General features: G+C 47.9%; 2 protein-coding genes across 2 annotated transcripts; one reads left to right on the plus strand and one right to left on the minus strand.

Moving 5' to 3' along the window:
- Positions 1-33,013: 33,013 nt before the first annotated feature.
- LOC141027252 (uncharacterized) lies at positions 33,014-33,436 on the minus strand. Its single transcript, XM_073504241.1, has one exon. It carries the CDS (start codon positions 33,434-33,436, stop codon positions 33,014-33,016), a length of 423 nt encoding a protein of 140 aa, XP_073360342.1.
- Positions 33,437-37,575: 4,139 nt separating this feature from the next.
- On the plus strand, positions 37,576-40,315 carry LOC109740408 (mitogen-activated protein kinase kinase kinase 18). The gene has a single exon (XM_020299462.4). The coding sequence runs from the start codon at positions 38,461-38,463 to the stop codon at positions 40,240-40,242; it is 1,782 nt and encodes a 593-aa protein (XP_020155051.1). The 5' UTR covers positions 37,576-38,460; the 3' UTR covers positions 40,243-40,315.
- The last annotated feature ends 31,774 nt before the right edge of the window (positions 40,316-72,089 follow it).

The raw sequence follows: 72,089 nt of genomic DNA on the forward strand, positions 1-72,089 counted from the left end.
CCTGTTCCTCGGTGGTGGCCCACTGCTACCAATCTGCATTACAAAAATTAAAAATGAGCAACCCCACTATATTAAGCTGAGCAACTCACTGTACTAAACTAAGCAACTAGATCTATAATGAACTGCAATTGTTAGTACTAAACTAGGCAACTGCTACACTGTTATTCTATTGCTTACCAAAAATGATAGGAGTGCGTATACAAAAAGAAAATGCCATGCTAACTTGAGCATTACATATTTCAAGGATGCCTCCCTTCTTTCAAGGTTTTCATAAGAAAAATATCTCATCCGCAACTTTCTTCGCACGTTTCGGATTTCTCCCTCCTTCATCACGAGGGGCGGAATCAGTGCCCCGTTTCCCCGCCCGACCACCCCGGGCAGAATTGGTGGCCCGTTTCCCTGCCCGACCACCACGTACAGGATCCTGATTCACCCGCCCGCGCTTGCGTCCAACATTACTACTTGCTGGTTGAGCTGCCACTTCTTCTCCATCATTTTCACCATCAGTTCTACCCGCATGCCTTTTGCTTTTCGGAGCCATTCTGTACAAGAAAACACAAAAAAAACCATGTTCATGAAAACAGATACAACCAGATACAAAAGCCCTATAACTCAACTGCTCAAATGATACTGCTTGCATTTGGAGCTAACATCACTGTCATTTGGAGATGAACAAAACTCCATTTATTCCCTACCCAGAGATAACTCAACAACTGAATTGCTAGTGCTTGCAAAAAGCAATTTGGTATTGATAACTATGCAACTACTCATTATTTTGTGGCAACTAAAAATAAAGCACATAAAAAACTACGCATCAACAAAAGTCACATGTTCATCTTCATCACATTAGCTAAAAAAAATCAAAAAACACTCAGGCTTTGCCGCTTATTCATGAGAGATATCTCATCTCCTATTCATAGTTGCAATGAAGGACCGCAGGTCGATGGTTGATATAAGCAACGTCATGTTTCATACAGTAAATTTAAAGAACACTACAAAAAGGATATCAACTTGGTGTTGCAAATCTAGACAATAACTAAAACTAAAAATCAACCAATCACAAAAACCATTTCCCCCAAAAAAAACAGTGCATCCCTGACCCCTCCATGAACTGCCCAAGACAGATGCATCCCCTGACCCGCCTCCTCGCAAATTTGTAGGAAAAATCTAAGCAACTAGCATCAAATTTATGAACAATTTGCAGCAAAAAACTAAGCAACTAGCACCGAAATTATGAAGCAACTGCCATCAAAAAAATGAGCAACTGCCCCCAGTCAGATGCATCCCCTTGCCCTGCCCCCCCCCATCTCACAAATTACAGGAAAAAATCTAAGCAACTCCATCAAAATTTTGAGCAACTGCATCTTGAGAAGCAAGCAACATCGAAAAAACGAATCCTATGCGCCAGTCACTAGGATTCGGTCGCGTGTATCCCCTTACAGCGACTCAATCCCGCCTACCTCCAGCACAAACCCACCCCCTCCCCTCCCCTCGCCATAGCAACGCCACGCCCTCCAAAAGCATTCACGACGCGGAGCCCGAGGACGCCATGGACAATCTCGTGCCCGCCCCCTCACCAAAACCCTAACTCCATGGAGCACAAACAGGGGAGCAGAGCGAGAAAAACAGGGGAGCAGGGGAGGAGGAAATAGCGGTTTACCTCCGCCTGCAGCTGGCGACTCGCGGCGCTCGCGGACGGCCTCCCGCACAGGCGACTCCACGCCGGATCCACCACTGCAGCACCCCGCCTCGCCGCGCCGTTGCTAGAGGAGGGGAAAGGGAGAGGGATAGGAGTTCGAATGAAATCTGCGGGGGGTGCGGGCGGTTTCGAACAAGACGAGCGGGGGATGCGGGGCAGTTTTCGCCTGGAATAAAGGGCCGGGCCCACCACGCGCCGCACGCCTCGCTCAATCCCGTAACGGGCACCTGGTCGGGACGCGTCGCGCGTGGGGAGATCGCCACGCTGCATCGGACGGCTGCGGTGCGTGCGCTCGCGCCAGCGAACGAGCGCAACTGCACTAGGAAGTATTTAGGTACAAACATATCAGACGGTACCTTTGGAAGTTGTTGCGTCCACAATATCAAATTCATCCTGGCCCTTCCTGGGGGCATTCGGATCAGGCCAGGTCGTCGACATCTCAGCACTGCAGTCAAAAGATTACCCGGTCATAAAAAATGCAGATTTACACAACTAAGGGACTCGGTCTCGTTACTTACGTCCATGCCACCGGCACGGTCACCTTGATCTTTGAAAAAGCCAAGGCCTTCCAAGGTTTGTGGGAAGCCTGTTTGGGTTGCCTGGGAAACCTCTTAGCCGGCTCTGCGGTCTCGGCTCTACCGCGCTTCGAGCTTCGCGCGCTTGCAACTGGGGCAGTAGCATTCAGAGCACTCGGCGCTTGGGCACGAGCCACGTGAGCCCTTGGATCTTGGTTCCTCTTGGATCGAAGCTCCTTGCGGACGGTCTCAAATGGAAAAGATGCCGCCTCTTCAACTTCTTCGGTGTCCTCATCGTCATCAATCTTTCCTCCTTGATACGTCTCCAATGTATCTACATTTTTTTATTGTTCCATGCTATTATATTATCTGTTTTGTATGTTTATTGGACTTTATTATGCACTTTTAAATTATTTTTGGGACTAACCTACTAACCGAAGAACGAGTGCAAATTGCTATTTTTTTGCCTATTTTAGTATTTCGCAGAAAAGGAATATCAAACGGAGTCCAAACAGAATGAAACCTTCGCGAGGATCGTTTTTGGAACAAACGAATCCAGGAGACTTGGAGTGGACGTCAAGGAAGCAACGAGGCGGCCACGAGGTAGGGAGGCGCGCCCCCCACCCTCATGGGCCCCTCGTGGCTCCACCGACCAACTTCCTTCGACTATATATACTCCTATACCCTGAAAACATCCGGGAGCACCACGAAACCCTATTTCCACCGCCGCAACCTTCCGTACCCGTGAGATCCCATCTTGGGGCCTTTTCCGGCGCTCCGCCGGAGGGGGAATCGATCATGGAGGGCTTCTACATCAACACCATAGCCTCTTCGATGATGTGTGAGTAGTTTACCACAGACCTTCGGGTCCATAGTTATTAGCTAGATGGCTTCTTCTCTCTCATTGGGTCTCAATACAAAGTTCTCCTCAATTCTCTTGGAGACCTATTCGATGTAATACTTTTTGCGGTGTGATTGTCGAGATCCGATGAATTGTGGGTTTATGATCAAGATTATCTATGAACAATATTTGATTCTTCTCTGAATTCTTATATGTATGATTTGATATCTTTGCAAGTCTCTTTGAATTATCAGTTTGGTTTGGCCTACTAGATTGATCTTTTTTGCAATAGGAGAAGTGCTTAGCTTTGGGTTCAATCTTGCGGTGTCCTTTCCCAGTGACAGCAGGGGCAGCAAGGCACGTATTGTATTGTTGCCATCGAGGATAAAAAGATGGGGTTTATATCATATTGCTTGGGTTTATCCCTCTACCTCATGTCATCTTGCTTAATGCGTTACTCTGTTCTTATGAACTTAATACTCTAGATGCATGCTAGATAGCGGTCGATGTGTGGAGTAATAGTAGTAGATGCAGAATCATTTCGGTCTACTTGTCACGGACGTGATCCTATATACATGATCATGCATAGATATTCTAATAACTATGCACTTTTCTATCAATTGCTCGACAGTAATTTGTTCACCCACCGTAGAATTTGCTATCTTGAGAGAAGCCACTAGTGAAACCTATGGCCCCCGGGTCTATTTTCCATCATATTAATCTCCCGTCAACGTTCTATTTCTATCACCGTTTATTTTGCAATCATTACTTTTCAATCTATACAACAAAAATACCAAAAATATTTATCTTATTATATCTATCAGATCTCACTTTTGCAAGTGGCCGTGAAGGGATTGACAACCCCTTTATCGTGTTGGTTGCAAGGTTCTTAATTGTTTGTGCAGGTACGAGGGATTTGCGCGTAGTCTCCTACTGGATTGATACCTTGGTTCTCAAAAACTGAGGGAAATACTTACGCTACTTTGCTGCATCACCCTTTCCTCTTCAAGGGAAAACCAACGCATGCTCAAGAGGCAACAAGAAGGATTTCTGGTGCCATTGCCGGGGAGATCTACGCACAAGTCAAGACATACCAAGTACCCATCACAAACTCTTATCCCTCGCATTACATTATTTTCCATTTGCCTCCCGTTTTCCTCTCCCCCACTTCACCCTTGCTGTTTTATTCGCCCTTTTTCCGTTCGCCTCTTTTCGCTTGCTTTTTGTGTGCCCGATCTCTGTGTGATTTGCTGCCATCATGTCTGAAACTGGGGAGGTTATCATATATAACGATAGTGGTAATAACATGGAAAACTTTGATGCTTTTGATGATCCTCATGAAGAACCTACTATTTTACACACTAAAAAGTTTCGGATTGGTAGTGGTAATATTATTGGAAAAGGAGTTATTCAAGATTTCTTTACTTGTGCCGGTGCCCTGCCCACTATGGGTGGGTCTATTCTTCATTCCTTGCTTTTTGTTCCTGTTTATTAATAAATAATTCATCTAGCTTCTGGTTAGATGTGGTTTTATGTTTTAGTTAGTGTTAGTGCCAAGTAAAACCTATAGGATCTTCTTGGGTGATAATTATTTGATCTTGCTGAAAAAGACAGAAACTTCTGCTCACGAAAACAATTGTTAAAAATCACCAGAAAGTGATAAAATACTGATTCCAATTGAAGTAGATAAATAAACAAATTATTTAGGTCGTCCTATTTTGGCAGAATTTTTGAGTTACAGAAGTTTGCGTTTGATACAGATTACTACAGACTGTTCTGTTTTTGACAGATTCTGTTTTTCGTGTGTTGTTTGCTTATTTTGATGAATCTATGGCTAGTATCGGGGGGTATGAACCATAGAGAAGTTGGAATACAGTAGGTTTAACAACAATATAAATAAATAATGAGTTCATTACAGTACCTTAAGGTGGTGGTTTGTTTTATTCCGCTAACGGAGCTCATGAGATTTTCTGTTGAGTTTTTTGTTGTGAAGTTTTCAAGTTTTTGGGTAAAGATTTGATGGATTTTGGAACAAGGAGTGGCAAGAGCCAAAGCTTGGGGATGCCCAAGGCACACCAAGGTAAAATTCAAGGACAACCAAAAGCCTAAGCTCGGGGATGCCCCGGAAGGCATCCCCTCTTTCGTCTTCATCTATCGGTAACTTTACTTGATGCTATATTTTTATTCACCACATGATATGTGTTTTTCTTGGAGCGTCTTGTATGATTTGAGTCTTTACTTTTTAGTTTACCACAATCATCCTTTCTGTACATACCTTTTTGGAGAAACACACATGACTCAAAATTTATTAGAATACTCTATGTGCTTCACTTATATCTTTTGAGCTAGATAATTTTACTCTAGTGCTTCGCTTATATCTTTTAGAGCACGGTGGTGGTTTATTTTATAGAAATTAATGATCTCTCATGCTTCACTTATATTATTTTGAGAGTCTTTAGAATAGCATGGTAATTTGCTTTGGTTAAAAAAATTAATTAGTCCTAATGTGATGAGCATCCAAGATAGGTATAATAAAAACTATCATATAAAGTGCATTTAATACTATGAGAAGTTTGATTCTTTATGATTGTTTTGAGATATGAAGATGGTGATATTAGAGTCATGCTAGTTGAGTAGTTGTGAATTTGAGAAATACTTGTGCTAAAGTTTGTGATTCCGTAGCATGCACATATGGTGAACCGTTACGTGATGAAGTCGGAGCATGATTTATTTATTGCTTGTCTTCCTTATGAGTGGCGGTCGGCGACGAGCGATTGTCTTTTCCTACCAATCTATCCCCCTAGGAGCATGCGCGTAATACTTCGTTTCGACAACTAATGGATTTTTGCAATAAGTATGTGAGTTCTTTATGACTAATGTTGAGTCCATGGATTATACGCACTCTCACCCTTCCACCATTGCTAGCCTCTCTAATACCGCACACCTTTCGCCGGTATCATACACCCACCATATACCTTCCTAAAAACAGCCACCATACCTACCTATTATGGCATTTCCATAGCCATTCCGAGATATATTGCCATGCAGCTTTCCACCGTTCTGTTTATTATGACACGCTTCATCATTGTCATATTGCTTTGCATGATCATGTAGTTGACATCGTATTTGTGGCAAAGCCACCGTTCATGATTTTCATACATGTCACTCTTGATTCATTGCATATCCCGGTACACTGCCGGAGGCATTCACATAGAGTCATATTTTTTCTAAGTATTGAGTTATAATTCTTGAGTTGTAAGTAAATAAATGTGTGATGATCATCATTATTAGAGCATTGTCCCAAGTGAGGAAAGGATGATGGAGACTATGATTCCCCCACAAGTCGGGATGAGACTCCGGACTAAAAAAAGGAAAGAAAAGAGGCCATAAAAAAGAGAGAAAGGCCCAAACAGAAAAATGAGAGAAAAAGAGAGAAGGGACAATGTTACTATCCTTTTACCACACTTGTGCTTCAAAGTAGCACCATGATCTTCATGATAGAGAGTCTCCTATGTTATCACTTTCATACACTAGTGGGAATTTTACATTATAGAACTTGGCTTGTATATTCCAATGATGGGCTTCCTCAAAATGCTCTAGGTCTTCGTGAGCAAGCGAGTTGGATGCACACCCACTTAGTTTCTTTTGTTGAGCTTTCATACACTTATAGCTCTAGTGCATCCGTTGCATGGCAATCCCTACTCACTCACATTGATATCTATTGATGGGCATCTCCATAGACCGTTGATACGCCTAGTTGATGTGAAGACTATCTTCTCCTTTTTTGTCTTCTCCACAACCACCATTCTATTCCACATATAGTGTTATGTCCATGGCTCACGCTCATGTATTGCGTGAAGATTGAAAAAGTTTGAGAACATCAAAAGTATGAAACAATTGCTTGGCTTGTCACCGGGGTTGTGCATGATTTAAATATTTTGTGTGATGAAGATAGAGAATAGCCAGACTATATGATTTTGTAGGGATAACTTTCTTTGGCCATGTTATTTTGAGAAGACATGATTGCTTTGTTAGTATGCTTGAAGTATTATTATTTTTATGTCAATATTAAACTTTTGTCTTGAATCTTTTGGATCTGAAGATTCATGCCACAATAAACAAAATTACATTGAGAATTATGCTAGGTAGCATTCCACATCAAAACTTTTGTTTTTATCATTTATCTACTCGAGGATGACCAGGAATTAAGCTTGGGGATGCTTGATACGTCTCCAACGTATCTATAATTTTTGATTGTTCCATGCTATTATATTATCTGTTTTGGATGTTTATTGGACTTTATTATGCACTTTTATATTATTTTTGGGACTAACCTACTAACCGGAGGCCCAGTGCAAATTGTTGTTTTTTTCCTATTTCAGTGTTTCGCAGAAAAGGAATATCAAACGGAGTCCAAACGGAATGAAACCTTCGCGAGGATCGTTTTTGGAACAAACGCAATCCAGCAGACTTGGAGTGGACGTCAAGGAAGCAACGAGGCGGCCACGAGGTAGGGAGGCGCGGCCCAAACCCTCGTGGGCCCCTCGTGGCTCCACCGACCAACTTCCTTCGCCTATATATACTCTTATACTCTGAAAACATCCGGGAGCACCACGAAACCCTATTTCCACCGCCGCAACCTTCTGTACCCGTGAGATCCCATCTTGGGGCCTTTTTCGGCGCTCCGCTGGAGGGGGGAATCGATCACGGAGGGCTTCTACATCAACACCATAGCCTCTCCGATGATGTGTGAGTAGTTTACCACAGACCTTCAGGTCCATAGTTATTAGCAAGATGGCTTCTTCTCTCTCTTTGGATCTCAATACAAAGTTCTCCTCGATTCTCTTGGAGACCTATTCGATGTAATACTTTTTGCGGTGTGTTTGTCGAGATCCGATGAATTGTGGGTTTATGATCAAGATTATCTATGAACAATATTTGATTCTTCTTTGAATTCTTATATGTATGATTTGATATCTTTGCAAGTATCTTCGAATTATCAGTTTGGTTTTGCCTACTAGATTGATCTTTCGTGCAATAGGAGAAGTGCTTAGCTTTGAGTTTAATCTTGCGGTGTCCTTTCCCAATGACAGCAGGGGCAGCAAGGCACATATTGTATTGTTGCCATCGAGGATAAAAAGATGGGGTTTATATCATATTGCTTGAGTTTATCCCTCTACCTCATGTCATCTTGCTTAATGCGTTACTCTGTTCTTATGAACTTAATACTCTAGATGCATGCTGGATAGCGGTCGATGTGTGGAGTAATAGTAGTAGATGCAGAATCGTTTCGGTCTACTTGTCACGGACGTGATGCCTATATACATGATCATGCCTAGATATTCTCATAACTATGCACTTTTCTATCAATTGCTCGACAGTAATTTGTTCACCCACCGTAGAATTTGCTATCTTGAGAGAAGCCACTAGTGAAACCTATGGCCCCCGGGTCTATTTTCCATCATATTAATCTCCCGTCAACGTGCTATTTCTATCGCCGTTTATTTTGCAATCTTTACTTTTCAATCTATATAAAAAAATACCAAAAATATTTATCTTATTATCTCTATCAGATCTCACTTTTGCAAGTGGCCCTGAAGGGATTGACAACCCCTTTATCGCGTTGGTTGCAAGGTTCTTAATTGTTTGTGCAGGTACGAGGGATTTGCGTGTAGTCTCCTACTGGATTGATACCTTGGTTCTCAAAAACTGAGGGAAATACTTACGCTACTTTGCTGCATCACCCTTTCCTCTTCAAGGGAAAACCAACGCATGCTCAAGAGGTACCACTCCTCGCTCTCCTCGACATACCATTGCTCGGTGTTGCTCGCCACGTCATGAGGGGCGTGGTCGACAGTCGACACCTGAGAGATCATGTCCTAAAAGCTCTGCTGAAAAGGCAGTCGCAAAGTTAGTTCTAGCCATACACAATTATCACCAAAAGGACTCAGACGATCAAGCACAGGTTTACCTCAAAAGGCAGATGGTCTTGGCTGTAAGCAACTACTCTCCTTGCCCCTTACGGATTGTCGAGCGAAGAGGTAATTGTCGGCGTCAAAACTGGCCGATCTCGGGTAGGGGGTCCCGAACTGTGCGTCTGAGGATCGAAGGTAATAGGAGACAAAGGGGACACGATGTTTACCCAGGTTTGGGCCCTCTTAATGGAGGTAAAACCCTACTTCCTGCTTGATTGACTTTGATGGGTATAGGGGTTACAAGAGTTCATCTACCTCGAGATCGTAATGGCTAAACCCTAGATGTATAGCCTATATGAATTTTGATAGCCTCTACGGACTAAATCCTCCGGTTTATATAGACACTGGAGGGGCCTAGGGTTGTACAGAGTCTTCTTGCAAAGAAGGAAATTACATATCCGGACGCCAATCTTGCCATCCATGCACAGGACACGGGGGAAGACCTTCTACCTTGTATCTTCACGGCCCATCAGTCCGGCCCATATCACACAGCCCGGACACCCAAGGACCCCTAATCCAGGACTCCCTCAGTAGCCCCTGAACCAGTCTTCAATGACGATATGTTCGGCACTGGAATTGTGTTCGGCATTGCAAGGCGGGTTCCTCCTCCCGAATACTTCAAAGCAATCTTCTGAATAAAAAGAACTATATCCGACTCTGCATTACAGTCACAACCCTCAACCACGAGGGCAAAATATTTAATCAAAATAATGTCTGTCAACTGACAACTTTTTCGGCGAAACGCCACGTCTGGCCCCTTTAACATTTCGAACCGTTTTCTGCCTCCCGCTTCGTGTTTCGAGGAGCGGCCTCTATTGACACGTCCTATCAAAACAGAGATCGTGCCTACTTATCGCGGGATCCTCATCAATACGGGTTTGGGTAATCCAAACGTGTCGTCCGCATGACCCCTTGGGAACAAGCGAGTTTTAAGGCTCGAGGGGGGGGCTTGACAGTCACTGCCTATATAAGTGGATAAAGATCCCTTTTTTCCTCCCCACGCCTTCTTCCTTCTCCTGCTTTCCCATCCTCAAGCTCTAGCGCCCAAGTTTCAATCTTTCCCACCGCCACCAACCTCTCCAGCCATGTCCGGATCTAGCTCGAAGGGCAAGTGGGAGGCCTCCTCCATCATGGAGAAGGATGTCAAGGAGCTCCGGGAGGCGGGTTACCTGTCTGCGGAGATCGCACACAGGCTCCCTGCCAAGGAGCAAGTTATCCCCACCCCGGAGCCCGGCTAAAGGGTTGTATTCATCCCTGACTTCCTCCGTGGACTAGGGTTTCCCCTCCACCCCTTTGTCTGCGGCCTCATGTTCTACTACAGACTAGATTTCCATGATCTAGCCCCGAATTATTTCCTCCACATCTCGGCGTTTATCATCGTGTGTGAGGTGCTACTCCGCATCCCCCAACACTTCGGCCTATGGCTGAAAGTTTTCAATGTGAAGACGAAGGTGGTCGACGGGCAGCAAGCGGACTGCGGCGGCGCCATGGTGTGCAAGCTCCCCAACACCACTTGGCCTAAAGGGGCCTTCGTGGAGACTGTTAAGGTGTGGCGGCAGGAGTGGTTCTACATCACCGAACCCCGCGGCACCAGATGGGCATCCACTCCTGAGTTTAGATCTGGGCCCCCTATGCGGCTCGCGTCGTGGACCAACAAGGGTCTGGACTGGGGGTCGATCGCTGAAGTGCTGACGCTGCAGAAGCGCATCAAAAACATGATAGGCAAGAACACCAGTCTCACTGACGTGATTCAGGTGATGCTCTTCCGCCGGATCCTCCCCTACCAACTCCGGCCTCTCCATATGTGGGAGTTCAATCCGAAAGGTCCCCGGACCCTGCAGCGCTTATTCGGCACAACGCACGAAGAGATCTGGAAGCTGCTCTCCAAGGCCTAGAAGACGTGGCCGAAGAAGACCGAAGACATTGGCCTCGACAGCGCGAATCCGGCCACTCCGGTTATTCAAACATACAATTGGTCCATAAATTCTTAGGCATAATGTCCGTCCCTCTCACAGGGCTGGACAGCGAAGGTGGAGCGAATCAAGTGTCCGGCACCGCTGCCTGAAGATCCGGCCACACCCCATCTCACGAGGATGCTGGTTCCGACGCCCTATCAGGCGCCGGAGAAGAAGGAAAAGAAGAAGAGCAAGGAGGCCAAGGGCGGCCTCCGCCGTAAGGGTACTTCGGACGTAGTGTTCGGAGAGACCGAAGTCCCCTCCTCCCACGAGGGAGATGAAGACGAAGAGGAGGAGGCGGAAAGTGACTCTCCCCTCAAGGGGAGGAAAAAGAAAAGGGCAGCCTCCACAGACCCGGAGGAGGGGGCGTCCAAGAGGGAGAAGATAACCCTCTTGGATGGTTCGGATTCGGATGCCGAACACATCCCCAAGAGGCGCCCCAGGGCAAAGCCCCTGGCCACATCGTAAGTATCAAAGGATACTTTACGGATACCCGGTCTTTTATGGTTTTAATATAACATATTATGTTGTGTATATTTCAGTCCGGCCCGCGACCTCCCCCAACCCATCGCTATCTGAGGGGAACTCTCTGGCACCAGAGATGGTGGAGAGCGAGACGCCTCCGCCAGCCTCTTCGCCAATCATCGCGGATGACACCGAGGTGTTGTCCCGAAGGACCTCTCCAGGCCGCGGAGAGGTGGTCAAGGCTACCGAAACGGCGCCCGAGGGTAATACCTCGGCTACCGGAGACATGGGGGTGCGACCCCCATGGCGACCGACGGCGGGGGACCTGACCAGTCTGGCACCCAGCCGGACATGCTTCCGAAGACCCATGCGTCTCCGGAATCAGGCGAGCAGCCCCCTTTGAAGGAGGGGCAGCATCAGCTCCAGCGGCGACCTCCACTAATCCGGAGTCGCCGGTGGAAGCACTACAATGTGCTTCCATTGTGGAGGAGCACCGCACCCTGATGGGTTCGGTGGTCGAGAAGGTTCAGTCCGCCAAGAGTGGGCTGAACGAAGCCTTCACCAGCCTACTAACAGCCTTCAAGGTATGCGACATAATACTCTTAGACGCTTTTCATATGAAGGAAATATACCTATATATAGATAGTAGCCCCTGAGACTCTGTTCGGTTTTTGAAAAAAGGCCGAACAGAGGATCGAGTAGTATTCGGTAGAGGTGACGTACTTATTTATTTTATAATAGGCTTCCCTGTTGGCGGCAACCGCCCAGGTCGCTGAAGTTTCCAATCTTAATCGGAAGCTGAAGCTGGCTGATGATGAGATCGACCGCATTAACAAGCGGTTCGATGAGGCGCAAGGTATGTGCGTATTTTGAAAAGAGTTTGATCATATATATTGAAGTGATATGCAAAGTCAGAGGGTGACGCATGTACTGCTTTGATTATGGGTGCAGGTAGCGCGGCCGAGGTCGAGTCCCTCAAGAGCGCCCTTGCCCAAGCCAAGGAGGAGGCGAAGGCGAGCAAGGCGGCCGCTGACAAAGCGGCTGCGGATTTAAAGACCGAACAGGTCGCCCGCCACCAGTACGAGGAGAGGGTGGCCAAGGTGGAGCAAGAGCTGAAGGACGCCGCCAGCAAGTGTGAGGCCTTGGAGGAGAAGAATACGACCCAAGCAGCCGATCTCGCCAAGGCCCTTCAGGATGTCAAAGAAGCACGGACCGAGGCCCGGGGTGCTCGGGAGGAGATTCGGCAGGCCGAACAGATATCGGCTGGTAAGCCCTTTCTCTTGCAGAGTATACTTGGGGGTCAGAGATATGCCTTGCTCAATCGACTATGGAGTTATCCAGACGCCTTTGCGGATCTTCCGAGGAGTGCCACCGACGTCGCGCAATTCTTCAGAGCCCAGGAGGGGAGCTCAATGGAGAAGCTCTTCTGGTCACAGTTCCTGGCACCAGAACACCCAGTGCTTTTGAACAACCAGATGAAGCAACTGGCAGAGCTGCATAGGATGTCCGGCTTGGTCATGAAGGACGTCATAGTCCGGCTGTGGCCAACTGAACCCATTCCTAGCAGCTACTTTGGCTTGGTGAAGCGACTCGTCGACGCGCTGCCTCGGGTAGAAGCCGTAAAGCGCTCGGCGTGCATAGAGGGTGCGCGGATGGCCTTTTCCCGTGTCAAGATGCGCTGGGCGAAGATGAAGGCCACCGTCATGGCGACCGAGGGCCCACCAGAAGGCAAGGACCACCGCAAGCCGGAGCGGTATTTTGACGACGTCCTGGAGGGTGCCCGATTAATAGAGGGCCGGTGCTCAAAGAATATCATGTTTGAGTGAATGCAGTATATTCATCCAGACTTTGTGTTATGAACCAAGGCCTGTAATATATGTATGCTTTTATCTGAAATTACTTTCCTCCTATGCGGCCGTTTTTTAATCTTGAGAGTTTCCCAGTCGTCGGCTTCAGCCCCCACGTAGATGCTACGGGGGTGTTCGGAATAGCGCACGATCACACTTGACCCAACGTCTTGGTCCGTGAAGGAGGTGTCTGCGCAGCGAACCAGGCAATCACACTATGCGGCTTTATCACTTTCACTTAGCCATAGGAGTTTGACGGTGGGACTAAGTACTAGCCCCTGGTGCGTATGCGGCTATCCGAACTGGGATTCCTTAGGCGCGTGACTGGACGAAGGCCAGTCCTTCGTATAATATGGAAGAAATCGCAGGAGATTTATAGCAAGTCGTCGAATCGCCGACCAGCTCCCGCCATATCATGACAGTCAGTTTTCGTCTTTCTCTACTGAGTTGTTTGACCGGACGAACCAGAAACACAATCGCAGTAGTTCTCCCTTTACTACCCTAGCCGAACAAGCGGAACGTAAGGTAGTAATCACAGGAGCCGGGCAACCCAACTATTGACCAAAAACATGATTCGGAGCTGATGCATATAATGCAATATTCGGGACGCCGAAGTATACTCTAGAAGTGTTTGTACTTTTTAAAAATATGTGTGGCTGAATAGAGCCCCTGACATTTAAGCCGTACCAAAGTATATATGGCAATCCGACGCAAAGAAGGACTACAGATTTATCAAATAAACCAATACCGAAGAGGGGTTGGTGAAAAAATGTTTATGTCATAATCTGATTGATACATCAAAACGTGCTATACAGATAATGCCATAAAGATCAAGGCTATTTTACATGCCGAAATTTGTACGCAAGGGGAAGTTGTATACGGGGCCTAAAAAAAGGGGTAGTCTTGAAGATCTCATTGATTCCCTACCGCACGTCTGCGCCGTTTCTCCTTGATAGAAAAATCCTTTGAGAGCAGCGGTCCACGGTCGTTTATACGAAAGGGGCCCGGAAAGAGCCCTTGCACGACCATAGGATAGCTAGGTTTTAATGCACCTGTGGTATGGAAAAAAGATCAAAGAAGAAAGGTTAAGGTCAAATAGGGTCAAGCCGTACTATAGACCTTGTCCGCAGTGTGCCTCCGTCATTGCCCAGGGTATTTTGAGTGCGTAATTATGCACACGCGGTACATATGCCGCGGTTGTGTGGGGCGATCGACGGAGGCGAGACTGCTAGTCTAGCTCTGGATCCATGGAGCTGTCATTCCACGGAGTAGGTCGGACTCGCTTAACGGTGTCCGGGGCCTTGATGGCTGATGATTTATTCGGCTTGATGAGGCCGCTCTATACCTCGGCTGCAAGGGCCGCGGTGTGCTCCCCAGAACGAAGGGAGCGCTCCATGTTTCCGTTGACTGTGATAACGCCGCGGGGTCCAGCCAATTTGAGCTTTAAGTAAGCATAATGCGAGACTGCATTGAAGTGGGCGAAGGCGGTTCGTCCGAGCAGTGCGTGATCAAGTCTTCGCTTCGGAAGTTATCTGGTGAATCGAAGACTACTTCCAATGTTAATGAACCCGTGCAGCGAGCCTCGACGCCGGGTATCACTCATTTAAAGGTGGTGTTACTAGGCTTGATTCTTGACAGGTCAATACCCATTTTACGGACAACGTCTTGATGGATCAGGTTAAGACTGTCGCCGCCGTCCATAAGGACTCGAGTGAGATGGTATTCGTCGATGATTGGATCGAGGACCAGGGCTGCCGAACCTCCATGACGGATACTGTTCGGGTGGTCCCTGCGATCAAAGGTGATCGGACAAGCCGACCACGGGTTGAATTTAGGGGCGACAGGCTCTACGGCATAGACGTCCCTTAGTGTGCGCTTGCGCTCCCTCTTGGGGATATGCGTGACATATATCATATTCACTGTTTTTACCTCAGGGGGGAATTTCTTTTATCCCCCTGTGTTCGGTGGGCGGGGCTCATCATCATCCTCGCTTGGCGGCCCTTTCCCCTTATGTTCGGTATTTAACTTACCGGCCTGTTTGAAGACCCAACAGTTTCTATTGGAATGATTGGCAAGCTTGTTAGGGGTGCCATGAATCTGGCAAGCCCGATCGAGTATTTTGTCCAAATTAGATGGACCATCTTTATTCCCTTTGAATGGCTTCTTCCGCTTACCGCATTTAGAGCCGCTGAATCCGGCGTTGACCGTTTTGTCTTTGGTTTCTTCATTGTTGTTCCGACGCTTGTGCTTGTTACGTCGCGGCCGTCCGTTGCCGTCCCTGGCTTCGGAGGTGCCGGGGTTGCTGGTACTGTTGCTTCTACGAGCTAACCAGCTGTCTTCTCCCGCGTAGAAGCGGGTCATGAGTGCGGTAAGGGCTGCCATAGACTTCGGCTTTTCTTGGCCGAGGTGCCGGGTGAGCCATTCGTCGCGGACGCTATGTTTAAAGGCCGATGATTTGATTCTTTTTAATTAAGAACCGAGTCCAGAGTTTGCGGGCTGACTCTCCAGGTTGCTAGACTATGTGACTAAGGTCATCGGCGTCCGGTGGCCGGACATAAGTACCTTGGAAGTTGTCTCGAAATGCATCCTCCAAATCTTTCCAGCCGCCAATAGAGTTCTCTGGGAGGCTGTTTAGCCAGTGTCGTGGTGGTCCCTTTAGTTTTATTGGGAGGTATTTAATGGCGTGGAGATCGTCACCGCGAGCCATGTGAATATGGAGAAGGAAATCTTCAATCCATACCGCGGGATCTCTCGTTCCATCGTATGCTTCAATGTTTATGAGTTTAAACCCTTTCGGAAACTGGTGTTGCATTACCTCATCGGTAAAGCATAAGGGGTGTGTGGCGCCTCTGTATCAGGAAATGTCACAACGGAGTTCGGATGACATTCGTGTTTGGTTTTCAGCCCGGGTGAGGTTATGCCTATCGCGCCAAGCTTGATGGCCGTCCTCTCGCTTTGGGGCACGCCCCCTTGATCCATAGATTGATCCGGCCTGACTGGCTCTATTGTCCAGGTCCTGGCGTAAGTCATAGGTGTATCCTGGAGCCGCTACCTCTTTGCCTCTACGGCGAGGTGGTGCGTGTTGGTGTTCGGCGTAAGTAGCCGCTTTGTCTCGTCCACGTGGTGGTCGGTCTGGTTCATCAGCATGATTATATCTTGACGATATTGGCTCAAGGGCCTCGTTGTCGAATTGTGGTAGTAGCCGGCGCTTCGGATAACTCTTTCTTGGGCGCTCGAGGCCATATTCCTCAGCAGCTAGGACCTAGGTCCATCTGTCGTTGAGTGTATCCTATTCGGCCTGAAGCTGTTGCTATTTCTTTTTGAGGCTCCTCGCCGTGGCGATGAGCTGTCGCTTGAAGCGTTCTTGCTCGAGGGGTTCCTCTGGCACGATGAAATCTTTGTTGCCGAGGCTGACTTCTTCCTCGGAGGCCGGTAGATAGTTACTATCCTCCGAATCCTCGTTCTCGGCAAGTTCGTCTAGATTGACTTGTCCGTCTTCCCAATCATCCTGTTCTACAGCAGGCTCGATGGGGTGGTCAGAGTCTTCGGCATTCTCCGGAGTGCCATTGTCTCCGGTGCCGGTAATACTTTCTTTTTCCCGCCGCGGTCGTGAACAGCGCCGCTGACATTGACGCTTTGGTGGTACCTTGACGGGCTTGTCCTCGATCGGATCCTGATTGCCATCGTCGTCCTCTTTGGGTGTATCCACCATGTATACGTCGTACGTAGAAGTGGCGGTCCAACGCCCAGTGATAGGTGGGTTTTGGCCTGGTTCGGCTCCGGCATCATCGTCCATACCGTCGATGTTTTCGGAGGCGTAGTCGAGCATGTCGGTTACGTCTTCGACAGTGGCTACCAAGTGAGTGGTGGGTGGGATGCAAAATTCCCTGCACTCAGCCCCTAGTTTGGGCTGGGTGTAGTTCGGAAGCGATACTTCTGTAATGGCGAGGGATCACATTAAGTCCAAGGCCTCGCTTAGGAGTGAAGGCCGGACGGGGAACCGAGGCCCTGTGGGGCCGGGCATGGTACATGCCACTTGGCCGTGCTCAATGGGCGCAGACTTTGAGAGTTCGGAGCTAGCTTCCAGAGATGATCGGTTCTCCGATGACAGGGAGAGTCCTGCTTGATTCCAGGCTTGCCGACAATGTAGCCGCCTCTGGATCTTCGGCAGGGTGTTCCATAGCAGGAGAGAGTTCGGTGGGTTTAAAACTCCCATCTTCGGATGAGGTGGTCTTCTCTGGATCTAAGACCAGGGCAGGGATGATTGCTGACTCTCGCACGAGGCCAGATAGTGGATCCGACGGGTTTCCTTCTTGTAGGTGAGGAGCGGTCGGGGCTGAGAATCCTTCGAAGATTAAGTCTCCTCGGATATCAGCGACGTAATTCAGATTTCCGAACCTGATCTGACGACCAGGGGTGTACATATCGATCTGTTCAAGGTGGCTGGTTGAATTGGCATGTAGAGCAAAGCCGCCAAACACGAAAAGTTGACCAGGGAGGAAAGTTTCCCCGGAAATAGCATCGTCGTTGATGATTAAACGAGCCATCGAACCTTCTGACGACGACACAGTAAAACTCTCAATGAAAGCACCAATGTCGGTGTCAAAACCGGCTGATCTCGGGTAGGGGGTCCCGAACTGTGCGTCTGAGGATCAAAGGTAACAAGAGACAAAGGGGACACGATGTTTACCCAGGTTCGGGCCCTCTTAATGGAGGTAAAACCCTATTTCCTGCTTGATTGACTTTGATGAGTATAGGGGTTACAAGAGTTGATCTACCTCGAGATCATAATGGCTAAACGCTAGATGTCTAGCCTATATGAATTCTGATAGCCTCTACGGACTAAACCCTCCGGTTTATATAGACACCGGAAGGGCCTAGGGTTGTACAGAGTCGGCTTGTAGAAGAAGGAAATTGCATATCCGGACACCAATCTTGCTATCCACGCACAAGAGAGTCCTATCCGGACACGGGGGAAGGCCTTCTACCTTGTATCTTCACGGCCCATTAGTCCGGCCCATATTGTTGGAAATATGCCCTAGAGGTAATAATAAATGGTTATTATTATATTTCTTTGTTCATGATAATTGTCTATTGTTCATGCTATAATTGTGTTATCCGGAAATCATAATACATGTGTGAATACATAGACCACAACGTGCCCCTAGTAAGCCTCTAGTTGACTAGCTCGTTGATCAACAGATAGTCATGGTTTCCTGACTATGGACATTGGATGTCATTGATAACGGGATCACATCATTAGGAGAATGATGTGATGGACAAGACCCAATCCTAAGCATAGCATAAAAGATCGTGTAGTTCGTTTGCTAGAGCTTTTCCAATGTCAAGTATCTTTTCCTTAGACCATGAGATCATGTAACTCCCGGATACCGTAGGAGTGCTTTGGGTGTGCCAAACGTCACAACGTAACTGGGTGACTATAAAGGTACACTACGGGTATCTCTGAAAGTGTCTGTTGGGTTGACACGGATCGAGACTGGGATTTGTCACTCCGTATGACAGAGAGGTATCTCTGCGCCCACTCAGTAATGCATCATCATAATGAGCTCAATGTGACTAAGGAGTTAGCCATGGGATCATGCATTACGGTACGAGTAAAGAGACTTGCTGGTAACGAGATTGAACAAGGTATTGGGATACCGACGATCGAATCTCGGGCAAGTAACATATCGATTGACAAAGGGAATTGTATACGGGATTGATTGAATCCTCGACATCGTGGAACATGTGGGAGCCAACATGGGTATCCAGATCCCGCTGTTGGTTATTGACCGGAGAGGCGTCTCGGTCATGTCTGCATGTCTCCCGAACCCGTAGGGTCTACACACTTAAGGTTCAGTAATGCTAGGGTTGTAGAGATATGAGTATGCGGAAACCCGAAAGTTGTTCGGAGTCCCGGATGAGATCCCAGACGTCACGAGGAGTTCCGGAATGGTCCGGAGGTGAAGAATTATATATAGGAAGTCCAGTTTTGGCCACCGGGAAAGTTTCGGGGGTTATCGGTATTGTACCGGGACCACCGGAAGGGTCCCGGGGGTCCACCGGGTGGGGCCACCTATCCCGGAGGGCCCCATGGGCTGAAGTGGGAAGGGAACCAGCCCTTAGTGGGCTGGGGCGCCCCCCATGGGCCTCCCCCCTGTGCCTAGGGTTGGAAACCCTGGGGTGGGGGGGCGCCCCACTTGACTAGGGGGGGAAGTTTTCCCCCCTTGGTCGCCGCCCCCCCCCCCAAATATGGGATCCAGGCTGGCGCCCCCCTCCCAGGGGGCCTATATATAGTGGGGGGAGGGAGTGCAGCAGCACCACAGCCCCTGGCGCCTCCCTCTCCCCCTGCAACACCTCTCCTCCCCGCTTGCGCTTGGCGAAGCCCTGTCGGGATCCCCGCTACATCCACCACCACGCCGTCGTGCTGCTGGATCTCCATCAACCTCTCCTTCCCCCTTGCTGGATCAAGAAGGAGGAGACGTCGCTGCTCCGTACGTGTGTTGAACGCGGAGGTGCCGTCTGTTCGGCACTCGGTCATCGGTGATTTGGATCACGGCGAGTACGACTCCATCAACCCCGTTCATTGGAACGCTTCCGCTCGCGATCTACAAGGGTATGTAGATGCACTCCTTTCCCCTCGTTGCTAGTATACTCCATAGATGGATCTTGGTGATCCGTAGGAAATTTTAAAATTCTGCTACGATTCCCAACAGTGGCATCATGAGCCAGGCCTATGCGTAGTTACTATGCACGAGTAGAACACAAAGCAGTTGTGGGCGTAGATGTTGTCAATTTTTCTTGCCACTACTAGTCTTACCTTCTTTCGGCGGTATTGTGGGATGAAACGGCCCGGACCGACCTTACACGTACGCTTACGTGAGACAGGTTCCACCGACTGACATGCACTAGTTGCATAAGGTGGCTAGCGGGTGTCTGTCTCTCCCACTTTAGTCGGAACGGATTCGATGAAAAGGGTCCTTATGAAGGGTAAATAGAAATTGGCATATCACGTTGTGGTCTTACGTAGGTAAGAAACGTTCTTGCTAGAAACCTATACAAGCCACATAAAAACTTGCAACAACAATTAGAGGACGTCTAACTTGTTTTTGCAGCATGTGCCTTGTGATGTGATATGGCCAGAAGATGTGATGAATGATATATGTGATGTATGAGATTGATCATATTCTTGTAATAGGAATCACGACTTGCATGTCGATGAGTATGACAACCGGCAGGAGCCATAGGAGTTGTCTTTATTATTTTGTATGACCTGCGTGTCATTGAATAACGCCATGTAAATTACTTTACTTTATTGCTAAACGCGTTAGCCATAGAAGTAGAAGTAATCGTTGGCGTGACAACTTCATGAAGACACGATGATGGAGATCATGGTGTCATGCCGGTGACAAAGATGATCATGGCGCCCCGAAGATGGAGATCAAAGGAGCAAAATGATATTTGCCATATCATGTCACTATTTGATTGCATGTGCTGTTTATCATGTTTTGCATCTTATTTGCTTAGAACGACGGTAGTAAGTAAGATGATCCCTTATAATAATTTCAAGAAAGTGTTCCCCCTAACTGTGCACCGTTGCGAAGGTTCGTTGTTTCGAAGCACCACGTGATGATCGGGTGTGATAGATTCTAACGTTCGCATACAACGGGTGTTGACGAGCCTAGCATGTACAGACATGGCCTCGGAACACACGCGATACACTTAGGTTGACTTGACGAGCCTAGGATGTACAGACATGGCCTCGGAACACGGAAGACCGAAAGGTCGAGCATGAGTCGTATAGAAGATACGATCAACATGGAGATGTTCACCGATCTTGACTAGTCCGTCTCACGTGATGATCGGACACGGCCTAGTTAACTTGGATCATGTTTCACTTAGATGACTGGAGGGATGTCTATCTGAGTGGGAGTTCATTGAATAATTTGATTAGATGAACTTAATTATCATGAACTTAGTCTAAAATCTTTACAATATGTATTGTAGATCAAATGGCCCACGTTGTCCTCAACTTCAGCGCGTTCCTAGAGAAAACCAAGCTGAAAGATGATGGCAGCAACTATACGGACTGGGTCCGGAACCTGAGGATCATCCTCATAGCTGCCAAGAAAGATTATGTCCTAGAAGCACCGCTAGGTGAAGCACCAATCCCAGAGAACCAAGACGTTATGAACGCTTGGCAATCGCGTGCTGATGATTACTCCCTCGTTCAGTGCGGCATGCTTTACAGCTTAGAACCGGGTCTCCAAAAGCGTTTTGAGAAACATGGAGCATATGAGATGTTCGAAGAGCTGGAAATGGTTTTCCAAGCTCATGCCCGGGTCGAGAGATATGAAGTCTCCGACAAGTTCTTCAGCTGTAAAATGGAGGAAAATAGTTATGTTAGTGAGCACATATTCAGAATGTCTGGGTTACACAAAAGCTTGTCTCAGCTGGGAGTTAATCTCCCGGATGACGCGGTCATTGACAGAATCCTTCAGTCGCTTCCACCGAGCTACAAGAGCTTTGTGATGAACTTCAATATGCAAGGGATGGAAAAGACCATTCCTGAGGTATATTCAATGCTGAAATCAGCGGAGGTGAAAATCAGAAAGGAACATCAAGTGTTGATGGTGAATAAAACCACTAAGTTCAAGAAGGGCAAGGGTAAGAAGAACTTCAAGAAGGACGGCAAGGGAGTTGCCGCGCCCGGTAAGCCAGTTGCCGGGAAGAAGTCAAAGAATGGACCCAAGCCTGAGACTGAGTGCTTTTATTGCAAGGGAAGTGATCACTGGAAGCGGAACTGCCCCAAATACTTAGCGGACAAGAAGGCCGGCAATACCAAAGGTATATGTGATATACATGTAATTGATGTGTACCTTACCAGTACTCGTAGTAGCTCCTGGGTATTTGATACCGGTGCGGTTGCTCATATTTGTAACTCAAAACAGGAGCTGCGGAATAAGCGGAGACTGGCGAAGGACGAGGTGACGATGCGCGTCGGGAATGGTTCCAAGGTCGATGTGATCGCCGTCGGCACGCTGCCTCTGCATTTACCTACGGGATTAGTTTTAAACCTCAATAATTGTTATTTAGTGCCAGCTTTGAGCACGAACATTGTATCAGGATCTCGTTTAATTCGAGATGGCTACTCATTTAAATCCGAGAATAATGGTTGTTCTATTTATATGAGAGATATGTTTTATGGTCATGCCCCGCTGGTCAATGGTTTATTCTTGATGAATCTCGAACGTGATGTTACACATATTCATAGTGTGAATACCAAAAGATGTAAAGTTGATAACGATAGTCCCACATACTTGTGGCACTGCCGCCTTGATCACATTGGTGTCAAGCGCATGAAGAAGCTCCATGCAGATGGACTTTTGGAGTCTCTTGATTACGAATCATTTGACACGTGCGAACCATGCCTCATGGGTAAGATGACCAAGACTCCGTTCTCCGGAACAATGGAGCGAGCAACCAATTTATTGGAAATCATACATACCGATGTGTGCGGTCCAATGAGTGTTGAGGCTCGCGGAGGATATCGTTATGTTCTCACTCTCACTGATGACTTAAGTAGATATGGGTATCTCTACCTAATGAAACACAAGTCTGAAACCTTTGAAAAGTTCAAGGAATTTCAGAGTGAGGTTGAGAATCAACGTGACAGGAAAATAAAGTTCTTACGATCAGATCGTGGTGGAGAATATTTAAGTCACGAATTTGGTACGCACTTAAAGAAATGTGGAATCGTTTCACAACTCACGCCGCCTGGAACACCTCAGCGAAATGGTGTGTCCGAACGTCGTAATCGCACTCTATTGGATATGGTGCGATCTATGATGTCTCTTACCGAACTACCGCTCTTATTTTGGGGCTATGCTTTAGATACTGCCGCATTCACTTTAAATAGGGCTCCGTCGAAATCCGTTGAGACGACACCGTATGAATTATGGTTTGGGAAGAAACCTAAGCTGTCGTTTCTAAAAGTTTGGGGATGCGATGCTTATGTCAAGAAACTTCAACCTGAAAAGCTCGAACCCAAGTCGGAAAAATGCGTCTTCATAGGATACCCTAAGGAAACCATTGGGTATACCTTCTACCTCAGATCCGAAGGCAAGATCTTTGTTGCCAAGAATGGGTCCTTTCTGGAGAAAGAGTTTCTCTCGAAAGAATTGAGTGGGAGGAAAGTGGAACTTGATGAGGTGATAGTCACTCCTTCCGAACCAGAAAGTAGCGCAACGCGGGAAGATGTTCCTGTGGTGCCTACACCGACTGGGGAGGAAGTTAATGATGATGATCATGAAGCTTCAGATCAAGTTACTGCTGAACTTCGTAGGTCCACAAGGACACGTTCCGCACCAGAGTGGTATGGCAACCCTGTCCTGGAAATCATGTTGTTAGACAACAGTGAACCTTCGAACTATGAAGAAGCGATGGCGGGCCCGGATTCCGACAAATGGCTAGAAGCCATGAAATTCGAGATAGGATCCATGTATGAAAACGAAGTATGGACTTTGACTGACTTGCCCAATGATCGGCGAGCCATAGAAAATAAATGGATCTTTAAGAAGAAGACAGACGCGGATGGTAATGTGACCATCTATAAGGCTCGACTTGTCGCTAAGGGTTATCGACAAGTTCAAGGGGTTGACTACGATGAGACTTTCTCACCCGTAGCGAAGCTGAAGTCCGTCCGAATCATGTTAGCAATTGCCGCATTCTCTGATTACGAGATATGGCAAATGGACGTCAAAACGGCATTCCTTAACGGCTTCCTTAAGGAAGAATTGTATATGATGCAGCTGGAAGGTTTTGTCGATCCTAAGAATGCTAACAAAGTATGCAAGCTCCAGCGCTCAATCTATGGGCTGGTACAAGCATCTCAGAGTTGGAACATTCGCTTTGATGAGATGATCAAAGCGTTTGGGTTTACACAGACTTATGGAGAAGCCTGTGTTTACAAGAAAGTGAGTGGGAGCTCTGTAGCATTTCTCATATTATATGTGGATGACATACTATTGATGGGAAATGATATAGAATTCTTGGAAAGTATAAAGGCCTATTTGAATAAGTGTTTTTCAATGAAGGACCTTGGAGAAGCTGCTTATATATTAGGCATCAAGATCTATAGATCAGATAGATCAAGACGCCTCATTGGTCTTTCACAGAGTACGTACCTTGACAAGATATTGAAGAAGTTCAATATGGATCAGTCCAAGAAGGGGTTCTTGCCTGTATTGCAAGGTGTGCAATTGAGCACGGCTCAATGCCCGACCACGGCAGACGATAGAGAAAAGATGAGTGTCATCCCCTATGCCTCGGCCATAGGGTCTATTATGTATGCCATGTTGTGTACCAGACTTGATGTAAACCTTGCCGTAAGTTTGGTAGGAAGGTACCAAAGTAATCCCGGCATGGAACACTGGACAACGGTCAAGAATATCCTGAAGTACCTAAAGAGGACTAAGGATATGTTTCTCGTTTATGGAGGTGACGAAGAGCTCGTCGTAAAGGGTTACGACGACGCTAGCTTCGACACAGATCTGGATGACTCGAAGTCACAAACCGGATACGTGTATATTTTGAATGGAGGGGCAGTAAGCTGGTGCGGTTGCAAGCAAAGCGCCGTGGCGGGATCTACATGTGAAGCGGAGTACATGGCGGCCTCAGAGGCAGCACAGGAAGCAGTCTGGATAAAGGAGTTCATTACCGACCTAGGGGTGATTCCCAATGCGTCGGGCCCGATGACTCTCTTCTGTGACAACACTGGAGCTATTGCCCTTGCCAAGGAGCCCAGGTTTCACAGGAAGACCAGGCATATCAAGCGTCGCTTCAACTCCATTCGTGAAAGTGTTCAGAATGGAGACATAGATATTTGTAAAGTACATACGGATCTGAATGTAGCAGATCCGTTGACTAAACCTCTCCCTAGAGCAAAACATGATCAACACCAGGACGCTATGGGTGTTCGATTCATCACAATGTAACTAGATTATTGACTCTAGTGCAAGTGGGAGACTATTGGAAATATGCCCTAGAGGCAATAATAAATGGTTGTTATTATTATATTTCTTTGTTCATGATAATTGTCTATTGATCGTGCTATAATTGTGTTATCCGGAAATCGTAATACATGTGTGAATACATAGACCACAACGTGCCCCTAGTAAGCCTCTAGTTGACTAGCTCGTTGATCAACAGATAGTCATGGTTTCCTGACTATGGACATTGGATGTCATTGATAACGGGATCACATCATTAGGAGAATGATGTGATGGACAAGACCCAATCCTAAGCATAGCATAAAAGATCGTGTAGTTCGTTTGCTAGAGCTTTTCCAATGTCAAGTATCTTTTCCTTAGACCATGAGACCGTGTAACTCCCGGATACTGTAGGAGTGCTTTGGGTGTGCCAAACATCACAACGTAACTGGGTGACTATAAAGGTACACTACGGGTATCTCTGAAAGTGTCTGTTGGGTTGACACGGATCGAGACTGGGATTTGTCACTCTGTATGACGGAGAGGTATCTCTGGGCCAACTCGGTAATGCATCATCATAATGAGCTCAATGTGACTAAGGAGTTAGCCACGGGATCATGCATTACGGTACGAGTAAAGAGACTTGCCGGTAACGAGATTGAACAAGGTATTGGGATACCGACGATCGAATCTCGGGCAAGTAACATATCGATTGACAAAGGGAATTGTATACGGGATTGATTGAATCCTCGACATCGTGGTTCATCCGATGAGATCATCGTGGAACATGTGGGAGCCAACATGGGTATCTAGATCCCGCTGTTGGTTATTGACCGGAGAGGCGTCTCGGTCATGTCTGCATGTCTCCCGAACCCGTAGGGTCTACACACTTAAGGTTCGGTAACGCTAGGGTTGTAGAGATATGAGTATGCGGAAACCCGAAAGTTGTTCGGAGTCCCGGATGAGATCCCGGACGTCACGAGGAGTTCTGGAATGGTCCGGAGGTGAAGAATTATATATAGGAAGTCCAGTTTTGGCCACCGGGAAAGTTTCGGGGGTTATCGGTATTGTACCGGGACCACCGGAAGGGTCCCGGGGGTCCACCGGGTGGGGCCACCTATCCCGGAGGGCCCCATGGGATGAAGTGGGAAGGGAACCAGCCCTTAGTGGGCTGGGGCGCCCCCCATGGGCCTCCCTCCTGCGCCTAGGGTTGGAAACCCTGGGGTGGGGGGCGCCCCACTTGACTTGGGGGGGAGTTCCCCCCCCCCCTTGGCCGCCCCCCCCCCCCCAAAGATGGGATCCAGGTTGGCGCCCCCCCTCCCAGGGGGCCTATATATAGTGGGGGGGAGGGCAGCAGCACCACAGCCCCTGGCGCCTCCCTCTCCCCCTGCAACACCTCTCCTCCCCGCTTGCGCTTGGCGAAGCCCTGTCGGGATCCCCGCTACATCCACCACCACGCCGTCGTGCTGCTGGATCTCCATCAACCTCTCCTTCCCCCTTGCTGGATCAAGAAGGAGGAGACGTCTCTGCTCCGTACGTGTGTTGAACGCGGAGGTGCCGTCTGTTCGGCACTCGGTCATCGGTGATTTGGATCACGGCGAGTACGACTCCATCAACCCCGTTCATTGGAACGCTTCCGCTCGCGATCTACAAGGGTATGTAGATGCACTCCTTTCCCCTCGTTGCTAGTATACTCCATAGATGGATGTTGGTGATGCGTAGGAAATTTTAAAATTCTGCTACGATTCCCAACACATATCACACAGCCCGGACACCCGAGGACCCCCCTAATCCAGGACTCTCAGTAATGGCTTTTATTTTGTCGTCCACTGCCTTCTCGGTTAGATCCTCGGGATGCACTCGGGTGGAGTCACCCGGACCTTCATACATGCATATAGGATGTGCCCTCTCATGCAGTGGATGGATCCGCCGACTGAGGAGGACCTCCAGCAGATCCATCCCATCAACTCCAGCTCTCACGTGGCCCACCAGGGCATCAACTAAAATTCCTACTTCCACCTTCTCCACCTTCACCAGCTTGAGGGACAACGGAACAACAACTCTTTCTCCCGAGTATGGGGGAAGACCAATGGGAGAATCCACACTCGAGACATCCTTGCAATAAAACCAAGTATTCTGCCATTGTTTAAGAAATCTTCCGATTCAGCGATTTATCATCCGATTTATCATTACTCAGGGGGTGACGGATAAGATTATGCCTTATCTTCACCGTTTATCATTTGGGCCGATTTATCACTCTGACAAGCGATTTATCAGGAATCTACCGATAAATCAGGCCTATTCCTAACATTATGTTTGCAAAAACAATGTTTATTTGTGTTTTGTGTACCTTGTTTTGCAATATGCACTATTGTCCTATTTTGTTTGTCATTATAAGAGGATTCAAAGGCTAGGAATCAAGGTAACACTTATGTCCAATATTGTTTTGTGATGAATATAACATATTTTAGTGCTGAGAACCTGGGATTTGCAAAAACTGGCCGATTAATAGTCGACCGATAAAATCGATTAACCGGCCGATTTCTGATTAATCTCTAATCCCTAGCTAACCGAGACGCTAACGATAAGCGATATCCTCAACATATTTCTGCCTACCCTTGACAGAATCTGGGAAGCTCGTCGTGGGGAAGGCGCTCTTCCCCCTAAGTTGTATGCCCAACCCACCACACTGCCGGGTGACGTTGGTCTTGGCCCCATCTGGTGAGGCCTTCTTCACGGTCATGGACCGGCAAGTAAATATATACTTAAACAAACCCAAGTGGGATTGGCAGCCGATGAAGTTCTCGCAGAGAGAAATGAAATCCGACATGTAAACTACCGCATTCAGTGGAAGGTGATGCAATTGTGCTCCAAAAAAGTTCAGAAAACCCCAGAAGAACGGAGGAGGTGGCATGGAGAAACCTCGAACGATGTGCGTGAGGAGGAGGACGTGCTCATCATGCTGCGGCACTGGCTCCACTTCGCCCACCTCCGACAACCTCCATCCGTCCTCTGGAATCAGCCCGGCAGCGGTGAGCTCCAGCACTTCTGCCTTGGTTACTAATGACGGGAGCCACTCCCCTTGGATTCGACCCGACGGAGAGCCAACGCTCGACGACGAGCCCTCCTGCGACTTCTTTGCTCACTCGAGCTTCGCCGTTGTGTCCTTCCCCATCTGTCCGGGATGCTCTCGCACTTAGAGTGAAGGTGCAGGTGGCAAGGTTCAGCGGAGTGGGCGAGGGTGAAAAGGGGGTCTGGCGAATTCTACCCTAGCCCTTTTCCACTTTATACCTCGGGTATATCCGCCTCGCGGATCGGCGGTCATTGATCTCTGGATCCGACAGTGTCTGTGACATTCGCTGTGCAGGGGAAGTGGAACACATGGCGGATATTTAGGGCGGAAATCGAGGCGCCATGCACACTTTCCCCACCAACCGCGACGTAACTGCTTCCGCGCGCCCACAATGTTTCAAATCACGGAATTTCCGACGTGGATCGATCTGATTGATCACCCCTGATTTCTTTCCTAAGAATCAAGGGTCTGTTTGGTTTGAGCTAGCGCCAGCCTTGCCAATCGTTGGCTTGCCAAAATATTGGCCCAGGAATCGGCCGCCCATGCCTTGCCAAAATATTGGCTGAGAATTGAACTAGAGATGTTGTGGAGGTGTGGGCGTGCCAATTATTTGGCTTGCAACCAAATGGATACCCAGAGCTGGTCAACTACCAATATTTTAGCAGGGCGCCTTGGGGCAATGATCCAAACAGCCCCCAACTCTTCGGTCTGACGAGCGCCCTCAATGGGTCATCGTCTACTCTGACACGTAATTAAAATCGACTGAAGTAGGCTTCAGGACCGCAATGGGATAAGCTCTACGCTCCTCTATAGATAAACTTGGCCCTTCTTCTAGGCTCCAAGGTGTGAGTCTCATAAACTTGGGCTCGGAGATGGCCCGTGCAGGCGTTCCCCCGGGATAATGAGTGGCGTCTCTCCGGAGAGTCAGCACACACGCCAGCATCGTCACTCGAGTTTCATGGCACGTCCGCACTCGGGCCACTAGTCTATTCCTTCCGAGAGACATTCGAGTGCCACCAAGTTTTGCCTAGAGGTCAGCATGGCCTGATCAGTCGGGAAACTCTATTCGTAGTGGTTTCGCTCAAGTCATGATAAACTAGCACTTGGCGACGGATTCTGAGTGCTTCCGCAACACTCAGTCCTAGTCAAAGGCTCAGCTTACTCGTCCTACAAAACCTCAACCGATTCGAGGGCTAATGATGGGGTCACCTCCTAAGGGTAGGCCCATGGACCCGACAACTAGGGCCCCACATCATCATTATAAGGTCCCTGGTCCGTAGGTGCATTCAGATGCCCACTTTTGTATATCCACTCGGATGAAGACAATCCATTCGGACGTTTCTACGCCCGTCGGCCAAGCTCGCTGACATTCGAACATGGAAGGCGAGGAGGCCATGCGGAATGTGTAACATTGAGGAAGCATAACGCCAGGCATCAAGCGTAGTTAAGACGGCAGTTTCCAGTAAGGCCTGTAGTTAATTCCTCCTTCTACTCCCTTATAATTTAACCTTAATAGGGGCTGCGCACTCTATATAAGCCTCCCCTTAGCACTGAGACAAGGGTTGGCAACCCTGCTATAATCAGACACCCCTGAGAAAACATAGCCTCGGGGCTCGAGAAGTTGGGTCTTTACCTCTTCATGAGGGGCCCGAGCTCGTAAAATCCGAGTTTCGCACCTGCGCCGTAGCTAGGTTCCGCCTCTATTCATACCCCTAGTACTCGCTGTCAAATTTGTTGCCTCGACACCAATGAAATTAATGCGTAATCTATTTTTGGGCAGAGACAGAGCTATGTTTATTTCGGGATCGGGGTAGGACCTCAACCTTTGAATAATGGTTTCCTTTGTGTAATGCCAATCCAATGGAGAAGAGAGAACAAGGATGCGGGGAGGAGCATGACTGTTGTAGGTTTTCTTGCATGCGCGATCATTGCATTTTCTCGAGGAATGCAAGAGGCCACATGCGCCTTGCTAGAAAGAATATATTTTTTTGAAACAAGCGCAAAAGATTTGGCTCATCCATTAATTAAGAATGATTCTAGATTTTCCTTTCCAAACAAAAGCGAAAGAATATTTTACGAATGCTTTACCCTCTGGACATGATGTTTCCCAAGTGCTTTTGCCCCCGCGATGGCCCAAAATTTAGCCTAATTTTTTATACTGGACAGAATGATGGGTGTGTAGCATGGATTTGTGAGAAAAGATCCTAGCATTCCTCTCAGGCCAAATTGTCCAACAAGTAAGCACGATGAGGGACGACATCGCCTTCCGGTTTGTCGTATTCTTCTCGGGCATATTAACCCACCAATCCTTGATGGAGCGCTCACCAATCCAACAAGAAGTGTCAATGTTGTCGAGGTTGAGCCAAGCCTTGATCATGCCGTATAGTCTCATGGTGAACCAACACTCGAAGAAGAGGTTGTCAACTGGTTCCCTGGTTTCCTTACACAGAGGACAGATCCCAGAATTGGGCCATCCACCCTTTTGCAATCTATCTACGGTACAAATATGATTTGGAATTGCAAGCCAAGTAAAAGAAAAGGACTTTGGGAGGTGCCCAATCCTTCCAAACTACATAGCGCATGGATGAGCGGATGGTGCTGACGAATTGAGCTTTGTATGTGGAAGTGGCAGAGTAATGCCCGCTTGTTGCGTGCTTCCAAGTGATGTTATGACACGAAAATGAGCCCAAAGGTTTACAATTTGTCGTATGTGGTCCACCATCCAATTTGTGGGTAGTTTGATCTTGGTAAGCCGTCCATCGCCTTGCATGGCTTGGTTCACTTTCCACCTCTTTCCATAGGAGACCTAAAAAATGAGAGGTGCCATCTCAATGGACCTTTCTCCATTGATGAATGGCGAGTCCAAAAAGGTGCACTGAGTCCCATAGCCAATTAGGGTCTCAAAAATTTGCGTTAGTTGATTAGCTAATTAGGGTCTATAATTCAAAAATCTATGATTTTAAAATTTGCCCTGTAAAAACGGATGGATGGAAACCAAGGGGTTGATGGGTTCGGAGTGGGCGCAGGATACAATGGCATGGCCTGGCAGTGACATGCGCCTTCGAGCGATGAAGATGGAGTTTGTCTGGCTCTCCGAGTACCTAGGTGTAATATTTCTTATTACCTAGGGTGCTTTATATTATATTGTTAAAAAACTTTGATGTAAATTCAAGCCATTATTCGTTCGGAGCGGGAAAAGGGGAGAAGGCCTGCACAGCACAGCCGATCGATACGTGATATCTGGAAAAGAGTAGGCACGCACAGGCACAGCGGCCGTACGCAGCACCGAAGGAACGGATGCACCAAACATCCATCAGTGGTCGCTGTCGACGTGTGGCCATGCAGCGCACGCAGGAGCGTACGGCGGGGGGCCACGCCCAGCGCGCGTCGACGCACGACAGCCCAGCGAGCGGGCGGAGCGTCCGTCCGTGCGCGCTTTGCGTTGCGTGCGTACGCGAGAAAGGGACGTGCCGTACCGGCCGACGGAAGGGGCCGGACCCAATTAAACCGACGGTGGCGCCGAAGAGAGGTTGCGGAGGGGGCCGCCGGACCGGACGGATGGATGGTCCACGTTTTAGGCGTGAGCGCGCGGGCGACTCACCGGCGCGGCGACGGACAATGGGTGGGTTGGGTACCGACCGCCAGGGCGTGCGTGCGCACTCCGGGCATCGGCACTCAAGGCCAACTCCACCGCACGACCTCAAACGGACGTCCGGTTTGGTCGGATTTTGTCCTTTTGGGGCGTTGATGGGTTCGAGCGTGTCCGATCTTATCCGTTGGGTCGTGCGTGTGCCCACCGCGCGGCCGCACCCCAAATCACGTCCGTGTTGGACATGATTTAAAAAACAAAAAAAACGTAAATAAAATGAATAAAAAAGTAAATAAACGCAGTTTAATAAACATAAAACTTAGTTAGGGGGTCACGGCCACAAAACGGCCCAGTTTAGCAGTTCACTTGCCATAATTAACATAAATAAAAAATAAAAACGCCGTCGCGCGCTCCAGCCGCGCCCGTCGATGCCATGGCCCTCGCCGTCTTCAGTGGCCGCCGGTGTCGTCGTTGTCGCTGACGAGGTCGACTTAGGCCGGCGGCGTCCAGAGGTGGGACGGCGGCGCGTGGTACACAGGGGCGACCTGGAAGGCCGAAGGTGCCTGCACCACCTCCTCCCGTGGCGAGGCCTCTCGCTCCGGTGACCGCGGCGGCGTGGGGCACCAGTTCACGCCCCCCACGGCGTCGGCCATCTCCGGCGCGGTGCACGACCAGCTCCATTGCTGGCCCACCAGGCCGGGGTGGAGCGCGGCCACCGGCTCCTCCTCCATCGCCTCCTCCCTCCTCTCCTCCTCCTTGACGGCCACCATCTCCATCTCGGGGAAGGCGACGTCGCCGGCGGCAGAGAGTGCCAGCGCCTCCTCCAAGCCGTCCCATTGGCGCTCGTCGTGCGTGTTCATGGAGTCCTCCATGACACGCTGCATGAGCCGGTCCTCCTCCTCCGCTGTCATGCGAGGAGGTGGAGGTGGTGACGGAGACGGGGAAGGCGGCGGCGTGGGCGTGAGGCCGCGGACCCGCGGACGCCCGCGCACCTCTCGACATGGCCGCCGCGGCCCCGACACCGTGCCGATGAAGTAGGACGCGCGGCGCGTGTCGTGCTCGTCCTAGAGCCATGTGTCCCAGAGCACGGAGTCGGGGGCGTACCTGTCGTCGTAGTACAGGTCGTCGGGGAGGAGGCGGCGGCGGCGCTCGATCTCATCGCGGCGCGCACGGTCGCCCATCAGCACCGGCGGGATCGGGACCCGGTCGGCGCTGAGGTGCCATCCGTTGGGGAGGCGGACGTCGCTCCACGGGACCGGCGTCCTCGTCTCCCAGTACCGCCGGCACACGTCCGCGCAGAGGTACTGCCGGACTTGCTCGCCAGCGGGCCTAGGGGCGATGGTGAAGGGGGCCGGCGCGGGGGCTCGACGGGAGGAGCGCGGCGGTGACGCGGGCTCCTCCTTCTTCACGGAGCCGCGGCGGCGGCCCGAGGAGGAGCCGGCCTCGCGGCCGCGCTTCCCCTTGCGGGCGTAGTTCCATAGCCACATGGCTGCTGCCGGCCGGCGAGTTCGAGGATGGGGAGTGGCTAGGGTTTGGGCGTGTCGGCTTTCGAGGGGGCAGAGAAGGACCGGAGTGGGAAGTGAGGACGACGACCGGTCCACGGGTCCCATTTAAGAAGGACGGCGACCGTTCGATGGCCGGATGACAGGTGGGGCCACCCGCCCGTGCGCATTGATGTTGGCAGATGGGAGGTAGGTGGCCGTCTGCCACGCGGCCCCGACGCGGACGAGCGCGCGTCCGTTTGCCGTCCGCCGCGACCCAAACAGGCGCAAGTTTGCGTTCAAAATGGATCAGTCCGGACACAAAACGGACAAGATGGGCTCGGACCGTCGCGCGCTCAGCCGCCTGATTTGTCTTTTTTATCTCAAACGGACGGGGCCGGACAAAATGAAGTCGCGCGGTGGAGTCGGCCTAAAAGAAACGTATGTACGGGGGCCTCCGGACATTCCATCCATCGGCCTACGTCGCAACGCCCCGGGCCGGGGGATTCGCTGGCGCCACAGTTCCGTCGCTCTCCGCTTGGTGAGAGCTCGTGGTTCCCCACCATTCGTGCGTGTGGGTTTTGCATCTCAAACCAACACCTCTGCGCGCGTGTCCCTGAATCAGATGGCTCACACGACCGTGCAATTTCTACTGTAGCATTGCACTACTTCCCTTGTACTACTACTATTTTCGTGCGTGCGTCGGCTTGGCTAACCCCGCCGGCCAGTCAAGTCGAGCGGGCCATTTGTTTGCGAACGGGCTCGAGGTACCTGAAGCCGTCAAATCGCCCGTCCTAGAATTCGAATCACGCCGAAATTGTCGAACCCCCGTCAGAGGCAAGGCAAACCAAGTAACGAACATCGGCAATTATCAACAACAACAACAAAAAAGTAACGAACATTGGCATGCTGTATGCGTGCTCAGGGCCAGGCTTAATTAATTCAGTAGCTTCAGTGCGACTCTTTGTCCTAATTAACTCGACATAATCTCAACACACTGCTAGTCTGCATCATAACAAAACCCAAAGAAAGCGTCGATCGATGTCGTCACCCCGACGCATATCGATCATGTGTGCATTCCGTTCACAAGCTTGCTACTGGACCCCAGGCGGCCACGTCGCCCTCTTTTGAACACAAAAACTCTTTATTTTCCCCTCATACACGCCTCGCTAATACTTAGCTACCATGACAGCCTCCCAGCCTGTGGGGGCTAGTTAGTAGGTTGTTGCTAATTAGACATGCTCTGATGTTCCCGTGGGCACCACTTGGCCAGCAAGACACTGTACTGCTCGCCCACTCGCCCTTTGTTACTGTCCTCCAGCAATGATGGAACGGAAAAAATGTCCTAAATGCTCCATCCCGCCCAATGATTAGCTATGCAGATAGTACTGGAGTAGTAGTACTAACAAAAAACAATCGCAAAGAGGATAGACAATATTCCATTTGTTTAGGCCTCCATGATTGCTCGGGGAGGTATGCGTATGTGGGCATAGTGCTGCGCAGACTTGCAAGTAAGCTTAATCAATTGGTGTCTGTGGCTTTCCTTGCACAGAATGCATTCCCCTGATCGATCGATCGATCTCTTTCGATCCCTTCACATGTTTGTTCTTGGAGATCACAGATCCCTTGTGTGCCAAGGCGTGCACGGCATTCATTTGAGATGGCCGAAGACAGGCTAGCTGCACAGCTAGCCTGGCGCAAGTTGCAAACCCCTTCCTCTGTCCGTCCCTGCTATAAACTCAAACATGCTTTTGTGCAGTGCTCTTTCTTAATGAATAGTTCAAGCCATCGTAAGCCCGCCGTAGCCCCGTAAAAGATGCAAACGCGGTGCTTTCTTGCGAAATTCTTATGCGTATTCTTTATTGAGTACATTATAAATTATAATTAGCGAAATATGATGGAGATGGAGACGTATGCATGCGGCGAGTTCTAGCCTGGAGGGATGCCTTGATCCATTTCTCGGACAAGTGCATGCGTAAAGAAAACCGCACTCACCAAGGAAATCAATGCAAGGTACGCGCAGCTTGTTGTGTTTCCATCAAAGAAAATTAAAAGGCACAGCTTGTACGACACAGGCAAGCAAATCGCTCTGCCAACCAAATCGTATATTCGTCACGACGCAAAATATATAAGTACTAGTAGCTCATATCCGCGAGCGACAGCGATCGGCGTGTGCGGCACGTTAATTTCCGCATGTCGTACTACGCCCCAGCTTGGGCTTGGGCTTGGCCAGCCCACGTTTTGCTTTCCGTCAGTATTTATGCGACGGATATCGACGGTTGGGGCCGGCCGGTCTCCGATCCGTCCGATGCCCGACCGCTAGCTACTGTATCTATCTAGGTTGACGTCCGTCGCTGGACGTGACCCCAAACCAAGAAACTCCGCGCGCGAGCGCTAACTCAACCACCCATCCGTCGATCGTTCGATCGATCTTGCTGGTGATCCATCCATGCTCGGCCGTCTGATCACTGATAGTCTGAGTCTCTGAGACATGATGGGTTTTCTTTTCTTTGCAGTTAACGCTACCGCCGCAGCTGGCCAGCCATCTCGATGCATGCATGCATGGCCACGACGCGCCATGCATTACTCCGCCGACGGTCGATGATCGATGGGATGGAGCGGATGCACGCAGATCATCTGCTTTTTTCTTTCAAAAATGGCGTGCATGCATGGCACGATCGTTGGTGATGGCTATTGCCGAGCAGATGCAGCTGGGATTTCATGCGGCATAGTTTAGGCCCACGCGACGCGCGCGCCCACGGAGTGGTTGCGTTCCGCTGAAAAGAAACCCTAAATATATAAGCATCTCGTGCTGAATGAAAAGGGATCATGGGACAGTGGTGTTGTGACACTCGACCCGAAATCCTGTGGTGTTGGTTTGGAAAATGATGCGTGCCGTGTTACTTTTATCTGAATATAGAGGGCGCACTGTTGCAGCTACCGCATGGAGCTACCCATACTCCCGAAGAAACTATTCCAACTTGTCCAAAATTTCTCCCCGGACCAAAATATACTGCTCTGATGCCTTTTACGTACTCCTACTAGTCTGATCAAGGCCTCCAAGCCAGATGTTTGGCACGAAAAACAGAGTTTCTCTTGAAGCGTTGTCGGTCGCGAACCGAGCAATCCTAATCAACAAGCTGTGATTTGCGCAAGATCCTCAAGCCATCAACTTATAAATAGTCATTGTCACGAGCTTTACACATTGTTAGGCGTACTAATTAACAATAATAATCTTAAACAACGGTCACTGTCACGAGCTTCGCAAAATTGTTAGGATGAACCACTTTCCGAAGATCGAAACGGATGGCATTGTTTATTCCGCGATAATCCTATCGCACCAGGTCAAATATCCGGCTCTAATTCATTTTGTGCTCGGAAACGGCACTATATGAACAACTAAGTTGGAACGTCAGCGTCATATTTTGTTGCGGAGGGTTGGTCAAGAGAAAAATATGGCCGCAAAATCAAAATTAAGGGCAAGGAGATAAGCAAACAGTGCGTCCAAAGAATTAAGTAAGCATTCATTTTATAATCATGAGCGATCTCTCTTGGAGTGGAAAGCCAAAAAAAAGGTTACTTGTGGAAAGGAAAAGGGGGAGCCTTGCCACGCAATTCTTCCATCCCGTCCCGTGCCGCAACGCAACGGAGGAAGGGAGGGAGAGATCTGTTCAACAGGACGTGCCTTTGCCACCACACTCACTCACCGGGTTGGTCGCTCAAGTTGAATTGGAAAAGGGTCGGCCAATCCGGAGGAAAACCTCGCGGGCAAGCCACAAGGTACAGTCGCAGGAGTATCACAGTTGTTTTGGTTAGTGTTCTTGCGGTTGTGCATCAAATCAAATCAAACACACACAGAGAAAAAACGCATGCTTTTAGAGGAGGAGAAGAGTTAACAATCCTTTGGCTACGTCACTCTAGTAAAGGCAATGAGCCGTCAGGGTGGAGACGACCGGCGTCTGAGATTCGAAGCTGTTGGTAAGTGGTTGGCCCTGGCACTAGCGGTACAGTTAGGGTGGACCGATCAGGTCAGAGGGATGTTATTGCGATTGCTGATTGAGGCTAGTGACGGATCCATCCCTCGTTCTGATCAAGTTATGCCATACTGGTACGTATTTTACTGCTTGTTTCTGTTGTGAAGCTGATGAAGGAAAGGGCGTCCCAGTTTGCAAAACAGAGCAATGTTCCATTACCCGATTTGCTTGGAAAAAGTGGATGCATAATAAGATGGGAATCCCATCCAAAGCAAGCAGCGGCGTTTACGGACCGAGAGATCCGAGATTGCAAGTTAAGATTACAATTCCAGCAAGAAACTTTCCCTGACAGATCGCTGCAAACAAAGAAACAAAAAACGCAGGCAAGGAACGGAATATGAGTGATGAGGCCTTGGAGTGCAAATATTCCCATTGGCCACGAGGGAGCCGCTTGCTGTGCTGAGGTAGGCAAAAGCGCTCTCGGCGACAAGTGTCCCCTCCCATGATTAGGCCGCACCAGCAATACCCTGAGGTCCAGCACAGCATATACCCCCCATTGTACTGCTAGCACCAGTTTGGTGGCTCCTCCTTCTGCCGCCAAGATAAATGGAGAAAGAAAAGAAAGGAATACTGCAGGCAGCTTAGAATAGGAAGGCACGCCAAAACCCCACCAATCCTATGCCCCGCCAAATGGCGAATCTGCTCTCCTCGCGACGGCCGCCTCCAGCTCGGACGCTGGCTTTGCTTGCTTTGGACAGCCCACACAATTAACCACCTCGCTCGTCCAAAGCATCCAATCCAACCTCAACCTCCTCCTCCTTGTAGTTGCAGACTTGCCCTGCCCCGCCCAGCTGCCAGGACCAGGACCAGGACCAGGACTAGTATATAAACATCCTAAGCACAACCCATCACACCAAAGCGCAAGGTGTGGGTGCTACCGCTCGCCCGCATCCCAAATTCCAATTGCGTCCACTCGGAGTCGGAAACAACAACCCAACCAGACACACCACACGCCACCGCTCACCATTCTTGCGGCGCTCGGCGGCGGCTGCAAGAATGGGCGTCGCGGAGTGGACGCGCGGGCCGGCGATCGGCAGGGGCTCCTCGGCCACGGTGTCGATCGCCGTCGACCGCCGCACCGGCGGGGTCCTCGCGGTCAAGTCCGTGGCCGCCGACCGGGCCGCCGAGCTGCGGCGCGAGCGGGGCATCCTCCGCGGCCTCAGCTCGCCGCACGTCGTGCGCTGCCTGGACGCCGAGGACAGGAGCGGCGGCGGCCTCGACATGCTCATGGAGTACGCGCCCGGCGGTTCGCTGGCGGACGAGATCAGGCGGTGCGGCGGCCGGTGCGCCGAGGCCCTCGTCCGGTCCCGCGCGCGCGACATCCTGCTCGGGCTGGCGCACGTGCACGCCGCCGGCGTCGCGCACTGCGACGTCAAGGGCCGCAACGTGCTCATCGCCTCCGACGGCCGCGCCCTGATCGCCGACTTCGGGTGCGCGCGCCGGACGGGCGGCGGCATTGCCGGCGAGGAGCGGCAGCGGCCGACGGGCGGCACGCCGATGTTCATGGCGCCCGAGGCCGCGCGGGGCGAGGAGCAGGGCCCGGCCGCGGACATATGGGCGGTCGGATGCACCGTCATCGAGATGGCCACCGGCGCCGCCCCCTGGCAGCGGTTCGCCAGCCCCGTCGCGACGCTGCACCACGTCGCGTTCTCGGGCGAGGCGCCGGAGTTCCCCCCGTGCCTGTCGGACCAAGGCAAGGACTTCCTGGCGAGGTGCCTGCGGCAGGACCCCAGGGAGCGGTGGACGGCAGAGCAGCTGCTGGAGCACGAGTTCGTGGCCGCCGCCGGCACCGCCTCGTCGTCCAATTCCGCGCCAGGGATCACCGAGAAGGCCACGTTCGTGTCCCCGAAGAGCGTCCTCGATCAGGCCCTGTGGGAGGACGACGACGACACGACGGCAGACACCAGCGATCCCACGGACAGGGTGCGCGCGCTGGCCGCGGGCGCGCCGGCCGTGCCGGACTGGACCTGGGACGCGAGCTGGATCACGGTCCAGGCAGGCCCCAGCGGCGGCGCCGATGAAGAGCCAGCAATGTCGCCGGAGGTGGGCACGGACGCCGACAGCAGCGACTCTTCCATGGGCGGCTCCGCCGGGCGTGCGGCCGCCGCAGAGGCGGGGGCCTCGAGCAGCCACCAGGCGTCGCATGCCAATGGCGATCGTTACGATGGCACGGGCAGCTGTAACGGCGAGCGCAGCGATGATGGTGATCACGTGGTTAGCGATTGTAGCACCGTTCCAATCACAAGCAATGGATTCTTTTCCGATACCACGTCCCGTTTCGCTTGTCCCAGCCCCAGCCAAGCTGGCCGGCCCGGCCCGTTTACAGTACCGCTCCTACGACCTTTCTCCCGCTGTTGTTCTTGCTGTCATTCGCTTCCCGCCTCGCCAGCCATTATTAGCAGGAGTGAGTGGTACTCGAAATCCAACTTAACACAGCTAGCGCGAATGCCAGCCAACGATCCTCGCCAGTTGGCATGGCGCACATTGTGGAGGAGGGAATGCGCATCGATCGGGCGATTTTTTCCTTTGGTCGGTCATGTATCACGCGTGACTGGCGATTGGGTTAGTGGTGGTTACGCCGCGCGCCGCGGTACGGCCGGCGAGGCTGGTTTGGTTAGTTATGAGGCGGCGACGTCGGGTGTGAGTGGCATCGTCGCCGGCGGGGCCCGTCGGGCGCGCGGGGATGGTTTCGGTTTGTTCGACGTGGCCGCCGCTGGCTCGCGAGCTAGCTCCGTCGGGTGGATGCGGTCCATCCCTCCACCAATTGGCAGCCCGTGACAGGGACGCTTGTATGAGCACGCAGGGTACCTAACTCGCCGCATGCACGTTTGGCACGCGCCGTCGGCACCGTGTCGGGCTCACTTTCCGCCATGCGGTTCTAGCGCGGGCAGAGCAGAGCAGAGCAGCGGCAGAGCATGGATTTTTGTATCGTTGACGTCCGGGCGAGCGCTCTCCACCCGTCGGACTTGTCGTGGTAACATGCGAGCCACCACCGATTTAGGATCTGTGTGGCGCTGCGACCACCATACCATGGGAGCACAGCAGCACATAGGATCTGTACGTTTACGGTAAGTAACAGTGACACTGTGAGAGTGACGAAAGATGCATGTGGACCAGCGTGCCTGTGCGCGTCTGCAGGACGCCGGAGAAGCGTCAGCACATTCTGGCCTTTACGGCTGGGCTAGATTTTTTTTGGTGTTGGGCAGGCATGACGCGAGGACGAGATTTTTTGCAAGTCGGTGGGCGCCCCCGCCCTCCCCGCGCGCCCGATTGCTGCTTGGGTTGCTTCACGTGCGACGTTGTTCCGGGTATGAAAAGTAGCCAGCTTCTGACGACGTAGTACTGTACTACATTGATGCGAAACGCAGCTAATAATGTGCCGTTTTCTCCTCCCGAATGTGCTAAAGAAATCGGAGCATTATGTCAGCGGAACATGCTTGATTTGGGTGCAAAGTGGAATTGACTTCGTTCGGTCCCGCTGCGGCTGCGGCCGTGGCCAGGGTCGATGCACGCTCCAGTGAGAAGCACAGTTACATGCATCTCGATTTCGTGCGTCCCACATTGATTCGTACGCACACTGGCGGCGCAGCAGCATTTGACTACGGCCTGCTCGCTCGGTTAAAGGAGTCATCGTCAGTTCAGCGGATCCAGGAAGCGTACGGTTTTAAGCTGGTTGTGTGTTTCGGGCTAAAGGAGTCGATCGTACTGTATGAATTAATTTGGCGGGTTAAAAATGGTAAGGAAAGAAAACGATCTTGTGACATGACATGCTCTGCTTGAGCCTTGAGCAGAGCAGAGACACAAAGGTACAGGCTAGCTAGATCCTGGCGACATGTAGCTGTAGCGAGCAGCTCAAGCGCACACCCTTGTCGCCTGCGCAAGCAAAAGCCGAAAGCGGCTGGAAATCACCATGCCAAGCAGGCTTTGCCTTGAAGCTTTTCCGCCGGGCATTGCCTCCTACGCAAGGATAGCATTTACTCACACACACACAAACACATGTGTGCTTCAAGCAATCAAACCTGCTGCCTGCCTCCCTAGCTTAGTCAGTGATTACGCTTATCATGCATGTATGCAATTACCATCGATGGATCGGCATCGGCATCGGCCTCGGCCTCGGCCATGAACCTATCTTACATTTTACGAGTTGATCGGATCTGGACGTGGTGCTAGTTATAACCGCTCGGGTGTGTGCTCAGCTGTGTTCCGTTTCTTACTTCACGGGATAAGTGGTCCTTTTGCCTACGGAGATCCAGTGCTACATCACTACATGCAGCAGCAAAGTAGGGAGCTGCCTATAGCTAGCTACAGGGGGACTAGAGCTAGGTTGGCACATGGAGCATATGAATTGGCGGCCAATTGGGAGGATAATTCTATTCTTTTGCCACTTGGGTTGATCGTCCTTTTACCTTTCGGTGACGGTGGGCGGACCATTCTTAAATCTCCATGCCGCTAGGAGCAGCTAGAATCCACCGCCATAGCCAAATTCCGGATGGGATACCATATGTTCTTTTTTTTTTGAAAGATAATACCGTATGTTTCTGCATCGGTGTATGTATGTATCTATATATCGCCTGTCTGTGCTTATCTGCACTTCTCCTCGTCCGGAACGAGAAAATTAAACATTGTCAACGCAAGCATCGGAATTTTACATTGATCGGAGACAAGGATTGTCGAATGATCAACAAGGTACCCATGGGAACACCGGTAACATCGAACGAAGCCCACACACATACATATCCAATTCCAAGCTAATGGGGTTGGTTAGAACCCTGAGAATTTTCGTTCGATGACATTGATGCCGCACTTCAGCGAGTACTACGGTACTACCACAACAGCTTACGGACCGACAGCTTGGAAGACCTATAAACTACGCGAAACATCATCGCTGATGGCTAAGCTCCTTCACGTTTCCCAGATCTAGCGATCGCGATCACGTGTCCGCAGGCCTCTGCGTCGCTAATCTTCTAGCGCTAGCCGCTGCTGCTACTGACTGGCGAACATTTGCTGCTCCACCTGCGCGCACATGGCGGATGGAATGGAATATACCGCTGCCGTCAGGCTGGCTCCGCCTGCGGATCCCTTTTGGCGATCGATCCGTCGAATGGAAGATGCCGCGCAGCGCATCGCAGACATGGGAAGCTACGTACTGCTCTGCTTTGTGTAGTGCCACTACAGAGATATGGCCTCGCTCGCTCGCTCACTCCCTCCTACGCTGGCGATCTTTTCGCCAATAAAGTACGGCGACAGGCGTATGATTGATCCGATCCGGGTTCGTACTCATGAAGATTTCAACCGTTAATTAATATAATCGCCTACTACAAAATGTAGTACTGAATCATACGATCAACGAGGCTGCCCATTAAATATTTCTGTATAGGCTGCTGCCTTGGTACATCGAATGCAACTTGGGACTAACAAATGATTTAAGTCGCCAGTTGATGAACCGTTTTGTCATATGCCTGCCTTTTCGCCTTCTTTTACTTTAAATCTTGCACAAATCTGAGGCTGGTGTGTTGTGGCTGTGGGGCGTTATGAAATGCTGTCGGTCGCACGAATTTCGCATGTGCTTTCTTTTTTTTGCTTAACAAAGGATTTGCAATAGCTACTTCGTTGCGAAATACTGGATGCATAAAGTTGCTGGCATTAGAAAATGGACGACGATAACTGCCACACATGTAGGCGTTAAGGGGTCTGCCCACACGTTTTGTGTGGTGTCTAAGAGAACCAGCCCACACGCCTACGTGTTGGCAAAACAACTAACGCCCACACGCCTCTTTTTTTCCTTGCGGTCCCTCTCACACGCCTACGTGTGGGCAAAATGCATAACGCTCACACGACCTCTCTCAGCCACCTACCTCACTGCCCCGCATGCCCCACGTGACAGTCACCACGCGTCCCCGGAGTTGCCATGGTCCGGACCCTCTTCAATGTTCGTTTAACTACAGTTGCCATGTCGCTGAACTACAGTTGTCATGTCGGACAACTACAGTTGCCATGGTTGCTCAACTGCAGTTGCCATCTCAGGTCAAGTGCCAGATGCCATTTTGGACAACTGCAGCTGTTGCCATGTATGGTCTGGTTTACTATAGTTGCCATGATTTGAAATTTTTAGAGGTTGCCACCTACTAACACTAAGGAGTTGTCATGTATGGTCTGGTTTACTACAGTTGCCATGATTTAAAAACCTTAGGAGTTGTCACCTACTAACACTAGGCAGTTGCCGTGTAGCGCTACAAAGAGACATGAAAAAACAACATGTTCGGGTAAAAGAGAGAGTTGCCATCTGCTTACAAGCACACTAAGGCAGTTGCCGTGTACCCTGCAAAACACATGGCAACTGACATGTTTGGGTAAAAAAAAAGTTGCCATATGCTTACAAGCACACTAGGGCAGTTGCCATGTACACTGCAAAACGTATGTCAATTGGCAGCTTGGGTGTGGGAGAGGAGACGGGCGTGTGGGCGAGATGGCAAATGCCCACACACCAGCCCTTGTGCGTGAGTGAAAACTGGCGTGTGGGCGAACTGCTAAACGCCCACACACCGGCCCTTCCGTGTGGTGAAACGGACATGTGGGCGACCTGGTGAATGCCCACACACCAGTCCAGTCCTACATGGCACCACAAACATGCCAAGATTCGTGCATCCACAAACGGACGCAGATCCACGCGTATGGGCGAGATGCAAACGCCCACACGTGTGGGCGTTAGTGTTTCCGTAGAAAATTCAGAGGTCTGATCTCGTATTGTTAGCTGGACTCTTTGGTAATTTTTGATGGATTATGGATGGCCTTAGCCTCATATAAGACAATAATTCCTGATTAATCTCTAGGGCCCATTAATGTGCACGGCAAGTGGTGAGAAGTGTGGAAAGTTTAGTACCATAGTGCTACAGTAAGAATAGCGAGACCTCTTTATAAGGGCCGCTCTAGCACTTGCTACTGGGAGCTTGGAAATAGGAGTTGTACACGTGCGCTCCTCCCCCTCCGCCGCTTGCCTAGTCACGACGCGCGCGCATGCGCCACGGGTTGCGGGTTACGGGAATGAGCCGAGCCGAAGCTTATTTTTGCCGGTCAAGAATGGTTAATTAATCTTGGATTAATTAACGAGTCGCTTACAGAAGTGCCACTGTCACTACTGTTCCTCTCTCTGTGCTGCTTCCGGCGATTCCATCCCGATGACCGCGTGCACGGTTGGTTGGGAGAGCAGGTGAACCCTGTTGTTTGAGATCCTGCCCGTGAGAACCACAATAAGGTTTTTGGGGAGTGTCTCGACGCGACTGCTCCCGTTCCGTCCCCATCCACCTCTGCTTCCACTACTTCCCCTGCATTGACTCCATGGCTGATGACGAAGCCGCCAAGAAGAAGGCATCGGCCCATGCCGAGGCTGCCGCTGCCGCCGCCGCGTTGGCTTGGTCAACCGAAGGGTTGATTCGTTCATCTCATATTTGTTCGTACATGTGCTGGTCGTATATATGTTGTTCATAGATGTTTCGGTTCTATGTACTGTACGTGCTCACATGCTTAGGTTTCGATATGAGATGCATAGCGTATTTGCCATGCTTATCATTTACTCGTGGATGAGAATAGTCGGAAAAGTGCTAATACTTCCAATAATCCAAAAACCTTATTTTAGGCACTTTTCGAGTCATGGCTTCCCCGCTACACTTAAACCGGAAAAGTTTATCGGGACGCATTTTAAGCGTTGGCAGACGAGGACTACCTTGTGGCTCACAGCAATGAACATGTTTTTGGTTGGTGGTGTGTCTCCCACGGTAACGATTGCTCCTGAACAGGAGAATGCGTTTAGGGAGGCAACCACCATCTTTGTGGGAGCTGTTCTTACTGTGATCGGAGACAAGCTAGTTGACGCATATCTCCATATGCGCGTTGCCAAGAATTTGTTGGATGCGCTCGAAGCTAAGTTCAGCGCAACCGATGCTGGAAGCGAGTTGTATGCTATGGAGCAGTTCCATGATTACAAAATGGTTGATAACCGTTCTGTATTGGACCAGGCCCATGAGATACAATGCATCGCTAAGGAGCTGGAGCTCCTGAAGTGTGAGTTACCGGACAAGTTTGTCGCGGGTTGCATTATTGCAAAACTCCCTCCTGGATGGAGAAACTTTGCTACTTCTCTCAAGCACTTGAGACGTGAATTCTCTGTTGACGATGTCATCGGTCATCTAAGTGTTGAGCAGAACTCGAGAGCAAAGGACTCACACGTGAAAGGGGCAGAGGGTTCTTCTAGCACCAATGCGATGTAGAAGAATTCCCACAAGTTCAAAGGAAAGAACTCTGTCCAGCAGGATACTACCTTCAAGAAGAAGGGTAAGAAAAAAACAAAAAGAGATATGGCTGCTTTACTTGTGGTTCAGAGGAACATTGGGCAAACAAGTGCCCAAACAAGTACAAGAAGCCAGGACAGGACTCCAAGTCTGTCAATGTCAGTTTGAGCAACAATGATGGGCCATCTGGGTATGGTAATATGGTTACCGTACTTTCAGTTTGTCAGTCCACCGATTGGTGGGTTGACACTGGGGCCAATATTCATGTGTGTGCTGATGTGCCTTTGTTTTCTTCTTACAAGGTCGCATGAGATTGTTCTGCCCTGATGGGGAATGGCTCGCATGCTTCTGTTCATGGTGTTGGCACGGTAGATCTGAAGTTTACTTCGGGAAAGATCGTGTAGCTGAAGAACGTGCCGCATGTCCCCGCCATAAAGAAGAATCTCGTTAGTGGCTCCCTTCTATGTAAAAAAGGGTTTAAGTTAGTATTTGAGTACAACAAAGTAGTCGTATCTCGGTATGGACTATTTGTTGGAAAAGGATATGATTTGTGGTGGTTTGTTCCGCCTTTCCCTGGAGGATTTCTGTAATAAAGTAATGAACCAAATTCATTCTAATGTGAATGAATGTGAGGTTTGGCATTCACGTCTTTGTCACATAATTTCGGTTGTATGGTGCGGCTAGCAAAGATGGATCTAATCCCGAGTTTCACTTTAGCCAAAGGCTCTAAGTGCCATGCATGTGTGCAAGCTAAGCAACCTCGTAAGCCTCACAAGCCTGTGAAGGAGAGACACCTGACACCATTAGAGCTAATACATTCAGATCTCCGCGGGATGAATGGTGTGTTGACTAAAGGTGGAAAGAAATACTTCATGACTTTGATTGATGATTCCACTAGATTCTGTTATGTGTATTTGTTAAATACAATGGATGAGGCTCTACACTACTTTAAAATCTATAAGGCAGAAGTTGAGAACCAACTTGAGAAGAAAATAAAACGAGTCCGCTCTAATCGTGGTGGAGAGAACTTTTCTAGTGAGTTCGATTTATTCTGCGGGGAACATGGTATTATTCATGAGAGGACGCCTCTCTGTTCATCCCAGTCAAACAGGGTTGCCGAACGAAAAAACCGTACTCTAACAGATTTAGTTAACGCCATGTTAGATACATCGGGTTTATCCAAGGCATGGTGGGGGAGGCTGTATTGACATCATGTCATGTCCTGAATAAAGTTTCCGCGAAGGATAATGAGACTACTCCCTATGAGCAATGGGAAAAGAAAAGAACTACACTCTCTTACTTGCGCACTTGGGTCTGTTTGGCGAAAGTCAATGTGCCGATCCCCAAAAAGCGTAAGCTTGGACCAAAGACCGTGGACTGCGTTAATTTGGGCTACGCTAAGAATAGCGTTGGCTATAGATTTCTAGTAGTGAAATCTGAGGTGCCTGACCAGATGGTCGGTACAATTATAAAGTCTAAGGATGCTACATTTTTTTAGGATATTTTCCCCATGAGAGATATGCAAAACACTTCTAGACTGGAATCTGATGAGACTCTTGAACCTGCGATTCTGATGGAATATTATGAACACAAAAGTGATGAAAGTTCATCAGAGGATGACGAGGAAGCACCTATTAGGAACAAGAGACAAAGGACTCAAAGTCTTTTGATGATGATTTCCTTGTGTACCTCATGGATGACGACACTCCTAGTTCCAGAAGCTTATGCATCTCCGGATGCCGACTACTGGAAGGATGCGGTCCGTAGCGAGATGGATTCCATCATGGCTAACGGGACATGGGAGATCACTGATTGTCCTTATGGTTGCCAACCATTAGGATGTAAGTGGGCGTTCAATAAGAAGCTTAGGCCCGATGGTATTGTTGAGAAGTACAAGGCTAGGCTTGTGGCCAAGGGTTATACCCAAAAAGAAGAAGAGGATTTCTTCGATACTTACTCACCTGTGGCTAGACTGACAACCATTCGAGTGTTATTTGCATTGACTGCCTCGCATGGTCTTCTTGTTCATCAAATGGACGTTCAGATGGCTTTCCTAAACGAAGAGCTGGACAAGGAAATTTACATGCAACAACTGGATGGCTTTGTAGTAAATGGTCAGGAAAGAAATGTGTGCAAGCTAGTGAAATCTTTGTATTGCTTGAAACAAGCGCCTAAGCAATGGCATGAAGAATTTAATACAACTTTGACATCTGTTGGCTTTGTTGTTAACGAAGCTGACAAAAATGTGTATACTATCGCTATGGTGGGGGCGAAGGAGTAATATTTTGTCTGTATGTCGATGACATACTGATATTTGGTACCCACCTCAAAGTCGTTGAGGAGGTCCAGGTTTTCTATCTCATAACGTTGAGATGAAAGACCTAGGCGTGGCTGATGTTATCTTGAACATCAAGCTACTGCGAGATACTGAGGGTGGAATTACACTTTTGCAATCCCACTATGTTGGGAAGATTTTGAGCCGTTTTGGATATTCGGACTGCAAACCTTTTGCAACACCATGTGATCCTAGTGTGCGGATTCGAAAGTTCGAAGGCATGGCTACAGACCAATTAAGATATTCTCAAGTGGTTGGTTCACTGATGTACCCATCTTCTACTACTCGTCTTGACATCTCATTTGTTGTGTCACTACTGCAGGATGCTGCTAACGCGACACTACAATGAGAGACCCTTCGACGAAACTGTGTGCGATGCAATAATCGCAAATGGTGGTGTAAAAAACCCGTCAAAAAAGGTGCAAAACGTTTGCGATGGAGGATGCGTCAAACACGGTTCAGATTTTAGTTGCGTGTGCTCAATTAACTGTTTGCGATGATGAGGAACAAAAGAAACGGGCAGCCAGATGAAGGTGTGTGCGATATATAGCATACGGTTCACTAGGATAAACTGTGTGTGATTAGGCAACACAATGGAAACGGTTAAACTGAACAAGATGTGTGTGATACGCGGCAAACAGGTCCGTAATTAGAAATGTGTGCGAAAACCAATAATAACATAGACGATTGCTGCTAATAAGCCGTGTGATTTGCTCTGTCTACAGAAGAATAACATGTATAAGGACTTGATTCCATAAACAGGTTGAACATCGAATTACATATGTGGCTAGTACACACATGACCTTTGCACACACGAAAGTACGTTCCAAAATGCCTATGAAACTCAAATAATGTATAAAAAGGCAAAACGAACCGTGATTAATTTCATATTTTTAGGACGACGCTACTATATATAGTTGGATGCTGCCTCTATAAAATAAATCAAGGCGGGAAGAGATATCGTATGTCGTTTCGTACACATAGGTGACAAGGTCCCTCTCGGAACCATGAGCCTTTTTGAGAGAAGCTCCGGTTTGTAAGAAGATTGTACCAAAACTTGTCCCAAATTGGACTAATTTTTTTACGACAACATGTTGGTGCTATGACATAACACCATGCCAAGTTTCATGATTTTGAGGCGAGTTTTGGATTAACAGTAATTTTAAAACTAGGTTTCTCAATGTTTACTGTCGAGTCGGCACCGCCCTGGATAGGCTTTTTCCTCGTGGGTCCCAAATGATAAATCCAAATTTGTGACTACCATGCAGCTTTTCTTATTAAGAATTACAGCCCTTGGTGTGCAAGCTGAAAATAAGTTTGTGGGTGCTGGTGGGCACTACAAACTTGCGGTTCTGTAATGAAAAAAGATCTCAAGGATCCCGCGAGAGTGATGTTCTGTGCCTATGTTGTGAATGCTTATAATATTTATGTCTTAATTAAAGAAATGGCAAGCCATTGGCCCATTATGAAAGAAAATATGGGTCAAAGCCGAGTTGAAAAGGGCAACAATATCTAACTCCAGTTAACAAACAGTACAAAAGCACGAGGATTAATTGCTCATCAGGTTTAGACAAAATCCAGATTGAACAGGACAATGACATCTAACTCAACCAAAGTTTTTGGCAGTCACAATCAAATGGATCGATCTGATCCATAAAATCAAGATCCCCGGCCAGAAATGGATCGGTCTGGTCCATGATGACAAGCTGTTGTAAATAGAAGCCGAGCACGATCAGAAGCCCTTAGGTCCACATGAAACTTCTTTTTATGTTGTTCAACACCTACAGCCGTAGGAAATTTCTTGTTGAAAAACTCAATCCTCACGGACAATAGTGCCCTCACATTCAAGATGAAGAATGTGACAAAGCTAGTGTTTGCATTGTTGGATGCATATCCTTTCAGTGCTACTGTCTTCAAATGAATGTCGTGAGATCTGAGAAAATCCCGGTGCTTCTTGAACCATCGATTGGTTATACCTTTTTCTCCATGTGTTAGTGCCTAAATAGAGATGAAGATTGAAAACAGTTAATGTCTAAAAAAGATTATGTTGAAAGAGTGATAGCTGAATGATTAATTATAGTATATTATATATGGGCTTTCAATGTGCGTGAAATCATCACCTTCATATACAAATTCTCCAGACATGGAAAGCATTGCAGCAAGGCAATAATGATGTTGAGATCAAAACACCACATAGTGATATATAAGGTCTTGACAGAATCCACCACCACTAATAGGATGGACAAGTGCTTCATCGAGCATAGAACATAATATTAGCACTGAAAGTGTACTCCAAGATGATACTTCACTTATGCGCACAAATGAAAAATGCAAATTAAGTGTACGTGAATAATATACAGTACCTCAATAGGTGCGGAGGCAAACACCATCTCGAACCATTCAAACGGATCACTAATTGCACCCAAGGTCTCCAATTTAGGCGCAGAGACCACCGTAATTTGTGAAGGTTTATAACAAAAATTAAGGAGCAACCTTTGAAGTGAAGGGGCGTCTTCGATGATGGGCTCCTGTCCTTCAAAATGAATTCCAATGCTTACAAGGTGAGACGGCTTTATTTTGAGACAAGGGATATGGATTCCTAGTCTAAAAACAAGCACCAAATGCTGCAGTGCACGGTAGCTAGAGTGGATGATGTTGTGAAGTGAGGCCACCGACAGATCAACCAACACAAGCGCAAGTTTTTTTAGCACTGGCAGTCGAAGCATTTGTACTAGATAGTCTTCTAGATGGCACCGGGTCAAGGTGGCGGTGTGGAGAGAGGAGGAAAACCATGAGATGGGCATCGGTGGTGAGGGCACAGATGCAGCTCTTGGTGGTAACCTATTGCTGTAGTAATGGTAGAACTCAAGCTGTTGGAGTTTATCGAATTGACGGGATATCAGCCAGGCGGCCACCGTGCAGGGTATGTCCAGTAGGTAGCATGCCGGGATGCAGATGCGTTGAACAAAGCCCTCGTGGGAGGAGATGATGGCTCCGAGGAGTTCAGAATCATCATCGACAGATAGCTGACGACAGTCGAGATTAAGAGGCGCGGTGCACCACAAAGTGCACCACCGAGATGCGAGGACTTGTGTGCGGCAACCATCCTTGGTGGGGAGAAGGGAGATGATCTCCCCAAGGATTCCGTCTGGGAGATCGCTGATGCGGTCCGCTGGAGATTCTACTGGTTCCTCAGGTCCAGTGGGGCGCTTCTGGCCACACAGCCTAGTCCAAGATCTACATCCAGCGGCGGCGTTGGTCGGAGCCTCATCTGTGTACATACCAATCTGAAAGAAAAAATGGCATAACATCTAGGACATTCGAAATCAATTCTCAAGATCAGGAAGCAAAAAGGCACAAACATATATGTAGGACATTCAAAATCAATTCTCAAGATCTGGCCATGAATTATTAGCACGCAAGCTAACCCTAGTCGAATTATTAGCAAAAATCATTTGTATAGAATAAACAATTAATCACTAACTCTATACGGATAACATTCAAACAATCAATACACTACGTGCATCTAGCGGATCTTTATTACTCTGATTTCATGGACTGAGAGAACATAACCATAGGATTTGTATTCCAGAAAAATTATAGAGGGGCGGGGTGGGGGGGATTAACCAGAGAAAACACTTGATATGTTTGCCGCACAAATGGGTATATAGATGACTAACTGGTTTTCTGTCGGAGTCGCAGTTGTTGCCGGAGTTGTTGTTGACCTCCGGCTCCGGCTGGGGGGGGGGGGGGGGGACGACGGCGCCGACGAATTCAAGGTCGTGCTGCTGCCCATGCGAGACCTCGTCGGCGGCGACGGAAACCTCTATGGCCAGCTTCACGCGTTGTGCGGGTGCTTCACCAGCCCCGGCGTCGCCACTCCCTCCGATGGTGCGCTTCGGCGGCATCGTCATACACTCCGGAGTCCAGACGTCGGCGACCACTGTGGACCGAGGGTGCGGCCGCCTATTATGGCCAGCGGCTCGGGCACACAATTAATATGGACCAGTGGGGGCGAGGCAGGCTGCGGTCAAAAGTTGTCTCGCTTCCCGGTGAGCCTGCGCGGCGGACGCCTGCCATTCCTACCATCATTTCACACAGCTACTCGCACGCATCCCCGTCAATACACATACCTGTACGCACGCCTCCCGGTATGCCTGCGTGGCGGACTGCTCGCATGCATCCCGTCAACTCATGCCTGCTCGCACGGCACACGGGGCGTGTGGCATCACGTATATTTCTTGGTTTATTTTCTGCCGCTTTACTGCTTCGCTGAACCGTTTGCGTTGAAGAGATGCACAAATCCTGCGTTGAACATCTCGCATGCTTCCCGGTGAACGTGCGCACCAGACGAGTTTTGGATTTACTAGAATTTAAAAACCAGGCATCTCAATGTTTTGCCGGCAATCAACAGTGCGCTGGTGTTTGAAATTCATTCTCATTTCTTGCATGGGACCTAAGCATGCACATAAGGACACAAATTTTATTTTTCAACCAATTTATATGCACTCGAGCATGTGCATATAGTTCAAATTTGAATTATGCACATAAATGCATTGAAAATTCAATTAATGCATAAAAATGTCCAAATGAACCCCGAAAAATCACAAAAATTGACACAACACTCCTGTTGTTCTATGTTGACACGACAAAATTTTTGGAAGCAATAAGAGGTAATGGATATCGTTTCGTCCCCAAAGGTGGGACATTCCGTACCAAAACCATCATGATTGTTGTGAGAAGCATATACCCAAACCTGCCCCAAATGGGACAAACAATTTACCACGACATGTTGATGCCGCTCCATGATAGCATGCCAAGTTTCATGACGAGTTTTGGATTTACTAGAATTTAAAAACAAAGTATCTCAACGTTTTGCTGGCAATCAACGGTGCTCTGGTGTTTGAAATTCATTCCCATTTCTTGCATGAGACCTAAGCATGCATCTAAGGACAAATATTTGATTTTTCAACCAATTTATATGCACTGGCGCATGTGCATGTAGTTCAACTTTGAATTATGCACATAAATGCATTGAAAACTCCCTTAATGCATAAAAATGTCCAAACGAACCCTGAAGAATCACAAAAAAAAAACACTACTGTTGTTCTATGTTGACACGAGAAAAAAATTGAAAGCAATAAGAGGCAATGGATATCGTTTTGTCCCCAAAGGTGGGGCGTTGCCTACTGAAACCATCATGCTTGTTGTGAGAAGCCCTAGTTTGTGAGAAGCATATATCCAAACCAGCCCCAAATGGGACAAAAAATTACCACGGCATGTTGACGCGGCTCCATGATAGCATGCCAAGTTTCATGAATTTCAGACGAATTTTGGATTTACTAGAATTTAAAAACCAGGCATCTCAATGTTTTGCCGGCAATCAACGGTGCACTGATGTTTGAAATTTATTTCCATTTCTTGCATGGGACCTAAGCATGCACCCAAGGACACATATTTGATTTTTCAACCAATTTATATGCACTGGAGCATGTGCATGTAGTTCAAATTTGAATTATGCATATAAATGCATTGAAAACCCAGTTAATGCATAAAAATGTCCAAACGAACCCCGAAAAATCACAAAAATTGACACAACACTCCTGTTGTTGTATGTTGACACGAGAAAAAATTTGAAAGCAATAAGAGGCAATGGATATCGTTTCGTCCCCAAAGGTGGGACGTTCCCTACCGAAACCATCATGCTTGTTGTGAGAAGCATATACCCAAACCTGCCCCAAATGGGACAAAAAAATTACCACGGCACGTTGATACCGCTCCATGATAGCATGCCAAGTTTCATGAATTTCAGACGAGTTTTGGATTTACTAGAATTTAAAAACCAGGCATCTCAATGTTTTGCCGGCAATCAACGGTGCCCTGGTGTTTGAAATTCATTCCCATTTCTTGCATGGGACCTAAGCATGCACCCAAGGACACAGATTTTATTTTTCAACCAATTTATATGCATTGGAGCATGTGCATGTAGTTCAAATTTGAATTATGCACATAAAATGCAATGAAAACTCAGTTAATGCATAAAAATGTCCAAACGAACCCTGAAAAATCAAAAAAATTGACACAACACTCCTGTTGTTGTATGTTGACACGAGAAAATTTTTGGAAGCAATAAGAGGCAATGGATATCGTTTCGTCCCCAAAGGTGGGACGTTCCCTAACGAAACCATCATGCTTGTTGTGAGAAGCTCTGGTTTGTGAGAAGCATATACCCAAACCTGCCCCGAATGGGACAATTTTTTTACCACGGCATGTTGATGCCACTCCATGATAGCATGCTAAGTTTCATGAATTTCAGACGAGTTTTGGTTTTACTAGAATTTAAAAACCAGGTATCTCAATGTTTGCAGCCGAGTGACGGTGGCAGGGTGTTTGACATTCATTCCCATTTCTTGCATGGGACCTAAGCAGGGAACCAAGGACACAAATTCGAATTTTCAACTAATTTATATGCATTAGAGCATGTGCCTGTAGTTCAAATTTGAATTATGCACATGAATGCACAGAAAACTCAGTTAATGTATAAAAATGTCCAAGCGAACCCCGAAAAATCCTAAAAATTGACACAACACTCCTGTTGTTCTATGTTGACACTAGGAAAAAATTTGAAATCGAGAAGAGGCAACGGATATCGTTTATCCAGAAAGGTGAAACGTTCCCTACCGAAACCATCACACTTGTTGTGAGAAGCTCTGGTTTATGAGAAGCTTATACCCAAACCTGCCCCAAATAGGACAAAAGTTTTACCATGGCATGTTGATGCCGCTCCATGATAGCATGCCAAGTTTCATGAATTTCGGATGAATTTTGGATTTACTAGAATTACAAAAGCAAGTACGTCGACGTTTGCCGGAGAGCCACGGTGCCGTGGTGTTCGAATTTCATCCCCATTTCTTGCATGGGAGATAAACCCATGGACACATATATGATTTTACAACCCATGTTGGTGCACCGGAGCATGTGCATGTAGTTTAATTTTGAATTGTGCACCTGAAATGGCTAGAAAACCAATTTAATGTATAAAATGTTCAAACGAACCCTGAATAATTCCAATTCTTTTACGACACACATATAGTTGTATGTTCACTCCAGATAAAGGTCTAGCAATTCAAACACCATCCATTGCCGCTGTGACCCCATTATGTAATTCAAATCAAGAAGATCGCACACAGTTTATTATCACCAACCGTGTGAGATGCAACACAAAATATCATGGAGCACCGTCGGTGTATAGTACGCGTATGGCTTACGCGAGAAGGTGCGTCGGCTACAGTCCACAGCCGACGTCTCGAGCACACTAGCTCGCTCCCCAAATATCATTTCACCGTTCAATCGTCGCCGGTGAAATATGGCACGTGGACCCGCGTCGTGAGGGCAACTTCGGTGGCCCACTCCGGCGAGAGCGCGGCCGCAGCCGCCATGCACGTGCTAACAAGGTGCATGAGCGCAGCCGCAATCTGCGACCGGGCGGCCATGGCAGCCCAAACGGCTGTTGTTGCTTCTCAGGTGGCGGCAGCAACATCTGGCTCGGGGATAACAACCAGTGAGAGCGGCACAACAACTGTCCGTTCCGCAGCGGCGGCCTTAGCCCTGATGGAGGCCGCCCACGCCTAGCTCCTGGCGGTCACCGCACAAAGCGAACGAAGCTTCTCCGACAACAGTCGGCAACCCACGGCCAAAGAGCTGGCAATCGCCGAGAGCGTTCGAGCAGCCGTCCGTTCCTCCGCCGCATACCTTGCGACGACAGAGCCCGTCCAATCCCAGATCGTGTCCGCCCACGCCCAGCTCGTGGCGGCCTTTTCCAAAGAGATGGCGGACGCAGATGGCGAGATGCTTGCCGAGTATGGTGCGATGGATGCCATGGAGCCCCTTCCCCAGGAGACCGTCGGGCGTGAGCTGGACATGGATGCGGCGGCGGAGATCGATGAGCACCAGCCGTAGTAGTACTCTTTGTTTTGTTTAATTAAGAGTGCCGGTCTTTAATTTGTTAGAGTAATGTTTGTTGGGGAACGTAGCAGAAATTCAAAATTTTCTACGCATCACCAAGATCAATCTATGGAGTTTACTAGCAACAAGAGGGAAGGAGTGCATCTACATACCCTTGTAGATCGCGAGCGGAAGCGTTCAAGAGAACGGGGTTGATGGAGTCGTACTCGTCGTGATCCAAATCACCGATGATCCTAGCGCCGAACGGACGACACCTCCGCGTTCAACACATGTACGGAGCAGCGACGTCTCCTCCTTCTTGATCCAGCAAGGGGGGAGGAGAGGTTGATGGAGATCCAGCAGCACGACGGCGTGGTGGTGGAAGTAGCGGGATCCCGGCAGGGCTTCGCCAAGCGCAAGCGGGGAGGAAGAGGTGTCACGGGAGGGAGAGGGAGGCGCCAGGGCTTGGATTGCTGCTGCCCTCCCTCCCCCCCACTATATATAGGGCCAAGGGAGAGGGGGGCGCAGCCTTGGCCCTTCCTCCAAGGAAGGGTGCGGCCAGGGAGGAGTCCATCCTCCCCAAGGCACCTCGGAGGTGCCTTCCCCCTTTAGGACTCTCCCTTTATCTTATCTCTTGGCGCATGGGCCTCTTGGGGCTGGTTCCCTTGGCCCATATAGGCCAAGGCGCACCCCCCACAGCCCATGTGGCCCCCCCGGGGCTGGTGGACCCCTTGGTGGACCCCCGGACCCCTTTCGGCACTCCCGGTACAATACCGATAAAGTGCGAAACTTTTCCGGCGACCAAAATAAGACTTCCCATATATAAATCTTTACCTCCGGACCATTCCGGAACTCCTCGTGACGTCCGGGATCTCATCCGGGACTCCGAACAACTTTCGGGTTACCGCATACTAATATCTCTACAACCCTAGCGTCACCGAACCTTAAGTGTGTAGACCCTACGGGTTCGGGAGACATGCAGACATGACCGAGACGACTCTCCGGCCAATAACCAACAGCGGGATCTGGATACCCATGTTGGCTCCCACATGCTCCTCGATGATCTCATCGGATGAACCACGATGTCGAGGATTCAATCAATCCCGTATTCAATTCCCTTTGTCTATCGGTATGTTACTTGCCCGAGATTCGATCGTCGGTGTCCCGATACCTTGTTCAATCTCGTTACCGGCAAGTCTCTTTACTCGTTTCGTAACACATCATCCCGTGATCAACTCCTTGGTCACATTGTGCACATTATGATGATGTCCTACCGAGTGGGCCCAGAGATACCTCTCCGTTTACAAGGAGTGACAAATCCCAGTCTCGATTCGTGCCAACCCAACAGACACTTTCGGAGATACCTGTAGTGCACCTTTATAGCCACCCAGTTACGTTGTGACGTTTGGTACACCCAAAGCATTCCTACGGTATCCGGGAGTTGCACAATCTCATGGTCTAAGGAACTGATACTTGACATTAGAAAAAGCTCTGAGCAAACGAACTACACGATCTTGTGCTAGGCTTAGGATTGGGTCTTGTCCATCACATCATTCTCCTAATGATGTGATCCCGTTATCAACGACATCCAATGTCCATGGTCAGGAAACGTAACCATCTATTGATCAACGAGCTAGTCAACTAGAGGCTTACTAGGGACATGGTGTTGTCTATGTATCCACACATGTATCTGAGTTTCCTATCAATACAATTCTAGCATGGACAATAAACGATTATCATGAAAAAGGAAATATAATAATAACCTATTTATTATTGCCTCTAGGGCATATTTCCAACAGTCTCCCACTTGCACTAGAGTCAATAATCTAGTTCACATCGCCATGTGATTAACACTCAGAGGTCACATCACCATGTGACCAACATCCAAAGAGTTCACTAGAGTCAACAATCTAGTTCACATCACTATGTGTTTAACACTCAATGTGTTCTGGTTTGATCATGTTATGCTTGTGAGAGAGGTTATTAGTCAACGGGTCTGAACCTTTCAGATCCGTGTGTGCTTTACGAATATCTATGTCATCTTGTGGATGCTACCACGCGCTATTTGGAGCCATTTCAAATAATTGCTCTACTATACGAATCCGGTTTACTACTCAGAGTCATCCGGATTAGTGTCAAAGTTCGCATCGACGTAACCCTTTACGACGAACTCCTTTTCACCTCCATAATCGAGAAAATTCCTTAGTCCACTAGATACTAAGGATAGGTTCGACCGCTGTCATGTGATCCATTCCTGGATCCAATAGGGTGTAGTTATGATGTTCGGACACACCATCACACTATGGTGTTCCAGGCGGTATTAATTGTGAAATACTTTCCACAATGTCTTAATTGTGTGCCAAACTCGTAACTCAGATACTCATCTCTATGATCATATCACAGACATTTTATCCTCTTGTCACGACGATCTTCAACTTCACTCTGAAATTACTTGAACCTTTCAATAATTCAGACTTGTGTTTCATCAAGTAAATACACTCAGCATCTACTCAAATCATCTGTGAAGTAAGAACATAACGATATCCACTGCATGCCTCAGCACTCATTGGACTGCATACATCAAAATGTATTACTTCCAATAAGTTGCTCTCTTGTTCCATCTTACTGAAAACGAGGCCTTTCAGTCATCTTGCCCATGTGGTATGATTTGCATGTCTCAAGTGATTCAAAAGCAAGTGAGTCCAAACGATCCATCTGCATGGAGTTTCTTCATGCATATATACCAATAGACATGGTTCGCATGTCTCAATCTTTTCAAAAACGAGTGAGTCCAAAGATCCATCTACATGGATCTTCTTCATGCGTTCTATACCAATATGACTCAAGTGGCAGTGCCACAAGTATGTGGTACTATCATTACTACCTTATATCTTTTGGCATGAACATGTGTATCACTACGATCGATATTCATTTCAGGTGCAAGACCATTGAAGGTATTATTCAAATAAACAGAGTAACCATTATTCTCCTTAAATGAATAACCGTATTGCGATAAACATAATCCAATCATGCTCCACGCAAACACCAAATCTCGATGGTAGAGGGAGCATGCGATGCTTGATCACATCAACCTTGGAAACACTTCCAACACATATCGTCATCTCACCTTTAGCTAGTCTCCATCTCTTCCGCAGCTTTTATTTCGAGTTACTAACACTTAGCAACCGAACCGGTATCTAATACCCTGGTGCTGCTAGGAGTACTAGTAAAGTACACATTCATATAATGTATATCCAATATACTTCTGTCGACCTTGCCTGCCTTCTCATCTACCAAGTATCTAGGGTAGTACTGCTTCAGTGACCGTTCCCCTCATTACAGAAGCACTTAGTCTCGGGTTTGGGTTCAACCTTGGGATTCTTCACTAGAGCAGCAAACGATTTGGTGTTTCATGAAGTATCCCTTTTGCCCTTGCCCTTCTAGAAACTAGTGGTTTTACTAACCATCAACAATTGATGCTCCTTCTTGATTTCTACTTTCACGGTGTCAAACATCGCGAATAGCTCAAGGATCATTATAACTATCCCTGATATGTTATAGTTCATCACGAAGCTCTACTAGCTTGGTGACAGTGACTTTGGAGAACCATCACTATCTCATATGGGAGATTAACTCCCACTCGATTCAAGCGATTGTGGTACTCAGACACTCTGAGCACATGCTCAACGATTGAGCTTTTCTCCCTTAGTTTGCAGGCTTAAGAAACTTGTCAGAGGTCTCATACCTCTTGACGTGGGCACTAGTCTGAAATCCCAATTTCACTCTTCGGAACATCTCATATGTTCTGCGACGTTTCAAAACGTCTTTGGTGCCACAATTCTAAACCATTAGAACTATCACGTAGTCATCAAAACGTGTATGTCAGATGTTTCGCAATATCTACAGACGACGCTGAGGTTCAGCACACCGAGCGGTGCATTAAGGACATAAGCCTTCTGTGCAGCAATGAGGACAATCCTTAGTTCACGGACCCAGTCCGCATAATTGCTACTACCAACTTTCAACTAAATTTTCTCTAGGAACATATCTTAAAGAGTAGAACTAAAGCGCAAGCTATGACATAATTTGCAAAGACTTTTGACTATGTTCATGATAATTAAGTTCATCTGATTATTGAACTCCCACTCAGATAGACATCCCTCTAGTCATCTAAGTGATACATGATCCGAGTCAAACTAGGCCGTGTCCGATCATCACGTGAGACGGACTAGTCATCATCGGTGAACATCTCCATGTTGATCGTATCTACTATACGACTCATGTTCGACCTTTCGGTCTCTTGTGTTCCGAGGCCATGTCTGTACATGCTAGGCTCGTCAAGTCAACCTAAGTGTTTCGCATGTGTTCCGAGGCCATGTCTGTACATGCTAGGCTCGTCAACACCCGTTGTATTCGAACGTTAGAATCTATCACACCCGATCATCACGTGGTGCTTCGAAACAACGAACCTTCGCAACGGTGCACAGTTAGGGGGGACACGTCTCTTGAAATTTTAGTGAGGGATCATCTTACTTACTACCGTCGTTCTAAGCAAATAAGATGCAAAACATGATAAACATCACATGCAATCAAATAGTGACATGATATGGCCAATATCATTTTGCTCCTTTGATCTCCATCTTCGGGGCACCATGATCATCTTTGTCACTGGCATGACACCATGATCTCCATCATCATGATCTCCATCATTGTGTCTTCATGAAGTTGTCACGCCAACGATTACTTCTACTTCTATGGCTAACGCGCTTAGCAATAAAGTAAAGTAATTTACATGGCGTTATTCAATGACACGCAGGTCATACAAAAATAAAGACAACTCCTATGGCTCCTGCCGGTTGTCATACTCATGGACATGCAAGTCGTGATTCCTATTACAAGAATATGATCAATCTCATACATCACATATATCATTCATCACATCTTCTGGCCATATCACATCACATAGCACATGCTAGAAAAACAAGTTAGACGTCCTCTAATTGTTGTTGCAAGTTTTTTACGTGGCTTGTATAGGTTTCTAGCAAGAACGTTTCTTACCTATGTAAAACCACAACGTGATATGCCAATTTCTATTTACCCTTCATAGGGACCCTTTTCATCGAATCCGTTCCGACTAAAGTGGGAGAGACAGACACCCGCTAGCCACCTTATGCAACTAGTGCATGTCAGTCGGTGGAACCTGTCTCACGTAAGCGTACGTGTAAGGTCGGTCCGGGCCGCTTCATCCCACAATGCCGCCGAAACAAGATAAGACTAGTAGCGGCAAGAAGAATTGGCAACATCTACGCCCACAACTACTTTGTGTTCTACTCGTGCATAGAAACTACGCATAGACCTAGCTCATGATGCCACTGTTGGGGAACGTAGCAGAAATTCAAAATTTTCTACGCATCACCAAGATCAATCTATGGAGTTTACTAGCAACATGAGGGAAGGAGTGCATCTACATACCCTTGTAGATCGCGAGTGGAAGCGTTCAAGAGAACGGGGTTGATGGAGTCGTACTCGTCGTGATCCAAATCACCGATGATCCTAGCGCCGAACGGACGGCACCTCCGCGTTCAACACACGTACGGAGCAGCGACGTCTCCTCCTTCTTGATCCAGCAAGGGGGGAGGAGAGGTTGATGGAGATCCAGCAGCACGACGGCGTGGTGGTGGAAGTAGCGGGATCCCGGCAGGGCTTCGCCAAGCGCAAGCGGGGAGGAAGAGGTGTCACGGGAGGGAGAGGGAGGCGCCAGGGCTTGGATTGCTGCTGCCCTCCCTCCCCCCCACTATATATAGGGCCAAGGGAGAGGGGGGGGGCGCAGCCTTGGCCCTTCCTCCAAGGAAGGGTGCGGCCAGGGAGGAGTCCATCCTCCCCAAGGCACCTCGGAGGTGCCTTCCCCCTTTAGGACTCTCCCTTTATCTTATCTCTTGGCGCATGGGCCTCTTGGGGCTGGTTCCCTTGGCCCATATAGGCCAAGGCGCACCCCCCACAGCCCATGTGGCCCCCCCGGTGCTGGTGGACCCCTTGGTGGACCCCCGGACCCCTTTCGGCACTCCCGGTACAATACCGATAAAGTGCGAAACTTTTCCGGCGACCAAAATAAGACTTCCCATATATAAATCTTTACCTCCGGACCATTCCGGAACTCCTCGTGACGTCCGGGATCTCATCCGGGACTCCGAATAACTTTCGGGTTACCGCATACTAATATCTCTACAACCCTAGCGTCACCGAACCTTAAGTGTGTAGACCCTACGGGTTCGGGAGACATGCAGACATGACCGAGACGACTCTCCGGCCAATAACCAACAGCGGGATCTGGATACCCATGTTGGCTCCCACATGCTCCTCGATGATCTCATCGGATGAACCACGATGTCGAGGATTCAATCAATCCCGTATTCAATTCCCTTTGTCTATCGGTATGTTACTTGCCCGAGATTCGATCGTCGGTGTCCCGATACCTTGTTCAATCTCGTTACCGGCAAGTCTCTTTACTCGTTCCGTAACACATCATCCCGTGATCAACTCCTTGGTCACATTGTGCACATTATGATGATGTCCTACCGAGTGGGCCCAGAGATACCTCTCCGTTTACAAGGAGTGACAAATCCCAGTCTCGATTCGTGCCAACCCAACAGACACTTTCGGAGATACCTGTAGTGCACCTTTATAGCCACCCAGTTACATTGTGACGTTTGGTACACCCAAAGCATTCCTACGGTATCCGGGAGTTGCACAATCTCATGGTCTAAGGAACTGATACTTGACATTAGAAAAAGCTCTGAGCAAACGAACTACACGATCTTGTGCTAGGCTTAGGATTGGGTCTTGTCCATCACATCATTCTCCTAATGATGTGATCCCGTTATCAACGACATCCAATGTCCATGGTCAGGAAACCATAACCATATATTGATCAACGAGCTAGTCAACTAGAGGCTTACTAGGGACATGGTGTTGTCTATGTATCCACACATGTATCTGAGTTTCCTATCAATACAATTCTAGCATGGACAATAAACGATTATCATGAACAAGGAAATATAATAATAACCTATTTATTATTGCCTCTAGGGCATATTTCCAACAATGTTTAGGTCAGCTAGCTCTGTTTAATTTCTGAACTTGCTCGATTAAGAAGTGTGGGTGTGTTGTAGTCTCCTTTGTGTACCCAAATTATGCAATGACGTGGATGACCACTGTAACCATGAAAATTCGAACCAAAATTTTTGACGTTCAAACTCATCACACACGGGTTAAGCTATCTGAATCATTTGTGATGTTCACATATCATACACAGTTCTGAATAAGGGACCGTGTCTGATGACACTTTAAGCGCCAGTTTTTTCACTGAAGCGATTCCAAATTTTCAGCTTCCTCGGAAATATCTACCTCCCCGCCCCCTCCCCCCTTACCAAAAGCCATATTTCACCTGTTTCCGCCTTCCTTTCCAAGTTGAAACCTTCACTCCTTGCTTGCAGCGCCGCCTCCTCGCCGGTGACCCTCCTTCACGCTGCTCGGCCTCGCCTATCCAGGTAGGTAATCCACACCCGACCCCCATCCTCCTCCTCCTTCTACATCCCACATGTCTCGACCGCCGGCGCGAGCGCGACACCTTCCACCCAAATCACCGACCCCTCCACCAAATAAGCGCCGCCCTAAGCCATGGTGCACGCAGTATAGCCAGGATCTCAAGGAGCATTTGGCAGCGGAGAAGCAAATCACGGTCGCACGCGCAGATGAGGTCGCGATGGCTGCCATTTGTGCCGACCCCCAGATCTTGGAGGAGCACCTCGCCGTCGAGGCCACCGTTGACGCCTCGCGCGCCGACGCCGCGACGCGGTTGGCTGCTTTAAACGATAGTTCGTGGCATTTTCTCGAGGCCACCGTCGATGCCTTCGACGAAGACTACGAGGTGTTTTCTCAGCGTGCACGTGCTTACCTCATCTTGAGAGCCAGTAGGTTGGTGCCCGGAGCGGCTCAGGCAACTCACCACTACAACAAGGGCCCCCACAATGCGGAGGCCTCGCCCTCTTCCATGTCCAAGGGCCAATCGTCATCGATATCTCCGACAATGAGGAGTAGCTTGTCTTATTAGTTCACTATAAGGACCCATGTTCAGTTTGCTAGCTAATGCCTTTCCTTAACAAATTCTAGTGAATTGTGCTATCTAGTTTTACCATGCAATCTTCTGCTATAGTGTATATGTTCTATATGTCGTGCAATGTGGTGTTCAGTTAACTGCTTGGTTCAATTCTGCAAATGCGATTTCAATTGTTGTGGCTGCATTCTGTTATTTTATACCATGTGAGGAATAAATCGAATTTGGTTGTACTAAATACATGAGAAACAAATACAGTTGCTATATTTCTAAGTTGTTAAGCATGATTGGTTTGGTTAACTGTCTGATCTTCTATTAGGAGTATGTTATATTGTGCAATGTGGTGCTCAGTTAACGGTTGGTTCATTTGTTGTGGTGTTTAGTTAACTGCTTGGTTCAATTCTGCAATGCGATGTTCAATTGTTGTGGCTGCATTCTGTTATTTTATACCATGTGAGGAATAAATCGAATTTGGCTGTACTAAATACATGAGAAACAAATACAATTGCTATATTTCCAAGTTGTTAAGCATGCTTGGTTTGGTTAACTGTCTGATCTTCTATTAGGAGTATGTTATATTGTGCAATGTGGTGCTCAGTTAATGTTTGGTTCATTTGTTGTGGTGTTTAGTTAGCTCCTTGGTTCAATTCTGCAATGCGATGTTCAATTGTTGTGGCTGCATTCTGTTATTGTATACCATGTGAGGAATAAATCGAATTTGGCTGCATTTAATACATGAGAAACATATACAAGTGCTATATTTCCTAGTTCTTAATCATGCTTGGTTTGGATAAATGGGTTTTCCATGTGGCTTGAATTAATCTGATGAATCTGCAATATACTTATTTTTCATCAACATATTTTACTGATAGCATGTGAACCCTTACTTAACCTGACGACTAACTACCTTATATGTGTTGCAGGGAAACAATGGGAAGCACTGAGGTTTACAATCGAGGTTAGCACGTGCATGGTCCGTTGTCTATAGCACATTATTGTGCAATTGCAGGAACCATTATAATATTTTGGTTTTTAACAATTTGGTCTTGCACATGTAGGTCCTACTGTCACAGGTTTTGACCCACTGTTCGACCCTTTTTGCATATGGGGAAATAAGTTGTCCATGAATATCAATCAAATCAAGAAACTCGGAAAGATTGTTAGGATAAAGAAATTAGCGACAAAAAACAACAAGATCTTTGTCTGCACAATGAAGAAGACATCAGTTCATTACAAGATGGTACTAACTATTATACCTTACCTTTTTTTATTCCCTTGCCCCATTTCCAATATAGAGAAGATATTTATGCACATCCTTGTTTTCAGACCTTTCCAAAGCAGTTCATTGATGATTATCTCTCAACCCACCTCTATGGTCAGGAGGCGAGGAAGATTTTCATACAATACCCACGGTTCAATATTGAAGTGTTCCTGAAGAGGACGAAGGACGGACGGTCGATCATCCACAGATACTGGCCTAAAGTTGCAAAGACCTTCAACATGAATGCAAGCTCAATATTCGCCTTCCACTTCAGCAATTTTCCAGATGAGATGCATCTGTCTATATACCGTCTATGATGCTAATTTCGAAAGGTTCTACATGTTGCATGTGAAACTTGGTGCTGGTGCAGTTGTGTAATGGGGTAGCTGAGTGCTGAAGCTATATCATGTTGTACTCTGATGTATTTCAATTCTGAAATTCTGCTTCCTTAATATGGAAATGAAATATATTATGTGCTTAATATGAATGTCAATTAGATTAATAAGTGGATTATTAATAATAGGGCAATTAGCCTGCTAATTGGGTTTTGCTATTGCAAACGGTTATTGAAAAAATACCATGGGCGATGACCTCAGGCAACGCACACAGTTTCTAGGAATAAACCGTGTTGGATCAATGAACAATCACACACGACTTTCTCTTGAAAACTGTTTGCGTTAGGCCACCTTGCGTAGACGTTTACCACATAAAAACTGTGTGTGATGGACAGCCTTTGCCACACAGTTTCTTCTACGGACCGTGTGTGATACATTCAATAACGCAAACGATTTAACGGGAAAAATTGTGTGTGATGTACCTGTGAACGGAAACGTTTTTCTTGGAGCGACTATGTGGGATGTACATACGAACGGATACGTTTAGCGGGGACTGACTGTGTGGGATGTACTTGCGACCGGAAACAATTTCGCCGTATAATTGTATTTTTAGCTCTACTATACGTATTTTCGTATTTGAGCACTCGCCGGTCGCACACGACCTCATTTTGCCGAGCGTGTGTGCCAGGAGGGCATATCCCCGACGGTTTCTGGGCCATGTGGGAAGGACCCCCCTATCGCCCACACTCACTAGGCGACGGTTCCAAATGCCGTCGTGGAAAGGGGTTAAAAACCGTTTGTTTAGGACCGACATGCACCAGTGTGTGCAAACTGAGCTGGTTTGTTTCCAATCCGGGAGATGTGCATTGGCATGCCGTTGAACAAGTTATGCGCTATTTGCAAGGTACTATGAGCTATGGAATTCACTATTCTGGGTACCCGACGGTACTCGAGGGATATAGTGATTCTAATTGGATATCTGATGCCGATGAGATGAAGCCACAAGTGGATATATCTTCACACTTGGTGGTGGTGCTGTTTCCTGGAAGTCTTGCAAGCAGACGATCTTAACGAGATCGACTATGGAAGCAGAACTCACAGCATTAGACACATCATGCGTCGAAGCAGAACAGCTTCGAGAGCTTTTGATGGATTTGCCGGTGGTTGATAAACCATTCCCGGCTCTCCTTATGAACTATGACAATCAAACGGTGATTGCCAAGGCTAAGAGTTCAAAGGACAACATGAAATCCAGAAAGCACATAAGAAAAAGATTAAAATCTGTGAGAAAATCAAGAACTCCGGAGTAATAGCGTAGAATTATATCCAGACGGCTAAGAATCTGGCAGACTCTTTTACACAAGGGCTATCACGGATTGTGATAGAAAATGCATCGAGGGAGATGGGCATGAGACCCACGTAAGTTGCCATTGGGGCGACCCAACCTATGTGATCGGAGATCCCGTGAATTAGGACCTGGGAAAACAATCCAGCGGTCAACTGAGGAGAGTATCCTTAATTAACTCACTCCATTGGAGATGCAACAATACTCTCAATTATGTAAGGCAGGTTGACTTTTGTCTTAATGTGTTCCAAAGCTTGTGTAAGCAAGATGCGAACCTACAGAGCATTCTTTGGAGGAAAACACATATGTGAGCCCGAATGCTGGTCACAGTCTATGAGATTGGGTAATCTCTAGGAAGCTCACGAAAAGGTACGGAGTATGACTAATAAGCTCCACCCATGGGGTTTAGCCTTCGGCAGCCACGTACCAGCTGACAATAGGCGAAACTTCTGCATGCCGAACTGACAATTCAAGGCATAGTCCATTGTTCAGTTGTGAAGAAGTCTAATCCTATTGCTCTAGGTGGAAGTTCAACTTAACAGTCTCCACTAAAAATGCCGGTATATCAAACATTGTTTGGAACACTTGACAAACTTATGTGCCTCTAGATCTGGTGGGGGATTGATGGATTATGGATGGGCTTAGGCCCACATAAGACAATAATCCCTGGTTAATCTCTAAGGCCCATTAATATGCACGGCAAGTGGTGGGAAGTGTGGGAAGTTCAGTACCATACTGCTACAGTAAGAAGAGTGAGACCTCTTTATAAGGGCCGCTCTACCACTTGCTATTGGGAGCTTGGGAATAGGAGTTGTACACGCGCGCTCCTCCTCCTCCGCTGCCCGCCTCGCCTCGACACGACGCGCGCGCGCCGCGAGTTACTGTAATGAGCCGAGCCGAAGCTTATTTTTGCTGGTCAAGAATGGTTAATTAATCTCGGATTAATTAACGAGTCACTTATGGAAGTGCCACTGTCCAAGACGTTGGACCGTGTGCTGTTCGCGGACTCGGTCATGGGCCTGAGCCCAGGCCCATTTACCCGATGGCCTATATAAGAAGGCGCTGGCCAGTGGAGTGAACCCTAACTTAGTTCACTCACTCCCTCTCGCAAAAACCTAGCCGTCATCTACTGTTCCTCTCTCTGTGCTGCTTCCGGCGATCCCGTCCCGACAACCACGTGCACGGTTGGTTGGGAGAGCAGGTGCCTCCGGAACCCTGTGTTCGAGATCCTGCTTGGGAGAATGGCAATAAGGTTTTTGGGGAGCGTCTCGACGCAACTGCTCATGTTCCGTCCCCGTCCGCCTCTGCTTCCACTACTTCCACTGCATCGACTCCATGGTTGATGACGAAGCCGCCAAGAAGGAGGCCTCGGCCGATGCCGAGGCTGCCGCTGTCGCCGCCGCGTTGGCCTGGCCAACCGGAGGGTATGACTCGTTTATCCCTATTTGCTCGTACATCTGCTGGCCGTATATATGATGTTCATGGATGTTTCGGTTTTATGTACTGTGCGTGCTCACATGCTTAGGTTTCGGTATGAGATGCATACCGTATTTGCCATGCTTATCATTTACTTGTGGATTAGATTAGTCGAAAAAGTGCTAATATTTCCAACAATTATTGTATAAGGATGGACTTGCGTTCGACGTACTCACCATACACATGACCGTCCAAAGACGCGGAACCAAAAAAAGTCTACTCTCTCAACATGATATGAAATATAAATATATATTTTTAGTCCCGCAGTTACCCAGTCACCATCCTCCATTTTGATCTTGGCTATGAGGATTCGAGGCACCACAGAGTGGTCCTGGAACACACGCCCATTCCCTCTGCTCCAAAATCTCCCAAAACACTAGCATTACCAAAGATGTTGGTTTTACTCTGGCCGCCGATGGGGTGAGTGGCGGCAAGCCACCATTTCAAAAAGTATTAAAATTCGATCAAGCATCGATGCTCATATTAGCCAGGTCCAATTGCGGATGCAAAGGCAGCATTTGAATATAATGTGGGCGGCGGTCTCAAGCTCCCTCGTGCAAAGATGTCAAAGGCTGCAATTTGGACACCCTCTTCTCTAGAGTTGGTCAGTAGTCTGAACATGATCCTGCAAAATAAGTCATGCCAAAAAATGTGCATGGGGTTGGGGTGGGAGAAGGGGGGGGGGGTTGCTCTATATGAGTGGCTTTAGAACCAACAACGCGGTGCCTTCGAAGTGTGCATGGTATGCCTAGGAGGTTGAATAGTAGATGCCGCTATCGTTGAGCTGCCGAGTAATTGTGTTGGCTCTTTCAACATGTAGGCTCACCTCCTGAAGCATTGCCCAAAGCAAAAAAGTAAAAATAATGCAATAGTCACATTGATTCCATATTTCCATTGGAACGGTTGGAGCAAGTTCTCCAAGCATCTCCCATGAGTGCCTTCCTAACACTACCATTGGTGCCCGTAGAGATCGCAAAAACATTTGAGGGCAATGCCCTTGGAGCCATAGAACTTCCCAGAATGTCCTCAAGTCTTGGGCTCTTACTAATCAACATGGCGTGTGAATTGTTAATTTAGACAGATATTTTTTTGCTGAAGACATTTTTCTCCGAAGTGCCTCAGTTCCTTCTTTTAACCATTTTTTGGATTGGGTAGCTAAAAACAGTTACCGTTTGTCACACAAAAAGCTATATCTCCTTACTGCAAGAACGACCAAACTCTCGCATACAATGGTGCCCTATATGTGTCGGCCTAATTAGCACTAATTTTAGGAATTTTCTATCCGTGTTTGGGTGGTTTGGGGAAGCTTCTGGTTGTTTCTTTTATTCTCCATGTTTCTTTTGCCGATTTTTCTATGTTCCTTTTTCCCTTTTAAAATTTTCTTTTTCTTTTTTTTCTTTTTATTTTTAGTTTCAGGTTTTACTTCCTTTTGCCATTCCCGCCTTTCTTCTTCTTCCTTGTTTTAGTGTACGAACAACATTTCATATTCATCCCAGTTTTAGTGTACGAACAACATTTTATATTTCCTGGACATAGTTTAAATTGTGCATAATAAAAATATACTACATTTTCACTAATAATATTTAAATATATGAACATTATTAAGAGTTGTGCACAACTTTCTAAATTTCCCAAACAATTCTATATGTCACGAAGATTTTTTTTAAAATAGTGAAAACTTTTAATAAATGTCATGAGCCTTTTTTTAATGTGTGACAATTTTTTGAAAATGGTACAACATGTTTTTAGTGTGACGAATATTTTTTACCATAAATTTATGAAAAAGGGTATGAACACTTTATTTTTTATTAATATATCTTAAATCGTGAAACATTTTCAAAATTGTAAGGAACAATTTATTAACTACATGAACACTTCTTTGAACTGCATCAACCATATTTTTTATAAATAACGATAAGTAAATAACTAAAACTGAAGGTCAAAAACAGAAAAAGGAAAAACATACTAGCGCGCGCCATGTTGTACGTTAGGATGGGCACCACTAGGCGAACAGAAATTTTCGCCTAGCCAATTTAGCATGTGATGTAGGCAAATGCCTTGTGCGGCTCGCAATGGCAAATCCTATAGCACGCGCCATGAAGAAGTCAAGCGATCACATCCGAGCATTTGCGCATGATATATAGGCTGACATCATTTCATTTTTCCTTTATAAGTTTTCTTTTTTATTTACTTTATTTTCTAACATTTATGTACCTTTTGAATTTGGGCATTTTTAAAATTCTGGAACATTTCAAATTTATGGAACCTTTAGGAAAAATCAACAATATGGAAATATTTCCTGAAATAAGAGAAATATTTTTTTATCATCAAACTTACAAAACACAGGAACATTTTTAAATCAATATATTTTAATTTACTTGCTGATTTTTAAATCAAGGAATATTTCTTAAATTAATGAATATTTTATAAATAAGGGATCATGTTATGAAATTTGGGACATTTCTAAAATTATTGATTATATTTTTACTAAATGAATATTTTTAGATTTTCACCAATTTCTGATTTTATGGAATATTATGTAAACTCGTGAATATATTTCTAAATTTGCAAAGATGTCAACTCCAAATAAATTTTGAATTTGAGAGTATTTTAAAATTCATGTAAATTGTTTTTCGAATATGTATTATTATTTTGAAACGTTCTGTACACTCTCTATTATTTTTTCAGTTTTGTGCTCTCTCTTTTTTGTACTTTTTTTTTTCAGTTTCTTGCCCTCAGTTTTTTTTGCTTCTTAGAATGGGCCGGGGCCAACTAGCCAACTGTACGTCCTAGGATGCGCAGGAGTTAGATCTCACTTATACGAGATATAGGGAGCTCCTATTCAGGAGAGCAACTAGTTGACGAGCGCTTCTTCGGGAGTCTCACAACGATCAGCGCCACTTGATGCACTTAGCCACCCGCCATGTGTCGCGCTCTGGATGCTCCCTCCGATTTTTTTTTCGCACGTGTTTTCGGCTTTTTAAATGGTTTTTTCGGGTTTTTTTCAATGTTTTGGTTTTTCACCGGTCTTTCTTAACTTCTGGACCAATTTTTTTTAATTTTTTTGCGAAAAAACGTGTTTTTTTCCTTTCGCCAGAGTCACGGTTTTGTTTCGCGAGAGCCACGGCCGCGCCTCTCAGAAACAAAGAAAAACGCGTTTTCTGTTTTTTCCTTCTGCGAGAGGCACGGCCGTACCTCCCGGAAACGAAAAAAATGTTTTCCATTTTTTTTCCTTCCGAGAGAGGCACGGTTTTGCTTCCGCGAGAGGCACGATTGTGCTTCGAAAACAAAAAAATGCGTTTCTAATATTTTTTATTTCGCGAGAGGCACGGTTTTGCTTCCGCGAGAGGCATGGTTGTGCTTTCGCGATAGGCTTGGCTGTGCCTCCTCGGAAACAAAAAAAAACGCATTTTTTTTCTTCCGCAAGAGGCACGGTTTTGCTTCCGCGAGAGGCACGGGCGTGCCTCTTTCGGAAAGGGAAAAATCTGTGCTCCCGGTTTGGTCTTTTCGTCCTTTTTTTCGTAAAAAAAA

This window comes from Aegilops tauschii, chromosome 7, assembly GCF_002575655.3.
Source record: "Aegilops tauschii subsp. strangulata cultivar AL8/78 chromosome 7, Aet v6.0, whole genome shotgun sequence".
NCBI lineage: Eukaryota > Viridiplantae > Streptophyta > Magnoliopsida > Poales > Poaceae > Aegilops > Aegilops tauschii.

Coding starts and splice junctions, on each gene's coding strand:
- LOC109740408 (XM_020299462.4), top strand. CDS start 38,461: ATGGGCGTCGCGGAGTGGACGCGCGGGCCGGCGATCGGCAGGGGCTCC.
- LOC141027252 (XM_073504241.1), bottom strand. CDS start 33,436: ATGTGGCTATGGAACTACGCCCGCAAGGGGAAGCGCGGCCGCGAGGCC.